General features: G+C 38.7%; 1 protein-coding gene across 1 annotated transcript; it reads right to left on the bottom strand.

Annotated features, from left to right (window-relative positions):
• Nucleotides 1-13563: 13563 nt before the first annotated feature.
• Nucleotides 13564-59131, bottom strand: tox3 (TOX high mobility group box family member 3). Its single transcript, XM_041785805.1, has 7 exons — nucleotides 58336-59131; nucleotides 34533-34595; nucleotides 24860-25111; nucleotides 16680-16943; nucleotides 16355-16585; nucleotides 16102-16182; nucleotides 13564-15893 (listed from the first exon to the last, which is right to left on the bottom strand). Exons 1-7 carry the CDS (start codon nucleotides 58435-58437, stop codon nucleotides 15099-15101), a joined length of 1788 nt encoding a protein of 595 aa, XP_041641739.1. The 5' UTR covers nucleotides 58438-59131; the 3' UTR covers nucleotides 13564-15098.
• Between the last annotated feature and the right edge of the window lie 12958 nt (nucleotides 59132-72089).

Here is a 72089-nt window from a genome sequence, read left to right as displayed (position 1 = left end):
TGAAGGGCCTGTTAATCTATTCTTATTTTTAAAAAAGTGTCAAAATAGTCATTAGGAAAGATCAGATACAGTCTTATCAGTAAGTCTTATCATTACTTTTCTCAATGAACAATATACAGGCCTGCTGTTCTAGTGCAGCTGCAGCAGTTGACCTTGTTGAGTTAATGAACCAGAACACCTGAAGTTTGCACAAGATGTAAAGACTAACCACAGTAAACCCTGCTGTGTTGTAAATATCTATATTGCTGCAATAAACCTTAGCTGAGAACCACCCTGGTGGTGGGATCATCAGAGTGCTAATTGTCCTTGTGCAATTTTATCCCACTTATTCTAATATCAAAATAATAACGTAGCTCGATAATGCAGAGGATTTGAATAAAGTCCTGCGAATGAGGTTGACAGTATTGTTATGGTCACCTTCGTATTTGAACAGTAAAGATAGAGGGTTTAAGTTGAGGCAAGTAGAGAAGCTGAAAAACAACCACCTGTCATAGCTCTCTGTCACTGAATTAGAGTCTAGTTTTTAAACAGAGCACTAAGAGGCTGAATTTTAAGTGAAACACAAAGCAAGGTGATAACTTTTATGACATTAATTTGTCGTTATTTTATTTTAATATGACACCTTGCCATTTGAGGATTGGCACCAAAATAATAAGTCTGCAATAGTGAAACAAAAGAAAAGTAAATTACCAGCAAGTTTCCAACCCAGTTAAGCAAGTCTGACAGTTTTTTGTTTTTTTTTTAACTATTGATGTGTGCATGCTTTGAGGACACATTACCACTAGGTGACCGATGCCCAAATGGTTAGTTCCAGAAATACACGCTTGACAAGAGAGGTGCAATAAGAGCGCCAGAAAACCTGAAGCTGATTGTTAAAAAGTCACTAAGCACAATGTCTGTGTACATTTTTAGTTTCCACAATACAACATGGTTAATACGGTATGATATGATACAATACAATACAAAACAATATGATACACTTCATTTCCACTGTCAAAAAACTTGTCTATACTCCTGCACACATCACATATGAAGCTCCTGTTATAACTGTGAGAAATCCAGACTACCCATTAGTATGAACAGTCCATTTGTATGGTAGACAGTTACATTACATACATGCTCATGACCATCTCACAAGTTTCCTATTTCCTGCTGTTGCCCTTTCTGCTCCGATGGAGCAACAAGCTCAGCTTTGTATGTTCTTACGTTTGTGATAAATAGAACACAGTAATCATCTTCATGTACTGCATGCCCATATAAATGTTTCTCTATCCATTCCTCACATCCCATCACGAGGTTGATGTTCTGTACATTGGCATGCCACTTGCAAACAAAGGAGATGCCTCTTGTTCTTCCAGTCTTTTACCCAGGTAGGACTTCTCTAGAAGACTGACTGTGCGTCAATGCCATGGCTGCTGAAAAGTAAATGGACAAATGGACAATTTCCAAAACACCCTTGAGGTGGTTAAAGTACAAATTAAATTGCTGTATAAAACAGAATGACATTAATCGATATGAAGACACACACAAAAAAAAAGATTTAAGGAGTTAAAAGACCACTTACTACTGCAAAGAAAGGCTAGAGCTGGGCACACATCCATTTATCTATTAATCTGTAATGATCTGGGTTTTTTTTTTTAACTTCATTTGCAAAATTATTTAAATAACTAAATTTGAAACCTTTTACTTCCATTAAATTTGGTTTCTGTTCATTTCCATCTATAATGGACACATTTGATCATCCTAACCTGATGCTAACATAGAGGGGAGAGAAAGAAAGCCTGTAAATGATCATTATAAGGTAGCTCTCCTCCTCCCTATACTAGTCAGAGCAGGGCCCTGGGTTCTTTAAGCTGTAACCAAAATAACCAGTTTTAACTCTGTATGTGTATTGCTTAGCTCGAGAAATGTGTTTTAAACTTATTTTAATCTTTTTGGAAAGAAACCTCTAACCTCTTTTTGAACCACAGTTAGAAAAACTTGTCAGGTAAGTGCTTTAATGTAATAGCTTCCCATCAGTAGATTTTAGCACTTTTTTACCCAAAACAGTCAACAAATTAACAGTTTAAATCTGAATGCAATGACTTAATTATTATAAACACAATGAAAACCAAGGAAATCTGATTTTTTTTTTTTTGACATTTACTTAGGTAAAATGTCTCAGAGCACAGTTTGTATAACGCAAATTTCAAAATGGGGGACTGCACTATAAAAAACATGCATCAAATACCTTATTTAAAGCCAGGACTTGTAACTATAACTTTAGTTGCAGGCCTGGGTCGATGCTCAGGTTCAGTGTGGCCCAAAACTTAATGGCCCCTTTGCTCAGCAGAGCTTAAAAGAAAATACGTACCTTAACGGATTCAGAAGTGGTGTTCAAGATCCCTCCCAGTCAAGGCTCCTCATGGCAGGAAGGTCCAGTCCACCTTGCCAGCAGTAGACATCCTCTCTCCACACCAGAGAAACGTTGTGCTCTGCAGGATCACAACCAGCCTCGTCTCTCCTCCGGTCATCCAGGCAGCAACGTGGTCGATGACTGAAAACTCCAGCTTTACAAAGTCCCACCGAGCTAGCGAGGCTGTAGGCTTAAGGCTAAAGCCTTACTCAGCAAGTTAAGAGCCCACACAAGGACATCAACAGTCTCCACAATGATCACAGCATCATCAGCGATCAGTGATCTGGACTTCACCAACTGACACTCCACAGTTCACTACCCCTGTTACCCATACCCATTATCCATGCAAGTACTGAAAAGCCTAGAGGCTAAGACGCACTGCTGCCTCACCCCAGAATAAACTGGGAAGAAGTCAGAGATGGAGCCACCATATATCACAGCACTATCTGTACCAGAAAATAGGACAGACATCAGCTGGATGAACGCACGTGGGATCCTGTGGAGCTCCAGAATCCTCCAGAGGGCATCTCTACTCACCTAGTTCAGCACCTTCTGGAAGTCAGCAGGGTTTGTTGGCAGTTTAAAGCCCAACTGTTCAGGCAGTTGGAGCAGCAGATCCCAGATCCTGTTCAGCAGTATCAGTGCAAGGATCTTGTGTAGGTGGCTGAGTGCAGACATCTTACAGGTTGTTTGCAGTCACATGATCTTAAAAACGCATGAACGTCAGATGGGAGGCAGGAAGTGAAGAACACATGGGAATCAGTGGGAATGATAGAAATTTAGTACATTAAAGCTCTAAATGGACCTCCTTGCTGTAATAATCAGAAGAGCATTTCCATATGCACTGGGTATAACCCCTATACTTTACAAAAAAATGACATGTGAACTGATTTAGCTGGTGTGTAAGTGATCGATGCCACATATTACTACGTCCTGCAGACCCACTCCTACACATCTAGTCAGGTGTTTTCCACACAAATTATTTTACCTATATTCCCAAAGTGTGTTGATATGGTCAATGCACCTCTGACTGCAAATGTGCTACAAACAGAAACCAGACCTCCTAACATGCTGAGAATCACAACACCTGTGTATAGATTCTACATCTTTATGTAGAATTTGTAAAAAGAGATTAAAACAGGGTAGAAATAAGCTTATTCTCTCTAATCTACAGTACTAAATAAGCATTGCACTTGACCCTTGCAGGCTTCACTTTCAAAAATAAGAGGCTAAGTCCCCTCATATATACAGTCTTTGAGTAAAATATGAAACTAACCCTTTGGATCTTTATTGTTCTGGAGCCTGAACATGGCAGGTTTTGATCTGAGTGATACTCTTCTTTATTTCATCATCAGTTTCATCAGCTTGCAACCAGATTCTAATATTCTGAACTCTGTGCTACCTTTCACTTATTTTTTATGATCAGCTAGACTAGTTTGCTTTATAAACATGTTTCAGGTAGCCTCATTAGAAAAAAAACAACTTGATCTCTTGCCTGAAAGTGTGAGAATTTTAAATATTTCAGCTGTGGAGAGAAACTCTGACCTGGTGTGTAAGTCTGGAGAGAATTGTCTTGAGTGTGTGTGCTGAAACACTGGTGCACATAATAAACATGGGGTTTCATGGCCTTTTGGGACTAAACGGACTGTAGGTGAGTGCGTGTTGAGTTTAAGTGTGGACCCCCGGCACCCAGAGAGACCCAGGCTCTGCTCCGTCCCTCCCCTTTAGCTGGCCCCTTCTCTCTGTGCAGGCCTTGAACAAAGAGAGGACCCAAACAATGGATCACTCTGAGAGCTGAATGGCTTTGCGGGTCAAGCACTAGCCCCCCTCCCCTCCTTTCCTCTTTGACAGAAACACAACCCACACTTGTTCTGCTGAAGAGAGGCTGGCCCTCCCGGCAAAGAAATAATGAACGCAGCCTGGGCATTAAACTGATAAAACTACAGGGACTGGGATCAGTTTGGCAGACGAATCATGTCTAATGGTGTGAGGCTGGAGCCTGTCTTCTGTCCTGTCTCCCCTCCTCTTCATTACACGTCTACTGTACACTGTCCAGGCATCCACACAGCCATGTTAAGTTCAGAGCTCAGGACGTGACCTTAAAGAGCAGCTGTCCACTCTTTCTCCAAGTATCACTCATTTTTATATCATGTTTTCTGCTCAGAATGGCGTCACAAAGAAAGAAACGTAGTGTGCATGCAGCTGAAATATGTTGGAGAGATATTTGTTAGGCAAATTGGCTGATCAACTGCCACAGGAGCTGCTGTTTATAAATAAAAAGCTTGCCTATGAAACCTCTCACAGCATCAAGGTCCAACCCAGAGATTTGCATGATTCATAGTCAAATTAGTTTAAAAAAAACATTTGCAAATTATCTCTAGCTGTCATAATCCATCTACTTCCAGGAGCTCCGGAAATTCAGGTTATAAAGCGCTCGAAACATGAAGATCTCTTCTCTTTAAACAACTCCGTTTTAAAGATACAACACGCGCCATCTGTGAGGTTAAGGAGTTATTCTAATGTTATAAATTATGCCAAAATGTAATTATATCCAGGTCTGTTCATAGTCAGCCTAAGTTATGATAAGATAAAACTTAATTATCCCCATGGGGACAATAGGTAAGATCATCATCATTTACTGATCCCTCCTTCCTCGTCCTCTTCCTCCACTGTTCCCTCTTTAAAGGCAGCGTTGTATATCAGGTGCATTTGACTTCCTGTCAGCTTTGTGTACAGCTAGCCGTGACACTTCTATGCAGCTCAAACAGTGGTTTTACAGCTCGCCGTCTGTATGGGCAGCTGAGGTCTGGAGGCATGCAAGCTGTTCGGTCTTTCACCTTCGCTGGCAGCCCCTCCCCCAGGTCAGCGGCCATACATTAGATCAGACAAGGCCTCACGGGGTCGAGGAACCACTGCCAATCACTCCACAATGCAGCATGAGGCAGAGCTATAAGCCAGAGTGAAGGAACTACAGAAATGTTTTTATCATTTACCCCATGCACTGTTTGCTAGTATTACCTGCTGTTGGGAAATAATAGTTTTCCCATCATGGCATGTCTTGGAATTTATAGACAAAATATAAAGGTATTATTGTCTCGGGACTTGCTTTAGTCAAGTATATTCATTGGATTTAATGGCTGTTACTAAAGCAAACATTGCCTTTTCCAAGCAGTTTTTAATGGAAACAAGCCTTACTATTTTCTACATTTGCAAGCATGCTGGTGTGGTATCTATAAATAGTGTGGTTAGAACATGACATCTGTTTTGAGGTCAATTAATTGTTAGAAAATTAGTTTGTGACACATTTTAATACAATTTTTCAGCAAAATTACATCAAGCAACTAGTTCGTATAGCAAGATAAATCATCTTGAGTGTTTCTATATCTTTTAACCTCTTAAGACCTGAGATGGAAAAGACGATGCTTGCCTTTCTTGTTTGGAGAGGATTTTTAGTTTCCCCACTTATTTGGGATTCTTATGGTCCGATAAATTAGCCTTGTCATTGATCAGGAATTTCTTGGAAATTTTCTCTTCCAAAATCCAAACAGATTACCTAAAATGTAAAAGAAATTATCCCAAATTTCTGTGAAAATTCTAAAACATATATAAATATCCCATAAAAAGTACCCCCAGATGCCTGCTTAAATGTGCTTGAAGAAAAAATCATCACTTTCTACTGATGGCTGACAAGACTAATAGCCAATCAGTGTAAAGGATTTTAGGGTGGCTACTCAGATTTCAGGGAGGCCCTGGTTGGCCCTGGAGGCTACAACTGGATACAGTCCTGGTCAGGATGAGGGTGCCTCATCACATCATTCAGACACAAAACAAAGTAAACTGCACAAAGCTGCAAAACTTAAGACAAGTGTTTGTGTTTAAGATGATTAGCGTGATATGCTGTTTAAAACCAACTTATGCTGCTAAATTGTTGGCTTTTTCCATTAGTCTTAATCCATCATGAATCCAGATAGTTAATGTTGTTGTCAATATCTTGTTGTGAATTAGGTCATGAAAAAAGCACATTAAAAAATCTCCTTGCCAAAATGTTTGTTCACAGAATTAACAGCAGTTCTGCACAGTGTCAAAACTAAGTCCCACTTTATTCATTCATTCACTGAAAGACTTTATTCAGGAACACTAGCCATGCTAGTATGGATGTACAGTTTTCTTTTGGGGAAAAGATGCTCAAAAGATGCTCCCTGGGTTAGTCAAGAAACATGCTTTGAATTTCCAGAGAATGTATAGTAGAAACCCCTATATGTATAGATGCATTTATGACAATTCATATGGAATACAGTGAAATAAGTTTAAATGAAATTAATCCATAGTAGCATGAATCTGAACACGAGGGTGCCACAAGCTTCATGCTATAAAGGAGGAGGCTGGGGTGGAGGAGGTTAAGCTTTGCCAGCAGCAGCAGTGTGGTGCATCAGCATTAATGTAAGCAGGGATTAGTGAGAAGTATGCCATATTTAAATGGACCACTATGTTGGGAGAAAGAGCTGTGATTGGCTGTGGCTAGGAGGCGATAATTGGGATCAGCTGGCTGTCAGCTGATCATAGCTGGGTGTATGACTACTATGTCCTGCATGAACTAATGGCAGGCTTAATTTCAGTCAAATACAAGCGCCATGTTCTAATGCAGGCCATGTATGATTGTATTTTTTACATTTGCTGTGGGACAGTTACCCTTAGTTTAAGCCAGTAGCCAGTTCATAATGGAAAATAGTGGAATTTTACAATGCAACAAAAATGGCGCAATTAATGGGATTAACTCCAGAAATAATGAGGTTAAGTGAGATTAAAATGTTAATCTTTTTACAGCCCTAGTTAATACTCAACTCATAGTATATGAAGCATTATTAATCAATTAGTGTGTTATTTATAAAAACAGCTATAAATGCTTTACTGATGTATTAGTAAGGTAGGGATGCTCCACTAATGCATCAATAAAGCATTTATAGATCAACATATAAATTACATACCAACAACTTATCATGTTTTGTAGCTTATGAGTGAAGTATCTAACAATGCTTGACTAAGGTTTTATTAATGCTATTAGTTATTATCAAGGGTTACCACACATTTGTTTGCTCTGCTCTGTAACTTGTCATGTCCAGTTTTTCACCATTCATGTGTCTTTTTCTTTTAAATCTATGTCACAACATTTTGCTCCCATGTGTATCCTGGATGTGACAATAAACTGATTCATGTACTGCCAACAGGTTTGAACAGTAGAAAGACTAGCATGTATAGGTGCACTATCAGTGTGCACATATATAGCTACCTCTGCATGCCGTACACCAGGAGGAGACTCTACGGCTCATTTACCTCTACTCTTCACCCTGAGAACTGACTGTGTAAAAGAATCATCCTCAGCTTGAATCTATTATCACCTGATCCTGTGTTGTTTCAAGAGTACCAAGCCTGCAGACTGAACCCCTTACATTTAACCCTTTCCCTGCATCTCTGCTGGATACCATCCCATTTCCTGACCGTAACCATGAGTAAATGTTTTCCTCGCCCTCTCCAATGAGTAATTTTTAGTGTCTAACTTGTCTCTAACCTTTTCCTGCCCCCCTTTTGTTTGGCTTTTGTTTGGGAACAGCTGTTATCATGGATTTTTTTTTTTTTTTTTTTTTTTTTTTTGGTCAGCTGTGATTGCTCCGGGCAAAACAGGAGCAGATGGTGTTTTGCTATGCATGAATGGAGCGTTAGAGGAGTTGGACTGAATAGGCCAAGTTTTGAATGGTGTCTACACAGCACCTGCCTCTTGTAGCAGCAGGGACATCCTAGTGGCATGATCTGTCTTGGCTTGGCTGCCGTGGTGAGGGGATGAAAGAAAGAAACAGAGGGGGGAACCTCGTTGGGTACCGTCCATATTTATTGATTTTCCTGCAAGTCGTGGCATAATGTGGTGTACAGTCAGTTTGAGTTAATTGGATGTGACACAGCGTGCACGTGTAATCTATCATTCGGCTCTCCTGGTACACTTTATCAGTTTTGTTGCCATAGAAACGTGTTGGCTCTGTAATAGCCTATATTAACAGGCTAAGTAAGTTGCAATAAAAGGCAATTTCAGAGTTGGGATCCTCGGCTGAACACAAAGCCTATAAAATACTGATGAAATAAATCGGAAAGTGGTGGAGGGAGGGGGGAAGATTTTTACATTCCTAAACCAAACAAGTCCAAATAAAAAGAGACTGCGATCGTTTCCGTGCTACGCAGGGACATCTGTCAACCTCTGGGGCATGATGATCTGTCACAATAAAGTAAAGCTTTCTCAAATCACTGACAGCTTGCTCGGCTTTCTTTTTTTGTGTGTGTGACTGTATAACTCAACAGAGAATAAATGCTCCAGATGCATTTTGTCCTCTAAATACTGACAATGCACAAACACACCGAGTGAACCACACTAATCTGAAACAAACCAGCTCCTGGTGCTCTCACTGATGTTATGTGAGGGTGATGACTGCTTCAAATAAACAGTTTTTCTTAGGGCTTTTAATGTTTATTTCATGACCTTTCTGATGCTGACAGCAGGGTGATGGTGGCCAGCTTATCTGCCCACATTTGAGCTTGTGCACAACTGCACAACACACAGTGAAGTAAACAAAAAGGGCACTGGTGTTGGCATGGAAAACTTCATAATTTGAGTCGGTGACTGCAAAAGAATATTGTTGTTTTTAAAGCAACCACATGGGATATGGATTCAATGCCATTACTCTCTTTCCTGGATGTGCTACAAAATACAGATATGTCGTTGAACTGAATCAATATAATGATTATGATTAATCCCTGTTAATCTGTAGAATAGAGTTTTTTTTTTTTTCATTCATTTTCACTTTAACACCTCCTCTAGAAATTTTGCAAAAACAGTTTTTGCTTCAAGTTTTTCAGTTTCTGTCCATTAAAGACAGTCTAGGAGTTATGACAGTGATGCACAGTCTAGCCAAGGTCAAAAGACTGGCAGAGCGAGGAGACTACCATTAGCGGTACTGAATAAAAGAGGGGATAAGCCTAATGGCTAAAGCACCGCATTACCAAGTCAACATCATTGCTCTGTAATCTAAGGATGGAGTATGGTTTCAGTGTTTGTGTGCCAGTTTGCATGTTGTGTGTGCATGCAGGTAGCTCAGTGACGCTCAATGCATGGCTCTTTAGCCACATGTGGTTCTTTTGTGAAGACTTGTGGCTCTTTCAAGTCTTACTTGGAAAAATAATGCCACGCAGAAAACCTTAAAAGGAAAATTTTGACATCAGAAACAATCCATTACGAGTCATATCAATACATCTTGCAAGCTTGTACAATAGGCTTTAAATGTCACATTTAATTGTCAACCTTTTTTTGTCTGATTATTTGCATCAAATTTGCTCAAGAGAGAACATACAAGATAAATATCACTGATTCTAAGGAAAGGGACAAAACAGGTTCCAAACTCGACTTTGAACTTTTGTTTTAACTACAACAATTTGAAGTGGATATTTGTGTAGGTAGAGGTTTAAACTAGCAGTTGTGTGAAGGAACAGATTTGTTGGGCTTTTGCCTTTATTTAGATTGAACAGCTGAAGAGAGACAGGAAATATGGGTCTGGCGAGAGGGGGGAGACATGCACAAAGCAGCACAAAGACTGGGGATCGATCCTGCAAACAGTACGTGGAGGACTACCTCTGTCAGTGGGTGCCTGCTCTACCCACTGAGCTATTCTGGTGCCAAAGGAACAGATTTTTTCAAATTGAAATGTATTCAATATTTATTTTATTAATTCAAGATGAATGTGGAGGGTTTTTTTAATCTTTCACTCATCTGACCTTTCTTATCCCTGAATTTCATGATTTTTTAACTTTATCCTTAATAAAAACCATTTTAACTAGCTTTTAAAATAAATTTGTTATTATTGCATATGGATTAGCTGGTATATTAACAAATAAGCTCAATAAAATGAACTGAGAATAATGCATTTTTTTGTAAAATGAAATAGCTGGAGTTGATGGCTTCAAGGCCACCCATAAGGGGGGATAAAAGGGAGAGCTTTCTGGGGCCCAGCCAAATGAGGGGCCCATGAAGGTCAGCAAAATCATGGTCCATTGAAAAGTTAATCTGTGATAACCCTATTTCATATTTAACCTAATCCTTATTAAAGCAACAACAAAAAATAATTTTTTAAGCTGTAGAGCAGTAAAGCCATTTTTTAAAAAATGTAAACCATTTTCTTAAGACAAAATTGCTTTGTTATGGTAATGCTAACAGTGTGGACTGGCACACTGATATAAAGAATTAGAAAGTCATGTCTGACTTCATGGCTATTCTGATGCCAAAGGGGTGCAGTGGATGGCACTGAAATAACTTTAAGGGAAAATTAATGTGATAATTGTGATGAGAGGCAAAAAAAGCACTGAAAAGTGGCAAAAATGGTAAAAAAAAAAAAAAAGGCAAAAAAAGTGGTGAAAGTCAGTTAGAGAGTGGCAAAAAATGGGATAAAAGCAGCAAAGTTGGCTAAAAATGGCTAAAAAGGGCAAAAATCGGCTGGAAAAATGGTTAAGAGCATTTAATAAGCTGCAACAATGGGTTACAGAGGCAAAAATGTGCATAGAGTGGCAAGAATGGGTTAAAAGTGGCAAAAAGTCCCAAAAATGGGCAGAAAGAGTGCACGTTCCAATTAATGTTTAGGTTTAGGTAACTAGGTTTTTATTGGATTCTTTAACATGGTAAGCCTATTCATACATATTCATATATAGTTATAATAAAAGGTTTCGATTGTGACTCTTGCAAAGGTAATTTTCAACAATTTGGCTCTTTGGTTGACCGGGGTTGAGCACCATTGATTTAGCTTATGAAGAAGGCAGAGAAACAAGGAAGGAGGATTATGTGTGCATTTTCTGCAGAGTTGCACATTTGTGTTTATTTTTCCTGATAATTCATCAAAATGTGCACCATCTTTTTTTATTTTGATGCAAATTTATAGTTGATTACAGAGTAAATTGGTGATGAATAGATTAATTTATAATATTTAAACAAGTTTATTAGAAAGGTTCAGTGAGGGTATCACAATGTTTATCCAAGCTCCCCTAAATATGCCATCAACTCTGCTCTGAGGCATCGTCTATGGCGCTACTTTAGTCTGGTGGGTCAAAAGTTCCCCTAAACAAACGTTACCATTGGTCAGAGATGTCAACAGTGCAGCCAGCCAACAGAGCAGCCCACAGCCTGCAGCCCCCAAAAACAAAGGTCACCATTCATCTCAGAGGTCAATAGTTCTCTCTGCAAAGCACACCATGGCAAGGTCAAGAATTCCTCAAACGTAGTCAGCCATTTGACTGGAGGCCGAGTTCCTCCCTGTAAGAAAAGAGGGCTTGGCATTGGACTTGTGGGGTCAGCTGTCTCAGTACCAGATCTTTCAGATCCAAGCTCTGTTTTTTTTTTTTTTTTTTTTTGGGGGGGGTAAAAAGTTGGTGTTGGAGGAGAGTGGCTGGTCCCACATCTGCCCCCAAAATCTGTCCCTGTGCGATTGGCCGCAGCGTGGGTCTGATGGTCAGATGGTCAGTGTCAGCCGGCCTTTTGTTGTGCTCACATTGTATCTGTGCGTTGAACGGGAAAACAACAAAAGAGCCAAATAAATAATTAAAATACAGAATCCCTCAGCTTCCACATCTGACTCCTTAGTCATCCTAGCTGAGGGACTGACCTCGACATGGAGGGGGAATAGGGAGACAATTAGGTCAACTCGTGATTGCATTACACAAATGACATATTAATGTCATAGTGCCCTTCATGCATGTCATCAGCATTAGTTAATGATGAAGAGCAGCATGGGTAATATTGATTGCTTCATGCTTGTGTGATCATATCTTATTGCACTCTGAAAATAGATTTACCTTGCAGAGGCAAAGTCTGTAGAGAAAAGCAGTTGCACATTATTTATTCTATTATTATTTAAATGTAACCAATCCCCATTATAGTAGGAGTGGTGTATTATCCTTGTAAATTATGTCCGTGTGTGTATTGTGGTGTTTTGAAAATATCTGTAACCTTTTTATTGCAGAGTCCCATAACTCCAACCCTGGCTGTGAGATATTTGTACACACAGTGACCGCAGTACTGAGGGGTTATGGAATAACAAGGAGCTCCATGCATTATTAATGGGCTCTGCTGTGAATCTGTTCAGAATAATAACGGCGATTTCCCAGCGCCTCATTACTGTGTTTTTAAAGCATGTGTTTGGTATCCATGGACACCCGCTCTCACATTCTCCTCTTCTTCCCCCCCGTGTTAACATTCAGGTCATGTGCGCCACTTGCTGTTTTTAATTTTCATTTCATCATAAGCACTTTAAGACTGTTGCCAGTGCTTATTTGCAGTTTTTGCAGCAGACCTCTTCACTCGGGCTACTGACAGGACAGATGCTGCAATTAATCACGGCAGAGAAATGGGCATCGTTTCTACTCCAAGCTGCAGCAGCCTCAGTACAAATCACGCACGTTTTCCTAAAAAACTAACTAATTGAAAACAAGCCGGGATTTGAACAGTTTTATCACAGAAAGAACAGGAGCAGATTTTCCCTACTGATTTGTAACTAACATTTACTCATGTCTAAAATGTCTCAGCTGCCTTTGAAAGTAAAAAAGAAAAGGCCCTTTCCTGGGCTGCTGCATTCACAGGCTATTGTGAAGATATGATAATTATTGTTTGCCTGCCTTCCCTCCCCCGCTCTCCATATTATTCAAGGGAGCTCAGCAAACCCCTGGGGATGTCTTGGAAATGAAGCGATTTTGAGGGGAGTAAGAAAGAGGCAGAATCCAATGCACTGGTGTGTGAGAAGGGGCTTGTTATTGAGACAAGTACCAGTTACATGCTGACCTTGTCCAGTATCAACACTGTTTTTACAGTTACAACAGACTTCCATTCAGATCACTATGAAACAGCACACACTATAATAATCTTAATATGAAAGCTTACACAGCCTTGCAAAGTGTTTTTCCTCTGATAGAATTACTCCATAAAAATGTAGTTTTTATCATAGAGAAGTAGGTGCTATGAATATTTGTCAGTATTTCATTTTCTATCATTGACAGGGAGGCGTGATGCAATAACTCAGAGAAATGATGGCTAATATAAGCTTTGAAATAAACCAATCCCTACAAATAAATATTCATGATTGATAGTTTAATTTTGAACAGAGACACAAAGAAATATATAATACTTCATACAAAATTATGGCTACTATCATATTAGTGATGGAATGTCTCTGGATTCTTCTTCATGGCCAGGCAGAAAAACTCAAACATTAAATTACTTTTCCTATCGTGAGCTGAAAACAACTTCTCCATACGGATATGCATTTATTCTATGGACAGATGTTTAAAGCAGTTGGTTTGTAAGCAAATATACAAACAAAATTAATTGCTGCTATTGTAAATCATAAAAAAGTATAAAAGAGCAGAAATGCACTATGTGATATAGCAATCCACAGGTCGTTTAACAATGTTTTAATTAAAGCCTCACATATTAAAACTTTACAACAGGTGATATGAAAAATGTACATCATTTTTTTCTCAGGGACTTCTATACAGCTGGCAAAAATACCTCCGATGCCTTTTAGTTGGCTTTGGCAGTGCAACAAACTGGCTCTGCTAGTTTTCTGTTTTTAAAACAATGACAGTATCAAGGAGCAGAGTAAAAATACAGCAATCCCCAAATCATCTGCCTTGATCTGGATATTTGTATTTACCATAAAATATCCCCTTTGTTACACAAAATAAAAACATAATTTAATTGTTAAACATCTGGAGTAGAAACAAATAGATTAAAGAAGCAATTTTGGGGGAGGAATTACACGCATTTGGACAAATCATTTGGAGGGCTGATTACTGGATAAAGGAGGTTTCCCCCACCCCCACCCCCCTACAAAACATGTACAGCAGATTACAGCTACAGTTTGATGATGAAATGTGATGACATACATGATTTATGGCAGGTCTGTCTCAGACTATTCAGTCATTCATCCACAGATCTATTTTCTGCTCCCTTTACTGTTATAGACAGTTGTGACGTGGTTTAAATGTGTTCAAATTTCACTGATCCTCTGTCATGTGATGATTTGATCAACCATCTCCTTTCACGCCATTGTTGAACAGTTCCATCTGCGAAAATGACGAGTGAAGGAGAAAGGCTGGAGAAAGAGGAAGTCTCACTATATACTGGCCAGTGTGGGAACAAAGACGGATGTGTGGGTTACTGGTTTCCAGCAAAAAAAAAATCCTGTGAGTCATTTAGTCCAGGAGAGAGTGGATAGAAATCCTTTTGTTGAAACGTTTTCAATATGTCCGTCTGCTGAACTGACAACTCAGGCCTCATAAATAAAGCTTTATTGTTAAATAAAACAGTGAAAGACACTTGTCTTTCAACATATTGTGTGCCCAGTCAGTTTAAATTGACAACTGAAAGACCTCACAAACAAACAAATAAACAACTACTGGGCAGTCATCCTAACAGGCAACTGTCATAGCTAATCCCATGACAGAAAAACACCCAGTTTACATGTTTCTCCCCTGTACACACATGTGCATATCCGTCTATAACAATGGACAAGTTCTTTGTATAACATTCTAAATCTGACACACTTCTTAAGTGCAACTTAGAAAAGCAACGTGGAATGATGCTTTTATTCTATTCCTGTTCTTTGAGATAGGATTTCCATTTGGCTCAGTAAATGCTGACCTGGGACAGGACCTGGGCGTGGGCCTGGATTTGAGAGGGGTGTGGCTGCTGTGGAGTTGGCTGGGGACTGCCGAGTGATGCAGAGCCCCCCCCTGAATGTGGAGTACCAGGAGAGTGCTGCGGTGGGGAACACTGGGACTGGTGCTGCTGTTGCTGGAGATGTTGAATCTGCTGCTGATGCATTTGATGCTGCATCTGCATGTGTTGCAATTGCATCTGCTGCTGCTGCTGCTGTTGTTGTTGTTGTTGTTGTTGTTGCTGCTGCTGCATGTGGTGCTGCTGCAGCTGTTGCTGGAGGTGGTGTTGGAAATGCTGATGCTGCATCTGCTGCTGGATCTGCTGGTGATGCATTTGCTGCTGCTGCATCTGATGGTGCTGGAGGTGCTGCTGCATCTGCTGCTGCTGCTGGAGCTGCTGCATGGCATGCTGCTGCACCGGTTGCATGGGTGGGCTCATCTGAGACACGGCTGTGGACTGGGCACCCGCCACCATGGCCCCTCCAGAACCCATCTGGCCCAGCAGCTGCGGGGGCATCCCAGGGGACATGTTCTGGTGGGACACCGTAACTGAGGTCACGATCTGGCTGCCTCCTAGTCTCATCTGCAGAGGTTTGGGGGCGATGGCCCGTGGTAGGGCTTGTTGGAGGGCCTGGGAGGCTGATGACATAGAGGGGTGCTGGTTGAGGGGGGAAGGCAGCACCAGACCAGGGGACAGGCTGGTGGATGCCAGAGTCTGCTGTACTGAGCGGATAGTCTGGGCCTCAGCTGATTCTGCTGCAGCCTGGACAGACAAAAGTGTCAAAACTTATCTACAAAGCAACAGTTTTTACTCTTAAAAAAGCAATTTCCTTTGGCTACAGGCATACTGTGCACTTTATAGACCTTAAATTGTTGCAGTTTAAAATGATACAAGGAATTCTGAGACATTTATTTCCTCTTCCTATCAAGTTCACACATTTTCAGGCAAAAAGAAGAAACAGCTTTCTCACCTTGGAAACCAGGCTTGCACGGTATGCAGCAAGGGCTTTCAAATATTCTTTCTTAGCTGCTTCCGTTTTACTTTTGTAAACCTGCAATGACACAAAAGTATGTGTGAATTGAAAAATAAAGCTCTACTATGATTAGAAATTTACACCTTAATGTACATTTCACCTATCATCTGATTCTATGCTTGTAGTTCATCTAACTCCATTTTACTATTCCAGATCTTTTCCCTGTTTGGATAATTTAACGGTCTAGTACCTGCTTCTGCTCCTCTCCCAGACCATCCCACATAGAGGCCACAATCTTGGACACCTCTCCAAAGGTGGCATTGGGATTCTGCCCCTTAATAGCTGCCTGGGTGTCTCTGAAGAACAGGGCATATGCGGAGACCGGCTTCTGAGGCTCATTGGGATCCTTCTTCTTCTTCTTTTTAGGGGTCTTGGGCTTCTTTGCAGGGTCAACAGGGGCTGGTCGCTTCTCTCCAATGACCTGTGATGACGACAGTGATTGAGATAAAAACGTCCACATCAACTGCATAATTTTAAAATCACTATATACAGTTATCTGATGATGACTGACTTACCCTGTTGCCATCGTCCTGATCATCCTCATTGATGGAGCTGGAGGGAGATGGGGTGGCGGACTTGCTCGCAGGCGGTGATGGGGAAGTATGGGTGATGTTGGGTCCTGCCATGTTTAGACTCAGCTGTGTGTTGAGTTGGGATTGGTTAATGGTGGTCAGCTGGTTCCTTGATATCATCCCATTGGGGCTGTTCATGCTGATGATGGACTTCATCACCATGGCGGGGTTTGGGGGGTACTGGCGAAGATGGCCTGGTCCAACATTCTGTAAAAAAAAAAAAGAATCAAAGGGGGCTTGATAAGAGTCTAACAATCAAAGGTAATATTTCACTGATCCCTTTCCCCTCTGCTTTCATGCTGCTATTGATGTCCTGGCTGCCTCTTCATTCCTCCAGCTCAAAGATATCTCTGTCCTCACTGTGACATCTTACTGCCCAGTATACAAAGCTCATGAGGCTGTATCTCTTTACCACAGAGGAAATCGGGTCACTGGTTTCTCTGGATTGTTATTTGGCAGATATCATGTCACAATGTCCCGGGTCTTAAATGTCTCTATTACAGACCATGATAAATTATCTTGACACCCGAGGAGCCAACTTTATAAGCCAGTAATAGATGGCTACACAGCTAGGTTGATTCATTTCAAAACTGTATTGTATGGAAATCTGCGACACAGCCGTTGACTGGCCGGTTCCACGAGGGGCATAGTGGACTCAGATCTCTGCAATGTGGTATGAACTCTTAAAGACTAATGGAGTTGCAGCTTGAATGCATGAACCTATATCATTTTTGTTTGAGGTTGTTAAAAGCCCATAGGATTTGAAATAGCATGATGTTTAAACTCTGGAACATTTGTATTTTTAAACAGGTCAAAATTGGTGTGTTTATAACAAATAACCATGTGGTGGAAAACAGGCAGCTTAATCCTAGTCACAACAAGATTTGGCCAATTGCACAGATGTAAGCTATTTTTTTTTGTTTAGCAAAAATATGGGTGCTTTTTAGGGGGAATCAGTAGTGGCCAAGGCTCAAGCCAAAGAGTCTGAATAGGTAGAATAGTGGGAAAGGAAAAACAGTCCTAGAACATCCCCTCTATGAAATCAACTCCATAAATCATCTGGCTGAGGTATGAAGCTTAAGAGCTTTGGACAGTTTCCCTCCCCTCTACCTTCCAAGGTTCAGTGTAATAACATTTCAGAATCTCTTTCACGTTTTTCCTGCTAAAACATTTTGTTCTTGAAAGAGTCTCAGAGAAGGTGTAGGCAACATGTTTGCATTGATTGTGTGAGAATGAAATTACAAGGACTGCCAGCTCCCCAGAGGGGAGACTGATCAGAGAGGCAGCAGAGCTGACATGGAACAGAAACACAACAGAAAAGGTGATTTGTTCTCCCTGGGTACATCCATCTGGTATTCAGCAGCACAAACCCAATCTCTCCCAACATCAACACATCATAAACCCACACACCTGGCTTTATTGAAAGATCCTTATGAATGCGGCTCTTCAAAAACAATATTGTAACACCATTTCAGACAGAAACATATTGGATCTACAATCCATTTCTTTCTCATATAGCATGTCTCCTGCTTATCATAAATACAATCTCTGAAGTGAGAGCGGATTTATATTTACATGTGCAAGGAAGATTCTGCGAGAGGTGAGGCAAAGGGTTGGGGAGGAACTGAAGACATATTGTTGTGATTCTTCAAATGTGGTAGCTTTCAGTGTTTCTCCCAAATAAAAGCTGCTATAAACAAGCCTGTGACCAAACCGACTGTGATTTACATATCTGTCCCCCCGCCACGTTCCAAGTGCTATTGTCATCTTCATTACTGGAAACACGATGGCTCGCAGTTTGCTCTCTGCTTGCTGCGAACATCAAAGATGCACACACTGAGCTCATTAGTCGTGGCCATCTGTATAATAACACTTTTGCCTGATTCCAATGATGCTGTTTTGATTTGGAGCAATGGTCTATTCGGCCATTTGTTTGGAATATGGGGATTTCTACCAAATGGCCTTTGGATGTTGTGCATTTCAAGAAAAATGATCACAGTTTATCACACTTCACACGTCACTTCACACTTCATTCTTTCACTTTTAACTTCAAATGTCTTTTGACAATAACCAGCATAGCAACAATTATACTTTTACTTGTGGCAACAAAGAGTGCTGACAGTTATATCAGAGAATATAAACATAATAAGAGCTAGTGAAAGAAATCATCTAAAGTAACAGTTCCCTTGATTGTGAATATAAATACTAGGATGTTTATTTATGTCCCTCTGCTTTCTCATTTGCATTTTGATTGCAGTATTGTCAGCAGTCACAGCAGCCATCTGACTGGATATTTTGATAGTCATCGTAAATCTGCAAATAAGTCCTTATCTTGAGTCCACAGTGGCAGATGTGCCCTCCTCAGTCAGGTCTCTGCGTGCGTCTAGGTGTGCTGTCCATCTGTATGTTTGCTTGTTAAACCCTAACAAGCAAAAATCTAATCCTAAATCAATAAGAGGTTTTCCTGATCTTTATTAATATTCAGTATTTAATGGGGGAATCCAATATGGCTTATAGGAACATAAAGCTGTCAACAATATGCTGCCAGAAGGGAACAAATAAAGCTTTCTTTCAACATTATTGTTGGCCTCATCCACATTTAACACCACAAACACTCCACACACAGCCACATGAAGAAAAAAACAAGCACTCTTCATGATGTGTGAAACCCTTTCCACAATAAACACAGCACAATAAACACAGCAGCTGGACTCAAAAATGCAGCATTATGCATTCACAGAGTGATAAAAATCTTAACACTGATGTGAATGAAAGCAGGCTCCAGTCTGCTCTTAAAGATATTAGAAATCAGAATTTGTGGAGACTGTATGAACATTGGCACCATGTACTGAGCTGTAACAGGCTGAAAAGAATGTTAACAAGTTCAATTTCCATTCAATCAATGCCAGAGCTCTTGGAAATGTTCCATGGCAGGAGAGGGGTAAAATCATCTATATGGTAATTATAAGGATGAATCCCCCAGTAACTTTCGCCAGCAAGAAAGGTCAGTCCTATTAAAGATAGTTTATCAGCGTGCTGCACATATTCCTTTACTCGCCTTCTAAACGGGTACATCATTTTATTTTTTTTTCCCTCTATTTTCGGCAACCTGCTGAAGTCTGTGCTTAAGCCAAATGAGAAAAATGGAATTTTGAATGCCAGTAAAGGCTATAATAGCATGAAGATAAATTGTTTTTCTTTCCCCCGCCCTGTCTCAGTCAGACACACTTCTCTGTCTCTCTTTCTCTATGCTGCAGACTCACTCTATCTATCTCTTCAACCTCTCACCCCCACTTTAAAACAAATCTCTCCTCCCCCCATCAGAATATGAGGCCAGTCACCAACCCCCTCTCGGTCCAGCACAGCTACTGACCCATACCCCTTTTCACCATTTCTTCTGATGCATTATGGGTATTTAAAACTTGTCCAACATGACATCATTTAATTCTGAGAGCTGCCTGAGAAAAGTAAATTACAGAATCAATCATGCAGAAGGTCAAGCTGAGACTTCATTACAAGTATTGCATGCCTGCATGAATATCTTTCATTTCTGACTGACCCAATATGTCACAATAGCTGTCTGTTGAGGGAGAAGGGGAAAAAAGAAACGGAGCGAGAAAAAATCCACTCTCTTAAATTGATGTACAACTCATGTCAGTGCTTCTTGGCTTGGAAGGGAGATAAGAGGAAAGTGTAGAAAAACATGCTTTCAGCAACACTGCTCACATTTTCCATTTAATTCAGGATACAGAGGTTTTTGACCAGTCAAAAGTGAGAGTATTATACTCACTGACAATCTATACAACATCAAGGCATGTCAAATCATGTGAACAACTAACTACAAATGGCTTTTTCAGCCTCTCTTTGAGCCTGACAGATGAGATATTAGCATTTCTTTGCTGCTGGTAAAGCTAATGAAAAATATATAATACATCAGCACATAGAGCTAAATGTAATAAGACAGCAGGGCTCATATCTCATAAATACTGATTTTAACATCTAATACAAGTACTTGACTGCTGCAGGTTTCAAATCCAATCACTGAGGACATTTCAGTGCATGCTTACATGTGTCAAGAAAACCCTCAAAATGTGTCGGAGGCACCAGGTGTTTTTTGAAATAGGACCCAGAGACCCTCGCTGTGCAGCAGGGAGAAAAATCGAGAGAGAGAAATTGTGAATAAAGCAATACTGGCAGCTCTAACTCCAGTACTATTTGGCACTATTGAGATTCAATCACAAATCAGGAGGACACATGCTGGGAGACAAAAATGAGAGTCAGAAGCTTGTTAGGAGAGCAGATTAAATAAATAATGACTTCAGATTCAGGGCTTGCCAGGCGCACTGCAGCTGAGAAAATGTATTTCTCTTTGTAGAAACTCGGCATCTGTGGCCAATTTGCCAGACATACGCTGAACATTACGGGGAGTGGAATTAGCAGAACACTTGGCAATGCGATGACATGGAAGAAGCTTTTGAAAATAGCCCAGGTATATTCACTGGTTGGCTTTCTCATTAAGTTCTGATAAGAGACACTAAATATTCTCCAGCAGTAAGCTTGTACACAGAAAGAAAACCAAGATGAGTGTTTGGGAAATGTGAGCATGCTGGCTTGATGAAAAATGTAATTGCAATAGTGCATGGTTTATTTGTTTGCCCCTGCAGCCATAACAAATAACACAGAATGTAATCATGTATATAAGGTTGTCATTCCTTTATCAGTGTGCTGACAAAATGACAAAACACCCCTCTCAGGGCCTTCGTAAATCACTGTCTCTGTGTATAGAACGCACTGTGAACCTTGCTGTTACTTATCTCATTTAAAAGTTGCGTCCTCTTTTCAAGATGAAGATAAAACCACAGATGAATAGGATTTCTATAGGCACAAGACTTTTGGGGATCTATCCCATTTGCAGGAGAAATGAAGGGCCACCGCCAGCCTTCCCTGCCGTACAATGTGCGATGACTGATAACGTGAGTAGTGTGGCGACGACAATGCCACGAGGCAAGGAGCAGAAACCCACATTCTCCCCTCGGTTTTTAATAGAGTCTCCGCACAATCAGAGACATGAGCCATGCAAATGGTGTTAAAGAGGAATAATGTTTGAGAATCAAATCTAATCCTCCAGCAAGTCGTGAGAACAGTCAGGAATGTAATTGTGTCAAGGCTCCGTTTTCTTCCAGATGTAGAAAGCTTAACTGACCATGAAATGAAAATTCTTTAGGCAAAAGCCTTCTGGGGCTCACTTACTGTATGAAGCACAGAGATCTTTTAAAAGCTGCAATTATTTTACATGCCAGAAGCAAAAAAATAAAGAAGCTGTAAAATGTTACAGCCTTCTTCACATAGTGAATGTAAATAAATACTTCTGATATCACTGTGATTCAACAAATGTGTTAGAGAGAATGTGGGGAGAGCAGGGGGTCTAAAATGCATTAATTCACACTGTTATAATGATCATGGCACTTCTTCTCTATGCAATGTGTTTAGTGGTTCATGAAGCAAATTCAGCATCATCGTGCCTACGCTCATGCCTGTGTCCTTTCTTTTCTTCTCATCTAAATGAATCCTCCAGTTTTTTTTCTAATAGGACTGTAAGACAACTAGTCAGCCTGTGACATTTCCATTTTTCCTCCTCAATGCTTCTATGATGGTGGCATTTGAAAATGTCTCTCCACCCCGAGACAACAATCTCAAAATCTATAGCACAAAACAGCATCAACATAAAAGAGTGGTTTTTCCATCTACTGCTCCATGTTTGACCAAGTGCATCCAAAGAAAGAGCAGGATGAACAAAATATTTTTATCCTTTCCTTCTTTGGGTAATTCTACACAAAACAAAGACAAATTTCTGAACACTTCATGTGACATTGGATAGAAGCATGCATCAGCATTTACAGCGCTACAAAAAAGCTTCTGTAGGCAACATGAATTAAATATGAGCATGCGAAACTGTGGCACTTTTGGGTCCCATTTTCAGCGTCCTTCTGGGGCTGAATACGCTTTGTACTCCTAACACCTGTGATCTTTTCACATCTGCTCACCTTACAGAGAGGGGATCATTCACTCTGTGTGCTTTTTTCAAAAAATCCTCACAGTAAGTAACATAATATCATGACATTTACTCAATGTGATCATATACCTCCTGCGTTGTAAACAAGGCCAGATGCTGTGCCAGATGCACTGACAACAGGAGGCATACAGAAACTGTGAAGGTGACATTACGGATCAGTAAAAAGGGCTCATTTAGGTGATGCTTTCCTCTGATATCAGAGGTCTACAATATTATATAAATATATATATACATATATGAGATGATAGACGACTGTTCTTTTCCTAAACACACTTAAGTATCTGCTGATTTCACTGCCCTCTGATATTAGTTACTAAAAGAAAATACACTAAACTGGCAATAAAATACTGATCTGGTAAATTTGGCTGACATACCTGTGACATGACAAGTGGACTACCAGTGTCATCCATGCTAGTCAACACTACAATTACTAAGCTGGTTAAACTAATGTAGGCCCACAATGCTGCTTAAATGTTGTCTCTAAGCTGTAGTGCAGTCAAAGTCACAAACCAGGGCTGTAACTGATTGGTGACCAGGGACTTCTCTCCTTGCTCTTCTGCCCAGGTTTAAACAAGCAATGTGGAACAACGGCTTCTCATAGAAACTGTGTGGCTAAATTACCATATCAACTAAAGGGATGTGTAACAGAGCTGCACAATTTATCAAATTCTGATTATGATCACGATTTTGATGTACCCATGATCAAAGAAACCCAATTGTTGGTGATAACTTACATTTTGAGAAAGGTTTCACCAATAAACCAATAAACTCCACATGGTCATCTATTTAAACGTTTATAAATTTAAGTGTTAACTACTCAGCAAACTTCATCCACAATGAAATAACAAGACCTAGGTTTTAAAAACATATGATCCAAATAAGGCAGAACATTTAATTTCTTTCGTTGTAGTTAAGTCACTGCTAAACTGGTTATAAACTATACTAGGCCTAAGACGATACAAAAGACATGTATGATATATGACTGACAAATAAAATAACAACAAAGAACAGTTCACTGAAAATATCTTAGTTTAACAATCATTAACTAAATTACTCCCCAAAGCAATCACTAAACAATAGGTCTAATTCTTTGACTTTCACTCCTTACTTTGCTTACTTTTCCATACAAATGTTGCGTAGCCCAACAGCAGAGCAGTGGCTGTAATTAGGGCCCCACTGCAGTGCCATATTTGAACAAATGTGAGGGCAGATGTGGGGGGCTTAAAAGCCAGAGCAGAAATTTTGTCTCTGTCTAGCCCTGGAAAGCAGTTAGTAGCACAATATAAGGGTTTCAAAATTAAAAAATAAGAGATGAAAAAATTTCCATGTAAATACAAAAATTAGCATGATTAATAATCGTGATCAGTATTGAGCAGTATTATTGTTTTGGCCAAAATTGTGCAGCCCTGATGTGTAATCACACTCAGCACAGGCATGTGGATAGATGTTGAGCTGTGGGGTGTATTGAAGACTGGAGGTGCTAACACTGCAATATTTGCAAAATGACATTGTTTGTTCCAAAGTGCCACACTTTTCAGAGACATTTAAAAATGCAATCATTTTTACTTTTTGAGAATTGATGTACTATTTCAAATAGCAATTATATTAGCCTATATAAAATATGGGATGGATTTTGGTTAGCGGAAAAATGTGCTCAATTTTCACAGTTTTCCTTCATTTAGAGTAGTTGACTGGTCTGAATTGTAATTTCTATAAATAGGAGGGGAACATGAGCTGCAAGGAACTTCCCTGGCAAGTGCACACTGTTGCCTTGTGATGCTTTCAATCAGTTTAACTTGAAACTAGTTGATGTTTTTGTGGTGAATTGGTTGGGGTACTAGATAAGTGTATTTTGACATGTATGTATACTTAGATTTGTACAGAATGTCATGAAAAACCACAAGTGGAGAGGCAGCTTTAAGTAAGACAGACTCTGAAGCATCCCTGCTGTATTTGTTTGTGTTGACATATGAGGACCATATTTCTAAACTGGATGAAAATAAACACCTTTCTTGATTTTCCAAAGTTGTTTGTGCATAGAAATGCTCACCACAGGTTGGCCGTTGTTGACAGACAACCCTTCCTGGTCCATCATGTTGCGTGAGATGGTAATAGAGGGCAGATCCAGGCTCTGAGGGGGGAACTGAGGGATTAAGGGACCCCTGTGTGGAGCTGGGGGCTCTGGCATTGCTGGGAAAGGTGAGTCCACTTCCGATAGACCCAGACCAGACTCTGTCTCAGGTGGAGGTGTAATTGGGGGGATCTCAAACTCCTCGTCTCCCAAGCTGGGCGTATGAAAAGTCTGCAGAAGGGGAAGAAGGGCAGAAGGGAAAAGGAAAACCATGAAATCCAGCAACACAACACAGCCAGGAAGCATTCACTGAGGTGGGTCTTATCTAACATGCCGGAAGGAAACCTTCAGGGATTAAATCAGACAACTTTGTTTAAAAGAGGAAGTGTTTTAGTCGAGTGGTAATACACTTGTCTGTAAGTGCACTAAGATGTAACATTTCCTAAACCTATTAAAGTCCACTTTGAGGAAGAAGAAGAAGGAGGAATAAAACGAGTGCAGTGAAAGACGTCAAAAGCAAAAATATCAAGCAGCAATCACGGGAGAGAGGGAATACATGATAAAAGCCCTTAATCTTGAGTATGGAAGATGTTGGGTTGAAGTGCAGTGAAAATACACGTCACAGGGAGATGGGTTTAAAGAACATTTTCAAAGATTATTACGCTTGGCCAGAAGTGTTTCTTTTTGTTCCCCTTGCCTGCACCCTTAAATCTGCTCATCAAACAGCCTAATCCTTCTGCCTTTTGAATTAAAGCTTTTGGTCACACTTAATTTGCTTATGTGCCTTCTTGGAGATGGGACTGTTCACCTACTTGGGTCTTGTTTTCATCTGCACATTGCATTAAGCTTCTCTCTGGAAAGCCAGCATATTCATATCCTCACAATGACCACACTGCGGGTCCACAAACATGCAGCTGAACACAGGGCCAAACAGCATGCTGTACGCAGCGCTAGGCTCTGCTGCTGCTTAGTTACTAAAACCTCTTCAAAGCATGGGCCTCCTGCTATGAGTGACATTATTTTATCTGCAGATATACTGAATGATAGTGGTAAAATAAGGTGAAGAGGCCAACATTACTGGCTGCATTTAACAAAATGAAATAAGAATAAACATTATGCATAAAGATCGTACTCTAAACTGTAGAATCTTGCTTTGGGCTGATCACAAAATTTATTTTGTTGGGTCATTTTTACAGTACAATTTAACCCTGATACAACCTCATCAACTTTGTAGTTCAGGCAATCTTAGGAGGAAAACCACTGACTTGGGGGTCAGGAGAAATATTATCTACAGTTAAACTATTTCAAACAGGCTCTATTCACACACCCCACGCTGATTTCACATTTTCTTTAATGAGCCCAACTTGTCTGAGAGAAGTTTTCTCACATTCATAACTGATTGTAACATGCACTTGTTCCCATATAAAGCGTAGTCCCATTTCTTCTCAAATAAGAATCAAACAAAGGTGAACCTAAGAAGTCATCTGCTGCTTTCTGAGGATAATATAGTCCCTGTTTGTTGGCCAGTTTTTCAGGAATCAGTAATAAAGGTCTTCCTGCCCAGACCTCCTTCACTGTGAGAAGGACTGTAAAGCTGCACTGGCATGCAGATATTCTTTAGATATAAGTGAAGGCTAAATTTTCATCAGACAGCCTGTCTTTAGCCCTTCTTTTGCATTGCAATGTTTGTTTTGATTTAGTCATGCTCACATTTTGTTGTTAAAGTCTTCATATGACCTTTAAAACATGACTACAGAAGACCAGCAGCATGTGGAGCTGAACTTGGATTGCATGAAATAAAAAATTGTGATGCAGAAATGCAAAGAAAAGCAAAGTGAATGCTAAAGAGCTTTCATTTATTTCTGTTTTGTACGACTGTATAACATTTTGTATGGTTTGGGAGTGTTTCGGATTTTCTTGTTGGAGGTTTATTTTGTGGTTTGTTCTGCCTATTTTACTCTTTGCAGACTATTTTCCATCATTAAGTCTAAGCCCAATGAAAAGCAGCAGAATGATACTTCTCAGACCCCAAACAAACATTACGCAGACCACCTGAAACACCAAAAATGGCATAATCTGCCTACATGTTCTGTTTCCTGTACACAATCTATAAATATAGGTCACTCTACTGAGAGCTAGAACTTAAAAAGCTGATTCAACAAATCTAAGCAGGCATGTGTTCAGCCTTCCTTTCTTTTGTCTTTCTGACTATGGTTGAGGATAGCAGGGACACAACAGAGGGAATATGCCAACACAGCCCTTGATTAGGGAGTATTAATGTTCCCCTTGCTTGCTTTAGCACACAGACACTTGAAACTAATTCATTGCCTACTCAGGGCAGCTGTCTTGACAAGCACTGATGAATTCCAGTGGCAGAGGCAGCTAATAGAGTTTTCTTTCCCCCCTTTTTCCTTTCTCTCTTCCTGCTTCCGACCACTGTTTCACTTTTCAGTGCTTGTTTCACAGCTAGAGAATCAGCTCTCCTTTCAGAAAGAGCTAAGGTCATATTCATCACAGCTCTGGCCTCTGGCTCGCAGAGTGCAGAATAAATCACAAGCACCTTCAGTAGGAACCATTTACTCTCAGTCCTCCGCTGTCATATTATGCTTCAGTCCGCTCAAAAAGCCCCCAGAACTTAGTGCACAATAATGCCTGTTCAGCAGCATGTGAGTCAAAACATAGACGGTTTATAAAAAAGGACAACTAAACTGTCATGAGTCACGGACAAAAAGTTCCAGTGGCACATGGAAGGGATCAGGGATCATACATCATCACTGTCTTCATTCATCCTTTTGTAGCACCTCCTGTGGAGTGGGGTCATCGTCCACACCAGCCTGCAGATCTATAGTCCCTGTCTCATCTGTGTCATATCCCGAAGCATCTGAAAGCGTGGCACCCTGTTACAATTTCTGACTGAATAATGGCCACGACTGTTCATTTTTTTTGGGCACATTCATCCACATAATCTCTTAAACTCATGCTTTTAAAGAAGTGCATTCTCATAAAGTCTTCTTGCTTTAGTGCAACTATTTGCAAAAGTAGTTTGCTGCCATGCTACATTGTGTTAGATAAATCAGGGCAGAGCTACATTATATAGGCCACTGGAGCCTATAGGCTGGTGCATTGTGGCCTGAATTACATCGCCAACTAAGAGATTTGAGATGTCAAAGAAGAAGGTAGGCTGAGGTGAGCTTCACTTCTGTATGAGAGAGAAGCAAACGCCCGACTTTGACCTTTAAGCAAAATGCAGACATACTCAAAGGGAGAAATGCCATCGTTTAGTTTCCACTAAACAGAATGAGAGCAGAGGATGGAATAAGAAATAAATTACTGTGGGGGAGGGAAGCGAGCTGAGATCAGTATCACAGTCTGTGCTTGTGTGCATCGCCTCTCTTTGTTAATGATGATACAAATTAACATCTGCACCAGGGGCACTGATAATGGAGACATGGCGTTTGTGTCTCATTTGTGGGGGTATGGAAGATGTCAGCTGTCTAGAAAGAAAAGACCCTCTCCCTGGGGAAGAACAGCCAGATTTTACTGGAACCCACAGAGTGTTACAGTGTTGCACACTGTCTAGTATCATTTCACATAAAGCCAGTCTAATTCTGCACCCGGAGCAGCTTAGAGGGCTCTGATCACAGATTAAGAGATGCACAATCCACTTTCTTTGCATCACCAGCCTGATTATCCATTTTAATTGTTCTCAAAAGCTCAACAGAGCCAAGTGACAAGCCAGATGCTTGCTTTGGATGTGCAGGCATGTAAATGTTAAAAGGGTGGACAAGTGTGGGTCTTTGTGTTGGCAGCCACAGGGTCCAGTAGTGTACAGGCAAAGCAGCGCTTGTAACATAGAAGCCCGATGTACCCAGCATGAGCATCCTGAGTTGGTGTATGGGAGACCTGCAGTTCTCAGTGCTTTTTGGAGGCAACAACCCTGGGAAGTACTACTGTGCTGCAAAGTACCATAAATACAGTTACATACAAGCAACAGTGCAACATGTATTATTATTACTGGTTAAGGCACAAAACAGAGGACTGGGACCCTAAATCAAGTCATGATTAAGGTCTGCAGCCACACTAGAAGCTCTGTGAGACTGAACTGCTTTAGTCTAAAAGCATACATAACACTGACACGCTAACCTGTTAATCATAACATGAGTTTAAGCATGTCAGTTAAAATTCTGGCACCCTACTGTTTGTTTGCACTAAAACAATAGTACAAGTGGTGCTGTCTCTAGTTTGGCACTTGTTTTGTCATCAATCAAAGTTTCAAGAAAACTCAAACATTAGCATGATGAGGGCGCTGGCTTTCAAAGTAATCAGTTTATTGGTGCTTAGAGTATGCCATTTGAAGGTGGAATACTAACATCCTTGCTATGCCTTGTGTGTAATATGTCAACAATGCTGTGATGGATTGAATTCATAAAATGGGACGCCAATATTAAGCTGTTGCAGATGCAATGTGTAAATGCAAAGGTACACCATGGTGAATTTTTTAAAAGTGGCGATGGTGCAGAAGCGCCGTTTAAAAGCAGCTGCTTTACCAGGAGCACAATGTGAGCTGGCACATTGTCTTGATGAAGAATGAAACCATTTTTCCACAATTTTGGTCTCTTTCTTCTGACTTTTTGCTCACAGTTTTTCTAGAACCTGTTTGTAATAGTGTTGATTTACTACCGATCCCTCTGGAACCCAGTTCTCCAAAAGGACACCCTTAATGTCAAAGAACAACAGACATGGACTTGAATTTTGTTACACAAAGACAATAATTTAATCATGGCATGATAAGGGTCAATTCATATGTGAAATATTCCCTTCCACTGTTTTACCAAGTGTTTTCCTCCATACTGTCATGGCACTGTTTCAATACTGGGACAAAAAACTTACTAATGTAATTCATAGACACAATAACCAAGACTTGTTAAAGGCAGCAGCATGCAATTACTGCTTATAATAGGTCTCAAAATCAATAGAGACAGGATTTAGGATCCAGTTTCAAATATCTAGACAGGCAAAGTGCAGCTACTCAAATGACAACATCAACTATGGAGCTCCTCATCAACATTATTTCAAATTTGGATCATTTGTAGTCCATTTCTACATATTTATAGTTCATTATATGTCTCTAATTTGATTGGGAAAGTAAAGTGATACATCAGAGTGGAACACAATCTCAGTGTACAGTATCCTTTTCCCTGAGGGAAGCAGTCAAGCTTTCTCTGTGAGGATGTATGCTTTACCAGGCACACCAAGGTCATCTTATCTCATCCTCTAAGTGCATAAGGTAAATGATACATCGGCCATCTAAACAGCATACAAGTCTGCTGCTCTGAGGTAGCAGCATCCTGCCTCGTGCAGAATGGAGTCTGTATTCAGTTTCAGAAATACATTGAGTAGTGTAAACAGCAGCAATATGTAAACAGGTTTCTATAAAGATTTAAAGCTCATTTTTGAAAACACTTATGTTGGCATGTATGTACTGTACTAAGACTCATGAGTGGAACCCAAACAGCAGTGGCTAAAAACTCACAGGACTACTTATACTGTTTTATTGTGTATAAAAAAATACTTCTTCCTCTTTCTTTTAAAATATGGAATAAAACATTGCTGATTTGAAATTACATGTATCAAGAGCATTATAAGACCAGGTTTTCAAACCTTAATACTTTAACTTTGAAAGACCTTTGCTACAACCATAAATGAGTCAGTTAACTGAGTTTAATGTTCTTTGATTGAAAATATGCTTAAACATTCACCATTTTGATTTTGTTGTCATGTGTGGCAACATTCAGATATGCTGATAAGTCTGTCTTTCTTTCATTAATATTTAAAACAAACCGAACTTAGAATGAAGTTTTCATAAGAACAACAGGTGGTTTTGAAAATATGAGGGCCAAAGACCTTTTGATTTTTAATTATTTCATGTAGGGATGCACAGAATCAGTTTTATGCAGATATCTGACATGCCAATATCTATAAATATATTTTAGCTGACAACAATATCAATACCGGCATATAAATGTTGGTTCAGTCCTTAAAATACACTTTAAAGTTTAAGCAATGCAGATGAAAAAAATAAAAGTTCAGCTGTTGTAGGTCTGTTAGTTCTGCCTCAGACTATACCATTACTTGTACATAAGTAATAGGGTTGTGACCAGACTCTTACCTCACGAGAAGAGATTTTACACTATTCTTTAAATTTTGAAACAAAGTAATAGAGTGGATGACTTATATTTTATACAACTGAAAGCCACAAATGCAAATCAATCCAGGTCTATTCAAAAATGTTTGAACAAATCCTCTTGTACAGAACAGGAAATCAGTGCTTACGTACAGTTTGTCTAGTCTAAAACTGTGCATTTTAACAGCTTTTCAAATCAAATCTGCTTTCATTTTAATAGTGTCATCTTTCATTTACCACTAATGCACTCAATGCTACCGTTAAAATGATAATAGAAGTATTCAGATTATTTTGGAAGTACTTAAGAAACTGTTAACAACAGACTGAAATATAAAAAGCTGCATCAGTAGAATTAAACTAACCTATTTCTAATCCATTTTAGGGACATCTATATTTCAAACACTCCAAAAAAATCTTTCTGTCAGTAACATGTTTGCTGTAATTTACAGAAATAGATTTTTCTTAATGGTTTTGCGGTCTTTTTTTCTGGTATGAGCTTTGACAGTGTGAAACACAACACATGGATAATTTGGTTAACAGGTGTGCGTCTGCTCTGGCTGCTGTCAGACAATAAATAGGGTGCGTATTTTAGAGGCTATAACTTTTCAAGTGAACAATGCACTCTAGAGTGCTCAAACAGAGTTTGTTTTGTTAAGTTTGACTGTTGCAGTAGGCTATACAACAACAAACACAACACAGGATAAAACACTGTAATCTCAAAATCATTTATCATCAGTGCTATTTATCATGAATCCCCCATAATTTATTGAATGAGGTTGACAGTTTATAGTTAAATGTTGACCCTGTTAGGCCCTCAGGCAAGACCTAAATTCAGAATCCGCTGTGATTCAGCCCCTGCTGTGACTGAGTTTGACATCCCTACTATATAGGCTGATAATTACTGCTGGTAGTTTCTTTTTTTTTAATACCTGATACTGATTAACTTTTTAGGGTAATATTTGCCCACAAGATATCATGCCAATAATACCATGCATGCCAAATTTCATGTTGTCTTATTTCTCTAATTCCACTTTAACACAGATGCTAAAATTTATCCTACAGTGGACAGACAACAAAACTTATAAAAAAAAGAGGTGTTTTAAAGGTTTTTGTCCTTTTTATACCGAGATTGTATCCTTACTCTTGTATAATGTGCACACATTAAGACAGTACACGTGAAAATGCAAAAGGACCCTGGCTAGCTGGTGCCAAGGCACATTAATCAATCTTTTAGAAACAGGCATAAATACAGAAAGCTTTAGTTTAATTAAAATCTCAAAACTAGTGGCATTTTTTCCAGAATCATGCCAAGAAAGGAATTTGAGGACATAAAGAGTGTTAATTTGAAAATATAGGGTGCCTTTAAGTAACAGCCCTAATGTTTGATCCTAATACAACAGTTAACCAAATGTGGTCATATAAATTTAGCCTTGCTGTCAAACTAAGCTGTTCATCATGGAGCCTTCATAATGGAGACATCCTATCCCACTGTACTCTCAGCCAATGGTGGACACTCAAAGTACATTAATACAGCATTACAGTGAGTACAGTTTAAACCTCACATTATTCTCACTTTAGCTCAGGTTACAAGAAAAAAAGACTGGACACCCATTGGCTTGAAAAGAAAGAGCTGTGCTTAAGATTTCTTCTCTCCTGAGCACAATACCATCTGTGCCCTAACACTGGAAACAGTTGTTCCTTTTGATAAAATGCAAATGAGCTAAGCTGTTTATTATTTTTTTCTTCAAGTCCCCCCCCCCCAAATAAAAAGACCCCAGCCCATTCCCTCACAGCTGGGGGCTGAACGCTCTCCAAGCAGCTTGTGTCAGCGTGGTCCCACTGAATCTAGAGGATGTACCCACTCAGCGTAAATGTAGGGGAAAATTAAACTTCTTCCACAACAGTCTCTGAAGCGCCCACTGTATGAGGTCGGACAGTCACAATACAAAATGTCACAGTTTGATCCCAACTGTCCATGTGACGAGACAATGAGGTTAACAATGACATCCAGCTCACTGTTTTGGAGCTGTGTAGTGATGCTGTGCTGTGGGTTTGGAAGCCAGATCAATCTCCCCTGCTAAACTGGATGAGATTGGCCCGTTTGAACCACAGAGGATGATGGGTATTTTTGGTGCACTTGTCTCTAATGACAGGGCAGCAAAGTGGGTGGAGGGGGAATAGAGCGGGTAAATTTAGCACACTGTTAGGACTACTATGGCCTTAGAGAGGCGGTTATATACCTCTGGAGAAACAGCTTGCCCGCTCTTTATTTTAATGCATCAGTACAATACACAGATTTATTCCAGCAGCTTCAGTGGATTCAGATTGTTGGTGACATTTCACTTTTTGTAAGTGGCAGCAGATGGAGTGGCTCTGAGAATGACAGAACTATACAATCTTTTTGGGCTTCTTTATTATGTCTTTGAAAGGAGGAAGAAAACAGGTGTTTATATTCTCTGCTTCCTGGTGTATCACTTTATCTCACAAAGTGAAGTCAAGACAGTCAGATCACATCAGCGTCTGCTCTCACAAGTTACCATGAGGCAATATATGGTGAGCCGAGCTCTTCTATCTGTAAGCTTATTGTCTTTGGAGAGTCTCAAGACAGGAAACATTAGAGCTGGCAGATTTTCAGGCTATAAAATGAAGTTACTTATGACAAAGATGGAGAGATTCAAATAGGAATTTATCATTATGAATGTTTTAGAGGGCTTACTCTGTCACATACTGGGCTTTTGCTATTGCCTTTTACTGTTTTCAACTTTTTCCCATCTACAGTACATTTCCTTACTGCAGATAAGAAGGTCAAAAATATGTTTCAGGAAAGAGCATTTTAATTCCTGCATGTCCATCTGAAAGGGCTTGACTAAATGTATGACATTAAAGAGATAGTTCAGGTTTTTTAAGTGAGGTTATATGAGGTACTTGCCAATAATAAATGAATGAAGCTCAGGAGATTATTCTAGTCAGCATGGCCCCTTTAAAGAGACCAGGCAGAGGGAAGAGAGCAGGCTATACATCGCAGCAGACAGGCCATTTGAACCACACATTTAGTTTTTTTCAGGAAAAAAGACGAAAAACAATGTTGAGGTAAATGACCATCATATAGAGAATAATTCTTACAATTTATATTTCTGTTAAAAAGCCACATTGCCTTAGAAGTAACACTATCACAGCAAATACATGTTCCTCTCTTGGCAGTGCATGGATCAGCTGTTTGGTCTTATATTGTAACACTCAACTTAAACTTTATTAGAGTAGACTTACGGTTTAATTTTGAATTTTGATGTTATTGCATCCCAGTTTGAGATAATTTCAAGCAACAGATCTTCAAACATTGTTAAGTTTGCAAAGTAGAGCAATGGCATGACTATAAATGATAGGACTATAATTTACCATGTTTTAAAGACTACAAAATTCCTGTGTTTAAAAGAAAATTTAATACAGAAAAAGGTAAAGAGTACTCACATCACCAGCAGCGAGCAGAGCACCGTTGGCCTCGGTCATGTTCATGTAGTTGTTATTCTGGAACTGTAAATGAAAGACAAAAAAACACAATGAGCCTACTAGTGTCCAGATAGTATCCTACAACTCAAGCTCTCCCCTTTCATAGTGGACACCTGTCAGTCAAAGAGGCTGTCACACTTGGCTCTGGATGTTTACACATGGAGTTAACCCTTCTCTATGTGTGCACGAGCATGTTCTGCCACTCTGCCATTATTGTGACACAACACGAGGCATGTGAGAGGCCCGGGCACATTCAGGCCAGGGTAATGAGAATCTGGTCTGGCTATTCAGCTCTTACTGGATTGCAATTAAGGATAAGTTTGCATCACAAAGCCAAGAATCAAGATGCAGTGGCAGGTTATTAACTTCAAATATACAAAGGGGGAGGAATGACATGGGGAGGGAAGTAAAGGGATTGGAGAGTGTTTTTAATATAGAGCTTCTTTAATATATGAAGTTCCTGTGAGGAGTTTTAGCTGGCTATGCAACTGACTGAAATTAATAATTATATCTCTATAAGCAACAAAGGCAAACCAAAACATCAGCATAAAAGTTTATTTATTTTTCTATATTGTTATTTTTTAACTTTAAAACTGCTGAAGTGCAGGTGTGATATAAAGCGATAAACAGCACATTTCAGAAACAGACTTTAGAAAAACAGCAAAGATTCACAGTGAGTGATTCATCAGACTGTTCAAAGACAGCATGGTGAGACATTCTCAATGAAAACAAGGGATATATCTACAACGTGTTATATTTCACAATGATTGGACAATTAAAGTTATCAGACAAAAAAGTAAAATGCAATAGTCTAAAAAGCAGCAGAGGGTGCCTCCTGCATAGGAGTGGTTAATATTTTGATATGTTATGGTTTGATTTGTTTCAGTTTCAATTTGGGGGGCACAATTCTTTTAAAAATTGATTTTTAGATGCCATGATGCCCTTGCAGTTAGGCTGCATCTCATGAATGTAAGTGACCCAGGTTCAAGTCCAGCCTGTGGCTCCTTTCCTCCCGCATATGTCTCCCACAATCTCTCATCCCTTTTTTTTCTAATTCAATCCACTGCGCACCTCTCTAAAATAAGGCCCAAAAAGCCCAAAAATTGATCTTAAAAAATATTTTTGATTTAAACCAACTCCAGAATACCAACACATTCCCTGTGTGTTACAGAGAGGTGCTTATTTTAGGAATCTACTCTTTTCACTGACAGGCTGTAAAACACAATATGACATTAAAAAGCACAGTAAAATGTGTTCAAGATAATACAGCATTTATATCTGTAGCCTAATATTTTTAGCAGCTGATGAGCCTTCACAATGTAAATGCACAAAGGAAAAAACCAACGACAACCAAAACAAACATTTCTATTTGATCTTAAAATGTATAACATTTTTTACATGATAAATTGTGTAGACTTAGCCAGATAATGGATTATTTATCAGAAACTCTTCAGTGAAAATTGATGTCTTCACTGTTATGGATGCTGTAGGAGAGCAGGTGCTATGGTTTAATAAGTGACTATGTCAACTGGTGACTATGTTGAATGTGTCAGAGTATCAACAGATGTACAAAATTGAATATATTTTGCTATGTCTAAAACACACTTAGTAGACTTGTTTTCAATGAAAAACTAAACTAAGGGGCTCTTTCAGTTCAACATCTGTTGTAACAACAACCAAAGACATATTCAATGAAGTCACCAACTAGCATGGTCACTCATTAAACCATAACATCAGTCTGATATTGAACAGATAACAGATCTTGTCATTCCTATTGTATGTTCAGAATTGGCTGGTAGATCCCTAAAGGGACAGTCAGCAGTATTTGGCAGTTGTTCCTCTTAACTTCTTTATTTAGCAGACTTAACATAGACACTGGGTGATTGTTCCTCTTACCAGAGGAATTGTTAAATCCACAGTGCGCTCTGACAGTTTTCCTTAGTGAAAATGGGAAAGGCTGAAGGTCTTATTGCTCCAAACAGTGCAAGCAGTTCGTTAGTACATTGGACACAACCATGCATCTTACTACTGTAATTGGTGGCAAGTCTGCGTGTCTGTCTTAATTTGAACACTACACTGTTGTTCCAATTTTCCTTGATACCTCTCAGAAGACTTTTTTGGGTGTACTGGTTCAAAACTGGTGCCATGAAAAATAAAAAAATCTGTATAGATTTTCTACAAAATCTCAAAATGTTGTGCCGAGTCATCGTTCAGAAATGTCTTCTGCGTTCCATTAACCTTGGAAGTCGGATGTTGGAGTTGTGAATGATGTCACACCGCAGTTGAATGCGTTTGATTTACTACAAGCTCGTTACAGATAAAGACAGCAAGCACTGGGGATGTTAGCAGCGCCGCTAATGAACCAGGACTGCAACACCCCTAAAGAACAGGAGAAAAATAACAGCAGCAGTTTTCTTTACTCAAATTAGCTGCTTGTAAGAATTTACTAAGGACAGAGAGTATGTTGGGAAAAAAAAAAGCTTTTGGGATATTTTTGATAGAATTACAACAGTTGAAATTAACATTTGTGTCAATTTTTTTTCCAGAACCTCTAGTGCTTTCTGCCTTTGGCTTCTCTTGAAATTGCTGTAAGCATAAGCATTGTAAGCATAAGCATTGTAAGCATAGAGACTTGGTAATGACATGAGAAAAAAATAGGTTTTTTTTTTTTTTTGGTAATCAATCATAGAAAATGTGATGAAATAATTTTCTAAAACCAGTAATGGGATATGCATCATGTAGTGAGATGAGTATGTTGTTGAGTCTCTATTTAAAACAGCAATTTTCAGGAATTTAGGACATTTTTTAACCAATTCTATTTAAGTCAGTCAAAATAAATTATTTCTTAAAGAGCATACACCTGTTAACATTAAGAGTTGACACAATAAAATAGAGAACAAGTGAGCAGATGAAGTTCTGCACTGCAGAAGCTTTCACTGTTTGAAAAGGATGATTAGCTATTAAAACCCCATACTTTGGTAAGAAATAACATGTTTTCACAACATACTCCCCCCACTTCACCCACACATAGCCTGCTGGCAAAATGGCATCCACTTCCTTTTCTTTTGAGACACAACCATGCTGACAGGTAGGAACAATGGGACACAGAATGAAGAATTATGGGCTAGCAGCTGGGCCCAGGAGCACAATGCACCTCTCTGTGAGTGAGGAGAGCAAAAAACCCAGCCTACATAGCACGGAAGAAAGAAAGGAGTTTGCGTCTTCATGAGGTTCCACTGAGAACACATTTCCAACAAAGCTCGCCAGTAATCTCTTTTGTGTGTTTATTACAAAGTCACTCTCTTAAAACATTATGACAGACGAAGAACTCCAATAGAAAGAGGCAGAGGGTTAGAGAGAGGGAGAAAAAATGGCTTCTTATCTAAGCAGAAGCCAAACAATAGTGGAAACAAATTAAGATCAGAGTGAACTGAGAAGTGCATTAATACATTTTCTAGCCCTTTGTGTTTTTTTCCCATAGCCTTTTCTTCTGAGTGGTTAGTATGCGAATGTAATTACCGAAAGAACTGCTGCTAATCAACTGCGAATGGTATCCATTAATTAGTCTATGCCCTGGAGAGAGAGCTGGGAATCAGCAGCAATGTTAACAGTGTTACGCACCAATGAGGAAGGGAGCCACGAGCTCTGATAGCAGCCACTGAAGCAGGTGGTTTGTGTTGTGTGGGCCTCTGGTGCCGTCTTACCTGGAGCTGCCCCACTAAACTGTATCTGACTCAAACACTGTGGGTTCACCATGTTTGCAAAAAAGGCAAACAAAAATCATAAAGACGCTCCTCAAGTGAGCATCTTCTGTCAATAGCTGGCACCCTTCATTTCCCAGCTGTGTGTAACTTTTGAGATATGACATGGCTGGGTTACGTTCACCACTTGGCTGGTAATTAACCTTATGCTGGGCTTATCTTAGAAGTGTTACTCTGTCCCCCTTCTTCTTTTAGATAACAAACTGTAGTCTCAGAGATATCCTTCTCTATTCAAGCACTAGAACATTGTTCTGATTGTGGAGCAAGATAGGGCTTTGTGCACTGGTTTCTTCGTTCCCTGTCTCTCTGTGGATGTGAATAAGATTTTAAAAGAGTGTGCAGACAATTGCTCATACTGTAAGTCTTAGCTGAGAATTCAGGAATATTAACAGATCAGAAATCTTTGTCTTATTTAGATGCTTGTGTACTACCCTGTCTATTGCATGGTAAGACAACATGCAAAGATGTGCAGCTTTGCTTCAGGTTGTTGGAAACAGACACTTTCAACATAATTACTTTCATGATGGTGGTCAGTTTTTGATGACAACTCCTGGTTTATATAAATGACTATAAATCATAAAGGACTGTGCCATTATAACGACATATAACAGTGATGTAAGGCTGAAATACAGTTAGCACTGATATTTAGCATATCATATTAGCTTCATTAGATAAAACACAAGCTAGTTAAGTCAAAGTGCTAATTAGTGATGTGAAACTCCCTGGGCTCCGTCTGTGTGAGTCATGTTTTATTGTGTTTTCAGGGCCCTTTAAGAGCAGTTCCACATCTCCTCTGAGGACTGTGACTAACATCCCAAGAAATGTCCCCAGCCACTGGTATCAATCTTCACTGTTAAAAGCTGTACCATGTGGTGCAGCAGCAGCAGCTCCAGCCATAGGCCTCAGAGGATGACCGGAGCAGGGAGTTGAGATTATTATTGTTATTCCCAATTCATTTTATTTAAAGGGGGTGGGGGGCTCATGTTCGTGGCGGTGGCGATTGAGTCAAATGCCAGACTAAATTAAGTGTGATTGGAGGGACCATGCAGCTGACAGTGAGGGACTGCACTAAAATGGGTCAGTGCAGACAATGAAGGCTCTGTAATTAAAATGATGTGACGAGCTAGACAAGAGATCTGGTGGACATGTGAGGGGCAAACAAATGCATGTGTGCATGGATATGTATCTTTGAATCAGGTTTGTAACAACCAGGCAAAACTGAGGAAGCTGAGGAGTTCAAAAAGTTCAATTTTGGTAGATAAAGCCTTACGAAATACAACAAAAATACCAAAAATTTCCAGTAAAGCAAATAGATGTAACGTCTCCTTCCTACTCATATCCAAAAGGCAAGAAAAAAAAAAACAAAAAAAAAAACAAAGAACATGGCATGGACCCAAAGTGAAGCAATATAAAAGACGGATTTTAAAATAGCTGTGGGTAGGAGGCTTTTATTAGAGTGGATTCACAGTTAAAGGTGCTGCGTAATGTGAGCTGCTCTAAGAGCCAGACATGGCTACATGGCAGAGCAAACACTGGGCACTCAGTGTTTTTATTTCACCTTCTGCACCAGCAGCACATTTCTTCAATAACTGTTTAACAGGAGAGAATTAAGAGCTTACATGGAGCCTGATCCCAACGTGAAAAGACTTCACTGTTGCATGATCGCGGGTAGACAAAAAAGAGAAACTTGGCAGTAAATAGAATGAATCTCAATTTCTTTTTTTTTTTTTTTTTTTTTTTTTTTACTAAAATGCATCCTGCTATCTTTCTTTTTATCTTAGGTCAAGATAAAGGTACTTCATTCGAGTTTTTCATAATCAGACAACACAGTTACAATCATATCCTCAATTTTGTTTTCTTACTGCGGCCAGTGTAATTTTACCGCTTCTCCACCTTTTAAATCCCAGCGCAGGAATATTTGTATGAAAGAATTTCCAGTGGGAAATAAGGTGTTTTACAGCCATTACAGCAAACAAAATTATTTCAACCTCAGGGCGAACACAATATTGCACCAACATGACCCCATCTCACCCGCCATATGATGGAGTAACCACCGCACAGATCCTATCAGTAAACATGAACTGGACAACCCAGAATACATGGCTGAAGAGCCTGTGATAGTACAGCTGCCAACACTGCATGCATACAAAAGCACAATAAACAAGCACTAGCTTTTCGGATCACATCTGAGCACTGAATACTGCTTTCTCAATGGGGATTTTAAGATAATGCGTGACCAGAAAGATGCACATTTATGTAAAAAAGAAAAACACTGAAAATGAGAGGAAGATTTTCCTTTTAATTACTCTCAACAGACTGTTCTTTGGTTTTATTGTAAGATCACAGAGTCATAACACAGCAGCTGTCCGTCAGCAGGTAACCAAAGTGGACACATTCTTCCCTCACACTGAAAACCACCAAACTAATTCAACCAGGAGCCTGGGCTTTTCCAGAAACATATCAACTGCTGACAAGAGATTTTACAGTTCAGTCTAAGCTCAGTAATCACAGCCTAGCATGTGTTCCCTGGAACATGACACTTCTGCTAATAAGTTCTCCAGTGGTCCCAATAAAAGGCAGAGCAAAAACCACAGTTAAATCTCAACCTTCAATCCACAGAAACTTGTGGTCTTTTGTTATGTATTTTTATGTAATTTCTTTAAAACTTGGACTACCACCAGTTTGAAGCCCGTCTTTCAGCAAACTGGAGTGAAGTGCTGTTTCCAGGCCCTTTTAGCGTCTGCAGAAGTTATCTTCTTCCAACCGAGGTCTTCCTCACCAAACACATGCTCATTTAAAACCCAATTCAGCATAAACACTGCAGCTGCCCCTCTGGTGATCACAAGGCCCATTCACGCCCAGCAGGCCGCCACGCATGCAGCTGAGAGCTGACATATATAGATACATTTCCTCCTATGTGTGTAGCAGTCAATTTGTAAAGCAACTCCGCAACACAGCGTGTCCGCACAGTGGGCTCGCAACCCATGTTCTGATCTGTAAGCCCAATCGATTGGTAATTCAGTTTAAAGCTAAAATCATTACTCCCCCTGCCCAGCACTGTCTTTTACTATTAAGACAGCATGTCCTCCGCTACATCAGGTAGCCAAGAGGGGAAGTCCACTGTAAGAATCTTACTCTTCTCCTGCCACAGGAGTATAGAGGATGTGGTAGAATAAAAAGTCTGGGATGTAAATCTAGCTGAAGACAGTTTTGTTCAGCTTGCTTTCTAATATTTTCTCACTTGCTGCTTTGACATTTGTCATCATGCTTCCTTTCATTAGTATTTGATCACTTTTAACCAAGTCTAAACTTGTACCTTTAACTTTTGAAAGATGTCACCACTAATGGCTCTACAATTTCAAAGGAAACATCACAGATGGAAGTTGTCGTAGGAAAAAACCAAAGCACAACCTCAGTTTTCCAAATTACTCCACATGGTACAAGAACATAACATTTCTGTCACAGGCTATGAAACTTAAGTTTGCACTTCAAACCAAAATCACAGGCATACTAGTCAAAATAAAGAAAGTAACTTTAAGTGACTACACAGCTCAGCAGAAATGTTTTATGTTTTTACAAGCTGCCCAGTCATTATGGCGGTGTTGAAAGACAGTTAAACAGCAGCTATAGTTGGTGCATTCTGAGTAATCCCTCCAGTTAAATTTAGATTCAGTATGGATGCCATAAGCAAGTGTGATAACACTGAGATGCAGATGGACCAGAGTGGGGCAGTAGTTGTAGAATTGTTGATTAGGTTTTTTTCTTGTGATTGTAATTGGTTTATCTATCAAAAAAAGCTGCAAATCACTGAGTCAACATCTGACATGCACTGGAATGTAGGAAATCTACACATTTTGTGAAGCACCATAAAATACATGCTATCTAGGTTTCAAACACTCTAACCCTGTTTAAAATGCTACTGCAATACAAGCCTGGCTGTTGTGTTAGCATTGTACAGTAATCCTGTGACATGAAGCTGCATGTGCTGATTAAACAGCAACTGAAAGCACACAAATACTAACTATGGTCTAAATGCTAATGTCTGCATGCTATCATCATAAGCAGGTAAGGTTTACAATGTTAACATTTTAGTATGTTTGCATGCCAATATTTGTGCTAGCCATGAAAAATGAAATCATCTAATTTGTAATTGTACTTTTGCTGATTTTTATCCTCTGTATATTGGTTCAATACTGCACATGTCCTAGTCTTTTTAAATTTAAGAGTACATCCATTGCCAAAACAGTAACAAATCAACATTGTAATACTGTAGCATGACTACTGGCCCCATCCACTACCATGTTACACAATGGAACCAAAATACACAATGGTCCACCATGGCTATGTTTTCTTCAAGGCCTTAGACTTGCAAATGCTGCCAAAACAAAGCTGGTTTCAGCGTTTGCCATAATGGACCCAAAGCCTGAGCGCTGAAATCTCAGTACTATGAAGGTCAACATCCAACATCCTTTTTTTTGAGCTGTTGAGTCTGCTCTGTACTCTCAAGAGCAAATCCTAAAAGAAAGCACAAGCTAAATGGGGTTCCATCTTTGATCTGGCGGGGTGCAAAGCCATTGGCCCACAGCCACAAAGGAGCTTAGGAGATGGAGAGGGCCTCAGAAACATGGTGTAGCTTTCCCACAATGGCTGCTGTTGCATGGACACACAGCTCTTGAGGAAGCTACATGAGAGAGGCTTGGCTTGGTGCTGTTGTCTTGCTTTTGCTGCTAAGCCATGTCTCAGGGCTGTTTACTCTCAGCAGCTTTGAAGCAACTCCAGCTAGAGATGGTATCAGAGGTGTGGGTTTTAACCGAGCTCACTCGGCTCTGCTCGCCATTCTTCCACTGTAGAGCGAGAGGTTGCTGCAGGGTTAAGGAAGCTAATAACTAAAATAAAATGGTTAAATGTCATACTGCAGAATAGTTTTTAATAGAATAGAGTTTGTTTTTGTTGGTGCTAATGGCGATGCTTTTGCTTCTTCTCTGATGGCTGTGAGCTCTGGTCCTTGGATTCACATAAAGCTCTTCTGAAAGCTTCTGGGAGTTGAGTCCTCTCTTATTGCTCTAGCAGCGCTGACGCATTTTTCTATTCCCTGTGTGCTGTTGCTGGCTATTACACTCATTATAGCTGGCTTTGGGACTGTGCTCAGTCAAGAGCTTTACTGATGGACTCAACACAATCCTCTATTTCTTATCTGGTAATGGTACAAAAAGGGACATATTCCAGTTTTTTATACCTTGATTAAAGCTGTTTAAATGTGCATTTGAAAAAAAAACGTACAAACAAGTGAATCGTGCATATGAACCATCCCTTTTTATGAGGTCTAGAACATAAACAATATTCTCATGACAATGAATCCTCCTGGAGCCATTTGGGGGAAAACACCACATGAATTTATAAATATTTATTGAATGTGTGGCTATATGTAGACTTGTTCTGATGTTTCGTCTATGTTTATTTGTCTTTTGCTCATTATATTCAATTCAGTCCAGTAACAGATTTAAAAACTTCTCTGGACCCACATTGGTGTTCAACCTGCATCTTTTCTGTTATTCCTACCATAAGCCTGCACTAAGCACAGTCCGACTGCTTGTTCAATCTCTATAAATCTGAAAAACACAAACTGCTGAGCGGTGACTCATATATCAGTCTATTATATACTACAGGGCTGACTGTATTAAACAAATGGCTAGGCCTGCAGCTGGAAAGAGAGGCAATATAGAGAGAGCAGAGGTTATTGTCTAATTTAAATCTTGGCTGCTTTCCCAGAGCTGTACCACATTCCAATTTGTGGCTGTGTTGCTTGGCGCTCCTGACAGAGGTCCGGCTGCAAATACTCTCCGGCTGCTCTCCAGAAATGTGTCCAAAATGACGATCAACAAGTTGGCAGAGATTAACGGACCAGCTTGGGCATATTAGGTAAAATAATGAAAATGCACACGTACTGGCGCATGCCACTTTTTCAGCTCCTGTGGTTACAATAATGTATCTATAATCATTATGACTTGATGTGCAACAACAAAGGCTCATAAAGAAAGCCAGTGCATTGCATCTGTAATGTGTTTGAGCTCTATAATGAAACAGCAGCTGGAAAAGACATCTGCGAGCATGTAGTAGTTACAGAATGGTTGAACGGCTCTTAGAAGCAATTAGCTGTTTCAAGCATTTTCTCCTTGGCATACTATTGTCCGTTTGTCAGGTGGATTGACAGCACACCAGGACATCATTAGCAAACCTGTCGGCAGCTGAGTTGCGCACATTGTTTTTCTCGTGACAGCAGGCATTGGGCTAAGTGCTTCACTAATGTTTTTAGCAGTATTTAAACTCAAAATGTCACTTAAACATTTTTTTCCTTCTTAAGCAATCGTGAGATTAAGATGCCAGCTTTGAATAATTACAAACACTAAGCTTCAACTTTGATTCCATATCATTGCAGTGACATTTCAAGAGATTTAGAACAAAGAAGCACTACACATCTTTTAGTCATAGCGCACAAATTATTCCTTACCTTTGTGTAAAATGACAGGTTGATGATCAAAGGCACGAAAAGACCTAGGGGTCTGCTCAGTTTTAAGGCAGTGCATTTTTAAGAGAAAAAAGGTAAGTTAGCAAAGTGTTCGCACATGAAAAAAGCTTTGTGCAAAGATATTTTCTGTTGATGACAATTGTCAGAATGTAGCCTCTAATATTTTTCTCTACACTTAATTTCCCTGCTTTTTTAGGCAATTCACTATGAATTATTTGTGAGAAATAAAAAACTACACTTGCAAGATCACAGACATATTACAGTAAAAATCAGAGAACTAGAAATTCAACTAAGCTAATCAACAAAAACAAGGTGTTTTTATCAGGAGCTAGTTTTGATATCTTCATCCAGCGTCTAAAGTCTACAAGTGAATAAAACTCTGTCTTTATAAAGTCAGACAGAATCCTACATGTTGTATTTGCACTACCCCTTTATAGCCGTATTGATTTCCTTCTTTGACCACAGCTCCTTTGAGTACTTTTATCCCATTTCTCCAGTACGGCTGGGTTAAAAAAAAAAGGGGGTCACTGACATTTTTCTCTATTTGAGCCTTGACCTCTATTTTAGAGTCATGCTGTGAGTTTCACCTCCAAAATAAATGACACAGTCTCCTCTGCACTCACACCTTTGTGTACATGTTCCCTCCCATCACTCTTCATTTGTCTTTATCAGGCTCATGTTTGTGCAGGACCTTGAGTCTCTGCTATGATAAAAAGTCTGCATCAGAATGTGTTCTATTGCTGCTTATTATCCTGGCTTCTGTTGTTGATATGCAGTGGTAAAAAAAAACATTAAACCTGTCCAATCAAATATGTCATTGCCAACAATACAAGTAAACAGGGTCTCCCAATTAATTGCATTTAGTTAAAACACCCTGAAAGATAATCGTCACTAATTCAATTACTCTGTATGTAAACATAGCCTGCAATGACAAAATGAGTTGTGTCAATAGGGGGAGCCATGCTGGAAATCCTAACTGCAGCTTTAATCCAGAGTGAGAAGCAGAATTCCCACTGTCGACTTGTCATCGGCTAATTTACCTGCAGCCAGAGGGGGAGATTCACTGGACACATAGGGAGAGTTAATCTCTTCATTCATCTTCACTAAAGAGATCGACCCAATTAGCTCACCACATTGACTGACAGCGCTTGTGTTTGCCTTCTCCCTCCACTTCCCTCCCCCTCTCATATCAGGACGACTACAGTTTAAACTGGCTCCAACCAAAAGGCCTCAGAAATTATTCGAGGGTACTGTACAACAGTGAAATAATCATGATGTCTTTATTCAGATCTGCCGAGTCTGAAATATTCACCACTGCAATTTGCTGTGACTGATTAGCCAGTGGAAGGGTTGCTTGGGGATAGCTCTCCAGAGCTCTGTAATTGAGCGGATTTGACTTAGGAGAGGGTTTTTTTTCCTGCTGATAACTACACACATTCCCATTTTAATGCATTTCTCTTTTTTTTGGCCTCTCCAATAAGCACACCAGAAATATGACGTGTGCAGAAACAGCAGTATTTAGGACAGTTTGTGCTCCAATATCAGTCACTAGAAAATGTCACTGGCATGTTTCATGTAGTGATTTTACAAGACCTCTCTTTCTAGAGCTAGACCAGGTCAGTTTACCTGACAGCTACAGAAGTGTCACATGAAAATTCGATAATAAATGCCCAAGGAAATGCTGATGGCCTCTGATGTCATAAGTGCACATAAAATACCCAAAGTATCCAGAACTATAATGTCCTACATACATTTGTGACATGAAGGACTCTGAAATGGTTAAAGATTGTTTTGTTCAACATGGCTTACACATAGTAAAACTTCCCTCTCCAGTGCAACTGGCCATTCTTTTAACTCAGATATTTTATGAGCCAAATAAAGTCTTTTAAGCACAGAAATAGGACCTAGTCCATTCTCCATCTTAAAAATCAACAATGCAACAGTAAGCAATTAAATGCATCATTGCACATTTTAACACACACAAGGATTCTGCAGAAACAGCCTGGTCTGACATCACCACTATATGGGGTGGCTTAATTATAAGAAAATCAGATAGCTGAATGACAACAGTGTTTATTTTAACAGACATTACCATGTTAATTTTGTGCATTAGAGACTCTAATACATTTAAACATTAGTCAGTTGTTTGTAATGCTTCACTAGTTCCATCTTAAGTTACCTTGAATTATTTAAATAGCAAAGGAAACATTTCACTTCAAATCTGAATGAATTATGATGCTAATTACTGCACTTTCCATGGCATTTCGAGTTTGGCCTGTCACACTGATCATACACAAATATGAGTTATGATTGTGACATTTTGACAAAAGTGTGGTTTTGTCATGAAGCTGGCACATACAAGCGTAGCATTGCAAGGTTTAAGAGGGATGATAAACAGAGCACAGAAGGGGGTAAGCCATCAAATAATGTCTAATAATGAGCTGTTCTCTTATAATCCTGTATGGGTAATTACGAGATTAATACATCAACGCTGGTTTTGGCAGGTTCTGCAGCCAGGAAGGGCTAGATTTACTACAGTGCCTGAGCAACAAAGCACTAAAACAGCCCCCTTTTTCCACATTAAATCTCATTTATATTGTAAAAGGAAGAAAGGAAGATGCTGTTTTTCTTTTTCAAAACACACCACTAATGCTTCGGGGCATGATTTGTCATTGTTATTCAGTGCTTGCTCACCTACACTTAAAACATGATCCTTCTGGATTTTAATTAAGCACCAAGGTACCTCCCAGGGGGTTTGGGCCTGGCAAAGGAAACTACTTTGATTTATGTACTACTTTGTTGTTCCTGCTTGAAGCTTGCCTGTTATGAGAGACTGTGCTGATGAATGAAAGAGTCTGGCAATTATTCTTATTTGTTAATTAGTTCCTATAAGGAATGTATTCTTCTGAAAATATTACTATCTATTGATAATGAAACTGAACATGCCGCTTTCCCTGTCATGTAAACCAGTGACTATGAACAAGTTCATTTTATTTAATCAATTTCATGACAACATACTTTATTATCTATATCTAAAACATATTTGGCTCTTTATTACAACTCCATTAGCACAATCAATATGTATATGCATTTATACATCTAATATGCTCCATAATCATGAGAAAAATCATGTTTGCCAATCATCAATATGATTTAGTATTTTGTGATTCTATTACATCCTCTTAGTGCTCTGTATGTCAAATAAAGACTATTTTATGTTCATAAAGCATGAGAATTATGGCCTTTTTGTCATAAAATAATCTCTTTTTATTGTTTTTTTAAGTAGAAATTTCAAACAGATGAACACATCATTTTTCAGGCCGTACTCACTGTGACATCCTGAAAGCATTATACCCTTCAGCCAAAGATAATACCACTGTTTGCTTTTTACTGTAACAGTATAGTATTGATTACAGCCAGACTTTAATATGAAACTGAAAACACTGGTGAGAATATAATCCAGACTATCCAGGTTACAACAAGCAGCTGTTTTTATAAAAGGCCTCATACACTGCAATAACAGATGACAGATAACATCTCATCTCATGCAATGCAGTTATAAAGGTACTTTAACTGTTGATTATGTTACAGTTTCTACTCTTAAAGTGAAGTTTCTCTCACTCTGTTCATTAAAGAGTCTGATGAACTCCAAGGTGAAACTTGCTGTAGTCACACTTTCTGATAAGTTCATCTCAACCTGCTGTGCCACACTTCCACTTGAACAAATCAAAGCAGTAGCAGGAGACTTTATCTCTCGGTGAAAGTTAAAAGTAAAGATGCTCAACTACTCCAGTGACACATAATGGTTACAGACAGAGACCTTGTACCAGGTCTGCTGTCCTAGATGCATATCAAAAGCTAAAAGAGTCTGAAAACCACAGGGGTGCTGTCGATTGCTACAGTTAGCTCGTGGTGCTGCTGAAGGTCACCACTGCTGAGCAGAGCAGCCACAAGCCCTCATAAAACCATGCAGCGTATCATTATTTTCAAAGTGTTTCATTATGGACGGTTAACCTTGGCTAACTCCAAGCTAACACTTTAATCAGCTGCCTGTAATGCCTTTGAAACAGTGTAATCATTCATCTTCTCTTCTTGTTTATAAGCAGGAGAGACACAAATGTAGTGGAGACTATTCAAATAAAAATAGAGTGATCCATTTCCCTGAGGCTGTGCAGGTATATGAACATTTACACTATGAGTCAGAACCTCCAAAGATGAGGGACCAGATCGCTTTCCTTGCTATGAATGTCATTTGAAAGCATCACCAGTGGCAGTGCAGCGAGGGGAAACCCTGCCAATGCTGAGGCCTCACAGACCTTGATCTTGTTTCTACTTCTGCCACACCACACCATGACCGCATGCGAGGGCTCCCGAGCCAACAGAAACACACACATCACAATAAACACACATGCTGTGAATGAGCCTTGACTTCAACTCCCCAAAATATCAGAAGTCAGTTCAAGAATTTCATGGAGTCCATTCATGACCCCAGCAGAGGTTTCAGATCACAGCCCTACATTATGTGGCCAGAGCTTTTACCGAGACCATTGTTCCTTTTGATCATTTCAGTGAATAAAACTAGATCACTTCATGAATACTTCATGGTTTTCTACAAGCTGGAACTATTACATAAAGAATCCTCAAAGCAGAGATGTTTTAGTAGCATACTGAGAGCTTTGCTCTCTTTAATGACAATTATATCCAACAGAATGATGTAAGAGTGATGTAATGAACCAACAGTGTTTTCTACAAAATCTGCACCCTGCAGAGAGTGTTTGATTCTTCTCCCTACAATAACAGTTTCCAGCAACTACAGCATGATTGATATTCTTATGGTTTGATTGAGTAAACTCAAAGCTTTTGGTTTAGCGTGTGCATCTGTTCACAAACTAATGTCAATAATGAGGAAAAAAGGGTCAGTAAATATAAGGCGTTCAGTCAGTATTCCACAATTTTGCACACCGACACCAGTTCTTTATTTTTTAAAACAAATAAATAAATAAGGAAAGCTGCACTGTTGACCTCTCTGTGTTTGATCCAAAGTCAATTATGACAGACATGTGTAAGGAAGATATGCAGGAGAAACATGTTCTTCTAACAGCAGCTGTTTCATTCATTAGGTCACTACAAGAAAATCCTCTCAGTGCAGCATATGCAGATCGTGAATCATTCAAATTGTAAATAAATTATGGCCAAAAAAGTCATGCTTGTATGCAAAGGATAACATGAAGCTGTGGCAGGGTGAGATGGCAGGTATTCAACTCCATGAGACTATTACAGCAAATTTAAGGGGTGAAGAAAGTTTATAGACTAAAGTTTTCATTTCTAAGGCAGAGACTGCACAGCTAAAAATTACAGTTATTTACCTGACATAAACAGACTTAGTTTGATATGAGGTGTTTGACTAAGATGATTACAAAGTATAAATCAGTGCACACAATCCTGGAAAGATTTGCTGTTTTTAAAGAAAGCACCAAACACATCAGTTTATCCTCTAAAATGATCTTTGTAAAATAAACAGGTTATATCTAAAGATAGTCTTTCTTAAACTCTGCACCACTTTGCTCTGACAAGCTCATCTATCTCAGCATTCAAATAAAACTTTATTTCCCTGTTTTGTTTACACTCTTTACTCAACAGTTCTGAGGTATATTTGCACACCTGCTACTATTGTCAGCCCTTTAGTGCAGCCTGGTAACACAGTGCATTATGGGTATGTGTGATGTGGGGGGGGGGGGGGGGGGGGGAAAAAGGTTGGATTAATCACTCTGTGAAACATGTAATAGTACACACACCTGCAGTCTGTACAGCTCTAATGAGAAAGAAATCCACAGTCGGACTGACATATGAACAATTGTTGGGAGAGTGACTAATCTGTCTGTAGGTGGGCTGCTGCATTTAACAGTCACATACTGCTTTAGGTTACTTTCACAGCTAAGTAAGGGTGAAGGAAAAAGTCAAGACAAACATAATAATTCTTTGGTTTATGGGGCTAATTTATATGTGACAGGAATAAACTCTGCACTTTCAAAAATGATGTGAGCTTTCCTTGTTGAAAACAGAGTTCGAAATATACCAAGAAGAACTGGAGGGTAGCAGTTAAGTATGAAGATAGCAGCAATGAACTCAAGCAGACTTGTCTAAAAAATATGACCCATAACTGTTAGAGACAAAGTCATTCATCACTGGCCTGTGCTCCTTGAAAAGAGCTTAGAAAAAGAGCTTAAGTCAAGCAAGAGAAGTTAAAAGGAAAACAGCTGAATGTTTTGATACAGTCTGTGAGCCCATTAAGAGAATTGGACATTAGATCTATGAAACACGGACTGGCTGCCTCTCTGGAAAGCTTTAAAAAATGAATGTGTCTTAACAGTTAGGCTAACCACAAAAGGGACACAACACTTATTGAATCAGCCAACCAGAAGTGATTGACTGGTCCTTTTGAAAACTGCTTAATTCAGGGTAAAAGCAGTTTTTTTTTCTGGGGCACGGCGAGTTTTTCCTCTCCCTTTTAATAAGTCATTGAGGTCGAGGCTGTCAAAGATGTAGTGAAGCAAACCCAGAATAAAACAGTCTATCATGGTGGAAAAATATCTCCTGTGCAGAGGCCAGCTTTGATTCAAAGAGGCGCAGAAATGACAAAACTCTTTTAACCACTTTTCTACCTTTGATCTTACATGAAAAACTCGCCCAAAAAGTAGATAAACTATTCTTCATATCAGTAACAAACATTCAACTAGGAAAAATCTGCTCACTGGAGTGCTTTTGGTCCTGAGTCAAGTGGTTTTTCAGTCTGATCTCCAACTTATCAAATCCTCAAAGTCACTACCTTAATATTGGTTTTGAGGCTTTCAGGAAAATGATGTTCATTTAAAGCTTTAAATAGCCAAACTTCAAGAGCAACAACTATAAAAACAACTTTTCCTTCATGACTTTGAATGCCCAAATAAAAAATTTTTCCTCCAGCACCAACATGGTTTCATGTATGATATAGAGATGTAGTGAGCATGATCAAAATGAAGTTACAAATGTGGCTCTCTCGTGGATTCCTGTCTTTCATGTATCAGTGAAAGAGATGCTTTGAAAGAAGCATGTAGCTACAAATAGTCCATGTTGTTTTAGTTCAGTGGGGACAAACACTGTCAGATTTAATCCTGAAGCGAAAAACAGAAAATGATACACAGACGTGAGGCAGAATGCGTAAAAACATTCAACATGTCAGTGCTGATTCTTGACTGGTTTTATATGGCAGAGACTATTTGTTCTAAGCCTGACTCCTTGCAGCAGGATGTTGTCAGAGGGACACATTATGCCTGTTGAGTTGAGAAACAAGTTTAGAGTGTGAGGTCTGCTGAGTAATGCACGCAAAGACATAATGAAGTGGATTTATGAGCAGCGATGGCAGCAGTGCAGAAGGTCTTTACGAGTGCTGATCTGGGTAATGGTCTATGTCTGTCTAAGATTTCAGAGCCTCTCTCATATCCACCTCGTAAACAAAACCTGCTCTGATGTTTCCCACAGGTTCACACTGTTGGCTAAATCATCAGAATTTACTTGTAAAACATGCTGAAAATCAACAGAAATGTAAAGGGATTTGGCTGCGCCTGCAAATGCACCATATGTCAACATCTCAACCTGATCAACAAAATAAAGAAGAGTGACAGCTGCGATAATTCAGTGCAACAGGAATCAGAAAGTTATCAGGATAAGAGTTTAACACAAGGCTGCTAAAGCTAATGCTGAGGTCTCTTCTTCAAAAGCTTTTAAGTCTTTTCTCATAAACATTTTGAGAGTTTTTGCCAAGATGTCTCTATGCTAACACATTAGTGCAGGATCACAGTGAATATCAAGAGCTTTGTTCAGCAGGAGTCAGTGTAAAGACTCGTGCAGCATGAAGTGAGAGCTGTGCATTAACATAATGTTAACATCAGACATATGTGTGCGGTGCAATCTGTCACACACAGAGCAGTCATTCTTAGAAGCAGGAAGCTAAAGTACAGTGTGTCTTCAGCAGGCAGACTAAAAATAACACTGTGTAATCTCAGTGGGAAAATTAGGTGTTTAATAAATCTGTTGAACCACATCTCCTGACAAGCTACAATTAAAAGACTCCGCAAAAACACATCAGCTATTCACTTCTCGGACGTTTTAACGTTTAACATGCACCTTGAAGTCAGATATATCAAGTGCAGAGTTTGACAAAGACTCTGAGGTTACACCCCAACCCCCAACTCACACATACAGCATCAGAGCGCGCGCACACACACATTTAAAGCTGTGTTTGGATTTGTTTAGAATGTGTGTGATGAAATGGCACCAGCTGTGTACACTGGAGAGATGCACAAGGCCCCCTGGTTGAGCCCAGTGTTAACCCCTTCACTCCCGATGAAGCACAGAAAAGACAAAGGAGGCCTGGCCCTCTTTGGTTTGGACACAGTCAGAGGTGATTTCCTCAGGGGTCTGTTATTATAAAAGTACAGTTATTCTCCATGTTCCTTCCCTCTGGTCTTGAAGCTGCTGTTGATCTAAGTCCCTATACATATGGATGGGTCAGTAAGGCCTAAATGATCCATGAACATACTTCTGTTCCTCCTACAGTGTATTTTACAACTCAGTAAAGTCCTGTAATAATTACAGCGGCAGTTTTTCATCATCCTGCTCAGGCATACAGTCTGAACAACTTCCTGATTATTGTTTTACAGGAGTGGTTAATCTTTAATATCATAGGTGAGTGGGTAATAAATTTCAAATAGTAATTTTTTTTTCTGGAGTGCCATCATAAAAATAAAAAAGTGCAGATTTAACTGATTTATCATCTGATTTGGTGGAAAGCTTGGTTAATATTGGTAAAGCATTTAACTCCCTAAACACCACTAAAGCCATATTAACTGCAAAAATGTGTTGCCATTGAACACTGGCTATGTTATTGTGTGATTAAGACAGTGTGCAGGATTTTGCCTGAATACGTTTGGCAATCACAATTAAGATAAAAAAGCTCTTATTGTGCCCCCAGGACTAGTATTGTTTGATTCTAGCAAAGCAATAGTGAAGTTCAGAGAGCTGGTACTGTGACAATGCTATAGTAGATGGGTAATTACATACTGTAAATACAAGAAGGAGAAACAGGTGTTAATCATTACCATCCTTCTAACCAGAAGTGTGTTTTGGTATTGAAGTCAGAGCAATTGGATCATGCTGATTTGCTGGAAACTATGGCATAGGTAAGTTCTCAAAGCTGTACAGGACAAAAATGTTGTCATCCTAGTAGGAAGTTTGAAGCGTGTAGATTAGTGCCTGCAACCTGATGCAAAAAATGTGAAAAAAGTGACCTTTGCTCTAGTTGCAGATGCATTTTGAGACAGCACTGGAATGGTATGGTTGTTAAAATTTGTCGATACTTGTAATATCACATGGTTTAAAATTATTTAAATGAACTATTGTATCAAAAAGTAAAGACACATCTGAAAAATTTGATACTTGTTACCAAAAGCTGTGTAAGCGACATTAAAGATGTAGAAATTCAGCAGAATTTTCTGCACTTTATCCATATTAATATGAAAGGTGACCATTCATAAGTTAAATACTTTTCATTTGAGGCCTTACAGTATCTCAAATGCTGCCCATAGTTTTCAAAGACAGAAATTTCTAATTTTCACAATTGTAAAAGATGTGTCTTGGCACTGGGGCTGCCATAGGTTGCAAGTTACATTGCCCAAACTCACCTTCATAACATGGAGCTCCCGCCACACTCAGCTTTTCCAGCAAATTGACAAGAACACTGCTCAGCGCAACCTACCTCCATGGCCTCCTTCTTAATCCTACTTCTAGTTTTGATTTAAGCTGTGCATGTACCAAACTGACAACCAACACTTTGTTTTCCATTCATAAATGTCTCATAATGAGGAAGAAATGCCCTTAAAAAGGCACTTTTGCATCCCCAGGATGCACATGCGCTTTAGCGCCACTTCCTGTGTACATGTGCATTCTGGGCCCACTTGCAGCACAATCAGGAAGTGCCTTTTTAAGTGCATTTCTTCCTCATTATGAGACATTTATGAATGAAAACAAAACACCAGTTTTCTTTTTGGCAAATACGCCTTATGAGATGCTGTTTTTCTTGAACAGCCCTCAATTCAAGACAAGAAGTTAACAGCAGAGATAAGTGCAGCTGGTTAGTTCTAGTCTGCACTCCTCATATTATGTTATTGTTTTGGCTCAGAGCCCCCTGGTGGCAGAATTTAACATATTGTGCGTTTAAGAGCACTGTTAACTGGAAAAATGTGTTGTAAACACTGACTATGCAGATTAGACAGTCTGCGCGAGTTTAACTGAATATTTTTGGCAATCACAATTATGATTACTGTGTCCTTAGGACTTGTATTGTGTTGTTTCATTCATACCAAAGTTATACCAAAGTTCAGAGTTGGTATCACCACAATGCAACAGTAGATAGGTAATTAATTACTCAGATACACTGAATAGCTGCTGCCCAAAATAATGCAACAAAATGCAAAAAACTGGGTTGGATTAGATTAAATTGGATCAAAGGAGGTTGTTTGCAGATTTTTTCAGTTTGTATCTTTCCATCCTTGTCACACGTGTGCTTCAGAGGTGTTCATGTGCATCTGCAAGAGTGCAATTAAAATACTCTACATACTGATAAGTTGGCATCTCTTTAAAAGAATAATGATGTCTTAGTTGTACCAGTACTAGTTCCGCAAACTTAACTTTTAGCACGAGTACAGGTGGAGCGTTAACATTAACATCTGTTGGTTATTTGAGTCTGTGTGTGCCTGGAGGTAATGAGAGCCCACACTAAATGGATTCTTTATCTGAAACATTATTAAACTTTCAGGAAAAAAAAACAGACCAGATGGCTGTAAATATGGCAGTAATGATGGTTCCCTTTCTTGAAACCATTAAAATCAATCACATTTTACAAAAACCAAAGCCAGTCAAATCTAAAAAGCTTCTTGTTTTCGAGTTGTGCATGACTCAAGAGCACATAGGATATTTCTAACAGTCTTGCATCACTGGATACATCAAAATAAGAAATTGGACTCTTGAGGTTTAGATGCATCAATAAATGTAGAAGTCCATGTAATCATTTTAGATTTCTAAACTTTAAAAACATTTACTAACTATTGCCAGATGTTCTTAGCCTGAGCCAAAGAGCCAGAAAAACCAATAGTCATTATCAGAGATAAATTGAAAACAACAAGACTTGGAATAACAATCAATCAGTAAAAGCAGTGGCCTCTGCAGGTTTGCCCTTGAGCATAGTTGATCCGTGTTCAACCTTAAGTCCAGGTAGTTTAAGAGAAGCAGACCCTGCTGCGACAGCCCTGTCTTCCTCCTGCACACTCTGCATTTAATGTTTAAAACTCAAAGAAATAAATCCTTTTGCACCCGCTTTAAAGAGAAATTTATATAAAGGCACTGTGTTTAATTTTACCACATTACAGAGAGTGATTTTTCTTGATGCATTTATTTTATGGGCATAATTCAAGCTGTGTGAAGTTGTGGCATGCTTCTCTTCAGCACCGCTGTTCCTCCTTCATGTCAGTGCCAAGAAACAGGCAGCTTCATTAGTCATGACTGCAGCACCTAATTAAGTTTGTGCCACTCGTTTGGATTTTTCTGTAAATTTAAAAGAATCTATGATGTGTCAAAGTGCCTCTGGGCCACTCTGTCTCTGTTGTCATTAAAATTGAACATTTCCTGTGCCAGCGTTTTCACAGGGTATTGCCTGTTTTCAAATCAAAACTGTGACTCCAGTGAAAAGTTTTGCTGTGACAGCTTATAAATAGATTAAAGAAGGAAAGCTTCAGTTCTGTGTGACTTGTAAGCACGCTACATCTCTGGGATGACAAACGGCTCTGCATTGTGCTACCTTTCAGTGGGTTGATTCTAATAAATAGGGGGCTTATTTAAAAGATGCATGAAAAAAGAGCTCATTTGTTCACCATGGAAAGGCATTGTAATTAGCATGAAATGCATGCTTTGTACTCTCTCCTTCTCTCTAACATTACTGGAGATACTGGATAAGCACCTTTTCACCACCCTCCTTCTCCCTCTACCTTCTCTTGCATTGTAGCCAATTACTGTTACAGATGGAACATTTCAACTGACCTGGGGAATTTATGAGCATGAATAAAATCGCTCTTCAACTCTTACACCAATTCAAAGCGATGTAGTTAAAATTTCTCAAGGCTGATGAAGACATGATGAAATTGGGCACACATGACAACTTGGCCACATGACAAAGAGCTGATGAAACAGTGAGACAAACCTGGTAACTGTTTAGAGCAGAATCAGATTGTGAGGGGCAAAGCAAGCTCCACTAAAAGGGCTGAATTATTTGGGAGGGGGTTGACGTGAGTGTGTGTTTGTGTGTAAGAGAGGAGGAGTGGGGGAATGTCAGGGCTAGCATTGTTTATACTCTATAAAAACACCAACCTGCTGTTGTGTCATTAGGCTGTCATAGTGATGTTCTCTTTCTCTGAAATTGAGGAAGTGAAGCTGTTGATGGATAACCGATCCAAATTGTTCAGGTGTTACATCACTGACAGAATCATAAACTATCATCTGTGTTTTACATAACCTCTTCATCTTGTTTGAGAGTTAATAAAACTGTCAGCAATGTTGTTGCTGACAGCTTAGAGAGGCAGCTGCATGTATTCAGATGGAGGAAAGTGAAAAATATAAACAACTCAGAGTCAAAGGTTTTTAACCTGATACAAGTGTTTGGATGGCATGATATAATACCACATTTTGAAGCTTTACTAATGCCATGTTGAAATGCACAACAGCTGAAAATGGAAAACAGATTAAAAGTGTGCCGTCTGCCTTGCTGTTAAGAAACAAGCTAGCTAAATGCTCTAAAGTTGCAATGATTTATAATTGCTTTGCCAACAACATAACAAATCTACATCTTATTACAAGAAGGTTCATAGAAGAGAATCACAATCAAGCAGCAAAGCAGCCAAATTTACATGTGATCGCCTGCACCTTACTATCATCTTATTAATACATTTAGTGTAATGTAGGGTGCAGATGCACTGACCCAGCACTGATGTTTGGTAACATGTAACTGTATGGCAAATATCGCCCATGCAGTGTTTCATATCACTCAGTCTGCTCAGAGTTAGCCAGTGCAGCGAGGCTGGTCTAAGTACCACTGAGCCACTACACTTATCCTGCCCTCTCTCAATTTGCATGACTAATACAACAACTAAAACAAAGTTAGAGGCAGGAGAGGCAAGCTAATTAATCAACCAAAGGGTTAAATAATTAGTGAATGAAGTCAGCTAGTAACACGTGGAGGCAGCTAAGAAAATTAGCATTGATTTGGTCAAATTAAACTTAGTTTTAGGTAGATTTTCCGTCATTAAGTCTGAGAATTACGGAGCTCTCTCAATGCACCGGCGTGCTCACACAACACAGAACTACCATACAAAACAAAACAATGTGCACTCACCTTGTTGAAGTTGTAGTAACCCAAACAGTGGGAAAAATCCAGGTTTGGTGGGTCTCCTGGGATAGAATTCCCCCCAGCAGAAGGATAAAACCTTACATCCATGGTGAATGAGACAGGGAGCCGCGGAGCTGTAGCCTGCTCTGTACGGAGACCAATTTGTTTCTGCCGTTTACAATCCAAGCGCACACAGAGAAAGAGATGGAGAAAAGAGAGGCGGTGAAACTGACCCAAGCTCTGTTGGGCTAAATGAAACACTGGGATTTTAAAAAAAAGGGTTCAGTTAAAGTTTAGATATTCCTCTTCTACACTTGGTTCAGCCGTTTCATTTCTGAAGAAGCCCAAAAGAAGGACGGACCGAGCCGACTAAACTGTCCCTGAAGGAACGGTAGACGCTGTGTGCCCATGCATTTACACACAGCTGCTGCTGTATACAAAGAAGCCACGAGACCGGCGGCTGAGCGTGGGTCCACCTCCTTTTCCTCCCCCTCTGGATGCAGAAAAAGAGACAAATTAAAACTGAAATGAAGTGATAACCGAGAGGTACGTCCGAAAGTCGAAACAACACTCAGAAAAGTGTCCGTGTCCTCCGCCGTGTCTCTTTGAAGTTAATTTTTCAAAGTTATAAACTAGTTTGTGAAGCAGCTTGAGTGAAAGTAAGCTAACTGCTTTCCGCACGCGCTCGTCTGCTAAATAGTGCAGCGATTGAAGGGTTTGTAAAACAAGCAAAACAACACTCCACAGATGGTGCAATTAGTGAATATGATGTACTACACTGAGCTTACGAGTCCAGCCTTCGGCTCTGCCTGTCGTAGTGATGAACAAGAAGAAATGTGTGAACAAGTCAGCCACTCCCCTAACACTCTAAGCCACTCCCATGAAAACACTGCATTTAAGTCCATGTGACATGTTGGCATATGATCATTAATTACAATCACAGGAGTCTTTCTCTTGCATACATTTCATTATCTTAACACAGATGCAGTACCACACCATTATTTTCTTTGTCTTGTCCTAGCATCAAGTTTAGGGTGTAATTGTAGGTGTCACCAGGGAATAGCACATGCTTTTAGAAACCTTATGTAAATGATACCCACAATTATATCAAGCACATTAAGATCCTAATGTGCTTTATATAACAGAAGGGCCCTGCTAAGTCTACTCAGTTAAATAAAAAAAGTTGGATTCTACAGTTAATTCCTCTTTGTACATGCATCAAGTGGTGCTAACAAGGAGACAGGGAACATTTCTGACTGAGAATCTAGCTTATTCCTGGGATTGCTGTAGTTGTGATTGTTGGTGGTTTCTCCAAATGGCTTACTTAAGTCATCTAAGACCAACAGTGTTTTTTTTTTTTTTTTTTTTTTTAAGAAATAAAAAAAACTCAATTTAGCAATTACTGCTTCATTTTTCTATACCAAGCATCCAGCTAAATGGTATTAAAAGCTGAAAGTTATTTTGTATCTTCTGAAAGGCCCTAGTTCTGGTACCTGTTGCTCTGTTCATGGTACTAATAACTAGACAAAGCTAAACGTTTTTCTCTGGTAAATATGCCGGTCACTGCCTGAATGCATAAAGGATGTGATTCTTTCAAGACAGTCTGGTTGCACACCATTAATTTCAGACAGCCACTCTCGTGAGTGCTCATCTGAGATGCCGTATATCTCAGAATGGAAATAAAATCAGAAATAACGTAAAAAATCAGGTAAAACTTCTGCTTAGGGTTAGGGTTAATGTAACGGTTAGGATAACAAAGGTTAAAAGTTAAAAACCTGATTACGAAATGATTAATAACAATGACTAAACAATCTGTTACTGAGTAAACAGTAAAAACGCTTGTCCTCCATGAAAATATTCCAACACAGCCAGCGTAGTTTACATAGCTTCATTAGCTGTGTAAGCTACATAGATAACATAGCTATGTAGCTAACAGAGCTAAAGCTATGCTAAAGCTATTCTTTAGCAACGTGAGCTAAAGCTCACGTTGCTAAAGCTCACGTTGCTAAAGCTTACTTAGCTATAGATAACAGAGCTACTTAGCTAAAATAGCTAAAGTAAACCTCACAAAGCAGCTTTTTTAGGTTATTTAGCTATGTTAGCTTTATCTAGTTAACCTTAATTATGTAGCTAGTGCAGCTATATTACATCAATGTGGCTAACAGTATGCGCCAATGTGACTTGTGTGCAACATGCAATTTGAGATTAGTCTTTAAGCAGGATGGATAGTGGTTGTGTCTAAAGTCACGCGGTCATTCCTCAGTCCTTATTCACAATAGTGAGCTATCTATAGAGGATTATATATAGTGTCTGACACAATAAAATAAATTATTTTAGACATTAATCTGACCAGGGACAATGACGTCAATGCTGTCAATCTTTTAAAACGCATTCTACCAATGAGTGGGGATCAAAAATAATGGTAGAATTTCACTGAACACTACACTGTAAAAAAAATTCCGTTAAATTTACGGTAAAACGCTGGCAGCTGTGGTTACCAGAGATTTACTGTAAAAATTACGGTGAGAATGTATGAGAAAAAACGGTGTTTTCATTCTACAACTGTAAATATTACAGTTCAAACCTGTTTTTTTTTTAACTGTAAATTTCTGTTAAAAAAATACAATATTGTAACCGTTTATACAAGGATTTGCTGTAAAAATAACAGTTATACTGTAACCATATTTACGGTAATTTGCTGTACAACTTACTGTAATTTGATGTAGAAGTTACAGCTCTATTACAACATTTTCTACAGGGATTGGCTGTAAAAATAACGATAATGAAACAAACCTGTTTACGGTAAATTACTGTAAAAACACCAGAAATCCTGTAAACCTAAATACAATCTATCTCAGTAATAAAAACAGTAGACCCGTATAAAGTTAAACGGTATTTTATTATAACTACTTAAATTTTACAGTAAATTACTGGCAGCTGTGGTTACCAGAAATTTACTGTAAAAAATACAGGACAAAACATGAGAAATTACAGCTGATATTTGCAGATTTTACGGTAGTAGCAAAATACTGCCCAACTTTAAATTTTACAGTAAATTACTGGCAGCTGTGGTTACCAGAAATTTACTGTAAAAAATACAGGACAAAACATGAGAAATTACAGCTGATGTTTGCAGATTTTACAGTAATAGCTTAATACTGCCTTACTTTAAATTTTACGGTAAATTACCAGCAGCTGTGGTTGCCAGAAATTTACTGTAAAAATACAGTACAAAACATGTGAAATTTCAGTTAATTTGCTAGATTTTTGCAGTAGTGCCCTAATACTCCTACTTTTAACAAAAGATTCAAGCTCTCTGATAAACAATAAGAAACTCTGCAGTTATATGTTTGCAATAAAAAACCTTTCAACACATCTGATAACTTGTCTGTATACTCACAAAGCAGTTTAGATCTTGGAAGAAAAAGCTTGTGTCCATATGTATGACAGGTAGTCCTTGGTGTAATGCATGAAGATGAAACAAAGTCACTTGCCCCTAAATGATTCAAGAGTAATGAGTCCAGTCTTGACTGAAGAAGGCCTTCCACTTGGGAAGCTTCACATGGCCAAGAAACTTCATCTTCTTGAAGACTCGAGCACAGTTCATCAGGTGTTCTACTTTGGACTGGCTCCATCCTCTCTGCAGGAAGTACATATACAAAACAAAGTTAGAGTGATTCAGTGCTTCAGTTTAATGCCTACACAGATGTAAATTTGAGAAAACTAGGCTCTAATAAGCCATGCTTACAATCAGCACAACAGAATAAAATAAACAGTGTGTACAGTACATACAGATCATTTCTATAATAGAATATGGTGAAGAAACGCAAATGTACCCACAAGTGCCAGCTATTAAGTCAGCAATCACCTAACAACAGCCAATTACTTTTTCCGTTATTGATTATAATGAGACAGTTATGACATATTAATTGCAATTTGCTTTTCCTTTATAGTTTAGAGCTGTGGTGCCCAGGCTTGTATCCACTGAGCTCCCTCCTTCACATATCCAAGAAGATACGGAACCACAAAAAAAAGTGACATAGCTATTGCTGTAAAAACTAAACATAAATTTGAATTGATTTCATTGTTTAAAGAAGTTTTAATTTTGGCATATATTTTTAATTTTAGTCTTAGTTTTAGTCTTTAAGTGAAATGAATTTTAGTTTCAGTCACATTTTAGTCATTTCTGTCCATTTAGTTTTAGTCCATAAAAGTCCTCACATTTTAGGTTTTACTTTTAGTCCAAGCATTTATTGTCTTGCTTAAATCTGGTACCAAGTCATAGTGGAATGTTCTCTGCACCCTGCCAAACCTGGGGTCCCTGCTTTCTATAGCTGAGAGACAGAAGAGCTACAGCTGCATTGTTTTTGACAGAATTACCCACAGTGGAGAGATATCATGGATTTTGAATGTCCAACGAAAACTACATTACCTTCTAGTCAAAAACTAGACTTAGTTTTTGTGAGTTGTAGTCCTCACAGATCTATTTTTGTTCGTCTAGTTTTGTCATGGAAAACAAAGCTGTCGATGAACATTTTTAGTCATAGTTTTAGTCGACGAAATTAACACTGGTTTAAAGCTACACACAATAGCCCAAACCACAAGTGTTAGCAAAAGACCTTGGTATGAACCATTCATAAGGGTTATATTGTGATTTTAGGTAGTTGAACCACAAGATAAATATTTGCAAACTATGCTCTTTATTTATATATTTACTTGTAAGACCACCCAAATAAATATAGAATTTGCTTTTACATGTAAATATAATATATAATTTTATATATAATTTCTATATAATTTCCCTTCGGGGATGAATAAAGTTATTATTGTATTGTATTAGGGTAAGCCTACCCATTAAGCCCAGGCACCATTTAAGCCCACTTGTGACTTTGAAGTCAATTTAAAAAAAAAAAAAAGAGGGGCCTGTCTTATGCTATACATTATTTTGTCCAATCACACAATTTCTTAATTATATGTCAGTTTTTGTTTGACACCAATCACATTTGTAGATATTGAAAAAGGCCCGCCTACATTTGTGCAGTCTCAAGAAGGCTCAGATAAAGTCGCCTCAAAACTTTGGTGTTTTGGGACCCCTCAGAAAGAACCTCTTTTCAACCATTTTCAGCCACTGACTTGTTAAGTACATTCATATTATGTAATTTGAGAGATTATTGATTTGTTTTTTTTTTGTGTATAAACAGGTAGTTTTTTGTAATTTCTTACTATTTAGTTTTATGTGAAAAGATGAGTCATGCTAGCTAGCGTAGCAAGCTAATCACTAGTCAATACATGTAGCCCTACTGATAGATACACTGCTTAATGATTAAAAATGATAAGTACACAAACTAAGTGTTTTCTGATTCATTTTACATAAATCTTACATAAAACTTTGAACAAGAATTCCTTGATAATTCAGAAAGTTTGGCAGAAGAGGAATAACTGTGATGGCAAGTTTTGCAGCATATTTAGGCTACAGGCATTTCTTTAAACATTTGTTTAATTTTGGTGAGAACATATTATCTTCATTTCCCTGGTAGTCACTGTAGTACCATTTAAGCCCAGTGTGTTCCATTTAAGCCCATCTTATGTGTTTCAATAGAAAAAAATGAAATTTTGAGGTTTGATAGCTTTTCGCTGTAATCATGTTGGATGTTGTTATACTAACTTCATTAACACGAGTACATCACAGATCACACACTGACCAGAAGAATTGTTATGTCAGTTAATTTTTCATAATAAATTGTTTATAGTGAGAAAAATGCCAACAAAAAAAGAGGAATTACAGCAACTGTCCTAAAATCATCATTGTTACAGCCAAACATTAAATCCAAGTTCAATAAGATATTGTTGATTCACTGTAATGTCATTTAATACTTTTAAAAACAAACACATTTTCTTTATTTTGTCAATATTGAATCAAATTTTGTCAATATTAAATAAAATGTTCAATGAAATGTTAAATACTGAAGCCAATGAAAATTAGGTTTAGGCCTACTTAGTCATGTTTGTGGTGGTCCATTGTTACAAGCCAAACATTAAATCCAAGTTCAAAAATAAATTGTGTTTAACATGTATAACATGTTACTGAATTAATATATGTTTACTACTTGAAAAATGTAATGATTTTTAAATTTCTGTCAATAAACGTGGTTGTGGGCTTATTTGGAACACACTGGGCTTAAATGGTACTTAGGTACCAATTAAGCCCATGCCAGACTTTTGACTTTATTCATAACATTTCTTTAATTTGTTCTCTAAAATATGCATAAGTAAATAAATATACCTTCAAATGAGGGATTAATCCTTCATTCTAACAAATGATCATGTTTATAAACCATCTTAGTATCTATGAAAAATACGTGAACTTAGATTTTGGTGGGCCTAATGGGTACACTTACCCTAAATGCTTTGGGGTACAAAAGGATTTTGCTGTAACAAAGATGATGGGCGCTGAATTTTAAATCAATCATAATGAAAACATATGACTCACACAGAAAACTGTATTGGCCCCCATATGGTGTGATCATCAGAACACTGAGAACAAGCTGGACAAAGCAGTGGCATGGCAGTATTCTGGGTATTTCTACATGACCAGATTAATGCAGTGCTTGGTGTAAACTACATAAAATAAACATAAAATGGCTTCATGTTGCTTAAAGAAAGATTAATCTAAAGAATTTATTGAGGTATGTACAAATGCTGTGCAAGGCTTACCATTATTTTTCCTTGATAACTGGCGTCTTTTAGAAGAGTGGAATACCGGAGACAGTATAAAGTAATGGAGTCCTAGTCACCACTAGCAGAAGAAACAGGACCTTAAAAAGAGTAAGGAAAATAGAAAGACAAGGTAAAGCACCAAATCATGTCAACTTAGAAGTTTTGAACACTTATGTATGCACTGATTGCAAAGTACTATCCAATTTTTGAATTCACTCAAAAAAGGAGGGGACCCAATCTCTTCTTGTCCCGTGAGCTGAATGTCTTCTCACATCCCTTGTGTTTTGTGGCAGAAGCTACAGCAGACACAAAATGCAGACATACATGTAGAGTGATCCAGCTGTCAAGCAGTTATCAGACGGGTGTTGCTGTGTTTATATGTTCTTCTAAAATCAACACTAAGCTGTGACTGGTGCTACCCTCTCCACTTAGAGTGTGTGTTGATCCCACAGCTCTGTATGTCATCTTGCTTGCCCTTGCGCTTTTTCTGCTCACAACAGTTTTGGTTTAGAAAAAAATGCTGCACATCTATTTCTTTTTTGTTTTTTAAATTTGAAAATTTGGATACTATCAAACCTAAAAATCTGAACCAGAATCTTTATTGTCATTGTACACAAGTACAACGAAATTTTGCACAGTTCCATTCAGTGCAATTATTATTACCTCTGCCAAGGAGGTTATGTGATCGGCAGGGTTTGTTTGTTGGCAACATAACCCAAAAAGTTATGGATAGATTCTGATGAAATTTCCAGGGAATGTCAGAAATGGCAAAAGGAAGAACTGATTTGATTTTGGGACTGATCCAGATCATCGTCTGGATCTAGGAATTTTAAAGGACTCTTCACTATTGGGAGATAGGGCTAATGGCGGAGGTCTGCGCTCTCTGAGTGCTTTTCTAGTTTATTATTGCAACTGCTCTGGGATATGTGCTGTTTTTCAGTCTGTTAGTTTTGGCTCTTATTGTCCTGAACCGTCTTCCTCAGGATAGCAGTTGTTACAGGTGACAATAACACGGTTATAAAAATAACTGATATTGTATCACATGATGCACATGGCTGGAAGGAAATAAAACATTTTGCCAGCATTACACTATACCATATAACTACCTCTAAAGAGGAAAAATTATTACCTCTGTAGGAACTCCTGAGTGGATCCCAATGCTGGTCAATGCATAGCATGAGCTGCCTTGAAGCCTAGCAAGAGGCTCCTGGGAGGATGATAAAAGTAGAAAAGAATTACAAGCAAATCATCCATTACCATCCAAATGAGTCTTTAAAGTGTTTCTGAGATCCACTTACTACAAAAACAATACATGGGGCAGGCTTTCCACTGGTACCCCATCTGGCAAGAATGTTTCAACAAGGCAAAAGAGGTTGTCTTCTTTTTTGTCGAAACAGGAGAGAAGGGGAAACACCATACCCTTTATGTCCTCTGAGCAGCCCTCCAACTGTCCTCTCTGAATCTTGAGCTTTGTGGCATCCTGCAAAAATCAAGTGAGCTATTAAATCTTTAGTGCCATGACACTGATGTGCACATATCCCCATTGTGCATTTAGGAGGTGCTGGAGCCAACAGGTAGTGCCCAGGACCACCACAGTCCACCACCACACTATCCCCTTATTCCTGGGGCGCTACTGCAAATGTGAATATGGGCGAAACTTCCGGTGCCAAAACGGAAGTAGGCTACATTAAATACATGTATTCTAGTACAGCAGCTAACTATAGACGCTAACAAAGAACGACAGTTGTTTCAATAGGAATTCTTCTGGAATTTGTAAATATTTATATTTTTGTTATCACATGTTCACACTGTTTGTATTATAAGCTGTAGATAAGTAAATAAGGTGGATACCACATTATTCCTGGGGTCTACTGTAGCTATGAATGGAAGTGGAACTTCCAGTACAGTAACAATAATAGCAAAACATGATTCTTCCAAAGGCTTACTAAAGTGATTTAGTGTCAACAGTGGTTGTTCTGAAATAAATAAATATTTGCTGTAATAAATACTGCTTCATTTTTGTTAAATCAATGAGCTGAAATGTTTTAATCATATTTTCTGTAATGCTCAGTACCTGCTGCTATGTTCATGGTACTAATATTATGACAAAGTTAAATATGTCTCTCACAACATGCTGTCCACTGTCTAAATGCATCGGGATGTGATTCTTTTAGTATTAATTTATCATTAATTCTTAATACAAAACTTGACATTTACCAAACTGAAGAGCTGGCAACTTGAGTCATGGATAATTTTATAAATATAATTCCCATATTTAAGAGGGATTAGTTTGTAAAATGAGAATTTCAGCAACTCCACAAACTAGAAATGTATCTTTTTATACCGATATAAAGCTACTAAAGTTAGCTAAATATGCCCTTGTAGGTTATCTAAAGTAATGTCATCAATTTGAACTCTCCAGTAGAGGCTAGAGAAATAATAATAATATTATCCCGTCTGAGGTGAAGCAGTCTAAGTTTATGTAGTTTGGTATTAAAATTGCTTTAATAGTCACGTTTAGCATCTGGTTTCTATGCAAAGTCCCATTTAGATAGAACGGAGCGGAAGTTGCGCCCATATTCATGGAGGGGTAGGAATAAGCTGGAAAGCCTGCCTCAGGGGCTCTGAACACAGATATGAATGTGACTCTGAACACAGATATGGATATGACTCTGAACATAGATATGAATATGACTCTTAACACAGATATGAATGTGACTCTGAAGGGGAAAAAATCCTTCACCTTAGGTCGCTCTGAAGCATCAGTGCTGCGGCGGGACTCTCACTTTTTGGCTAGGGGACATCACGGTCCTCACGGTCACTCCCACCTCATCTGGAAAACTCCGTCCTTTTTCTTTCCCTCTTCCCAGTGTTCCCAGTATCCAACCGCCCATTTTTTGTGCATTTTTCAAAAGTCTGAAGTGGGCGGAGTTAGCTCTGAGCTTGGGGTTCACTTATGGTCCCCAACACAGCAAGTGTTAAACGTTCTCCACGCTAAAATGACAGCAAAAAATACAAATCAAACAGCAATGTTGGCTGGTCTAGAACTGAAACAAAATGCCTCCTGACCCATTTAACTTCTACCTATAAACACGTGGTGTTACTGAATGAAAAGAACTCAAGAAATATTTGACACTACGACAAAAGAAGTTCTACATACCTTACCAATAGCTCGTAGGCTGATGCTCCGGTGACGCCGAATTAATACACGCCGATGTCCTGCTTTGTATTCCATCTTCGTTTGCAGCTCGTTCTACGAGCAGACAGCAACTTTATGAAATATTTCCGCGCACGAGACCACAGAAGACACGAAAACGCTGTAGTTTACCAGGCAGCCGTCGGTTTGATTTTCCAACGAACCACACACGCATGCGTATAAGGTCCTTCTTTCCCCGCGCCTGCGCGAAACCGTATTCGCGCATGGCAATTGACTGCAACCACAGTGCGCAAACGCATTTCGAGAAAGCAGCACTGTTAGTGTACATGGAGGGAGGTGACTGAAAGCTGTTCACTCTGTAGCTCGTTTCCAAATTGTTCCATTTTTAAACACCCAAATCGCTGTTCTAGTACAGACAGAATAGAAAACGTTCCTGTGTAGACAGGGTTGAATGGCGACGGGAAACAGTTTTTCAAAATTATTTTTATATATTTATTTTTTATATTGATACAACTTTATTGAACAGATTCCAATAGTTAATACAGCATTGGCACATGAAACAAAACGTATTTACTAGACACAAATAACCCCACATACAGGTAAAGAGAAGTTTAGATTAAATTACATAAGGTATGAGAAGTAAATTAAAATTTCAGAAACTAAACCATGGTTTCATATTGTTTTTTTAAGATTTGTTTTTTTCCCTTAGAAATCAATTTGATAGACTATATGTACAGTTCCCATTCATTTTTAAAACTGATTATGGAGGGTTTCTTGTCATTCTATTTGCATTCATGTTTAAGTTGTTTAACCAGTAAAAATAACTATTGTATTTATATAATGTATATACTATATATTCAACTGTATTATATACATATTATATATACAGTATGTATCTCTCTCTCTCTCTCTTTATGTATATATAAAGTAGTTCTTTCCAATTACCTTGTTATATTTCCTATCGGTAATATGTGTCATCCAATTCCAGTTCTGAAAGATTGACTGAAACATTAAAGTACATCAATGTATTTTGTGTTAGATGCATTAAAGGAAGTGGAATGGCTTTACAAATGCAATGGCATTCTTTGTGAGAGCAATTAACATCATTCTTTTCCAATAAATCAGTTAAACTAAAATAATTGACCACTTTCATCCATCAAATTAAGAACAAACAAAATGATTTTTGGTACCATTCTTGGTTTCAATAAGGTTTTCATATTAACTGTAACTGTCCGTTTATTTCACAAGGCAGCATCATGTGGTGTAGCACTGAGAAACAAATGTGAACATAACAACAAATTGGTGCTTGTTCACAGGTTTTGCAGGTTGACAGGTTTTTACTGTATTTTCTACAGAACTTTCCTGATCATGCAGTATTTTTAACCTCTTGTCCCTGCTAAAATTACGGTATGTGATTGCAATTTTTTTCACAGATTTTTACTGTGAATTTAAATGTACATGAGAGAAAAGTCTGTAATTTTAACAAAATACTACTGTAATATTTAGAGTAATTGCCCGTCTTGAAGATTACAGTATTTTTCCTTTATTTTCACAATCTTCTTTCGTTTAAACGGTACAATTTTGTAATTATTACGTACTTTAATTGTAAAAATTTATGTTTCATACCGTTGCTTGATTTACAGCAATTCTGTGTATTTTATACAGTAATATATGTTTATTTGTTTTACGGTCTTTTACTGTTGCTATTTGACAGTCTTTTGCCGTATTTTCTACGGACATTTTTTACAGTGTAGTATCATGCTTAAAGTAATGTTACAAAAATGAAAACTACTTCTCCGTACGTCACTTTCTGCTCGTTAAAACTTTGAACCATAATTCATGATGGTGAACACTGTATGGATCATGAAAGAGCACAATCTCAAATCACACAATAAGTAGAATTTTTGTGCCAGTAATTAATGTACTGATTAAAAAAACCTCCTACGCTGATAGTTGCAAGTTGAATTATATCAGTAAGGTAGAATTTTGAGCAGTGTAATGTGCTCCTCCTGCTATCTATATGTCTAAACAGATACAGTGGCTAGGCTACTACAGCTGTCTGACATTACGATGAAGAAGTTCCAAAATTTCAAATTCACAAAGTCCTTTGTTGTGTTTTTATGCTGGAGCATTTCATAAGTGTCCAAATTTTGCTTCAAAACTAGGGATGTCCGATATTATCGGCCTCCCGATATTATCGGCTGATAATAGCATAAAAATGTATTATTGGAAATTATCGGTATCAGATTTTCATTAAAAAAAAAAAAAAAATCTTTCAAAAAACTTTTACCCTGAGTTTAGATCAGCCAACATTTTTACTCCTTTGTTTGCAATTACTAGTACTACTCTTGTCTGGACTGACGCTGTTTGCCTTCAATGTTTTTGTTGTAGTTTTGCCATTTGTGGAGAAGTCCAAACTAAGTATTTTGCCCTAGTTGTAGTGGCCGGGTATTGTCAGGATTATCTCAGGGAGAGCATGATCCAAGCTGTTGTTTGAAGCATGTAAAAAAATAAGAAAAAAGAAGCACTTGTCTTTTATAATAAATATGGCAGTGCCATGTTGGCTCTTTTCTCCATGACTTAAGTTGAAGTTGTTTCTCATTTTTGCACAGGGAAATCAAATGTTTGCATTTGAAAGCCTTGTTGTTACATTTATGAATGCATCCAGTGGGGCATCACAATAAAGTGACTAAATTAGGCATAATGTGTTAATGTCACAACAGGGTATATGTGATGTTGTTACCTTACATTAGTTTTGGTGGAAAAAAACCCACATATTATCGGTATCGGTTTATATCGGTATCGGGAATTAAGAGTTGGACAATATCTGTTATCGATTATCGGTAAAAAAGCCAATATCGGACATCCCTATTCAATACCTTATAAAGCCATACGCACTAGTGATGCACAATGAGAACCGATACTTCAGATGGCCAATAAACAATAAGAACCAATAATTTTTTTCAATTGTTGATTTTGAAAAAGAAGTTTATTCAATGTATTTATGCACATCTGGTGGTAAGAAGGGGATAAAAAATAGTGAACAAAGATATATATCACTAATTCTGACACCACTCATGTTTCCATCAAAAAACAAAGAACTATTCTGACTTTACAGATATTACTTTTTTGTTAAACATTTGTGTACCAAACAAAGTACAACATACACAAACAACTAGCATACGTTTTTCCTTGAAATGAATTAAGTATCTTGACAAGTGGTCAAATCAGACATTTCAACCAACTACAGTTAGGGACAAGACCCTGTGAAATTTTAGTTTTTTTCAAGATTCTCCCAAGTTTTTTTTTTTTTTCAGAGTAAGACATTTTCAACATAGCATTTCTAAACTTACTACTTATCTTTTGAAGACATGAATTATTTTAATTTACACATAATAACAGAACTTTTTCAGAAAGGCAAAAATGACCAGGGTCAATATTATTATCTCCCTTCAAAAACTGATTGTTTACTGAGATATAGCACAAACCATCGTTGGGCAATGTGCTTCAAGTTTGCAATGTTTAAAGCTTGCAAAATCAGGATGGTGGTAACTTTGATTTGATTGATTAATGATTTTTAAAAATGTTAAACTTAAGGGTAAAGGCAATTATTAAAAATGAAAACTAAGAGTCTAAGCTTCCAAATGTTTTGGCTTCATGTCTTTATCTGTAATTGAGGCTGATAAAGATTTTTTGTAAACGTTGAAGTCCTGTGCAGTTTTTCAAAAACCCGAAGGTTCATAGAAGTTGTTTTGAAGCAACAGTTAGGTTTTAGGTAGGGATGCACAAAACTATTGGCCTAATATCAGTATCTGCAGATATTAGCTGAAAAGGCAATTACTGGTATCGGAAGATACCAAAGTATCTGCTGGTATTTACAACTGAT

The sequence above is a fragment of the Cheilinus undulatus genome, linkage group 1 (genome assembly GCF_018320785.1).
Source record: "Cheilinus undulatus linkage group 1, ASM1832078v1, whole genome shotgun sequence".
Lineage (NCBI taxonomy): Eukaryota > Metazoa > Chordata > Actinopteri > Labriformes > Labridae > Cheilinus > Cheilinus undulatus.
The sequence above is the reverse complement of the archived record's forward strand: the minus strand, read 5'-3'. Positions and strand labels throughout refer to the sequence as shown.

Excerpts from the sequence above, each read along its gene's own strand:
- tox3 (XM_041785805.1), bottom strand. The coding sequence starts at position 58,437 with ATGGATGTAAGGTTTTATCCTTCTGCTGGGGGGAATTCTATCCCAGGA. Across the intron at positions 34,596-58,335 it reads GTTACTACAACTTCAACAAG|TTCCAGAATAACAACTACAT; the intron begins GTGAGTGCACAT and ends TTTCATTTACAG. Across the intron at positions 25,112-34,532 it reads CTCTGCTCGCTGCTGGTGAT|ACTTTTCATACGCCCAGCTT; the intron begins GTGAGTACTCTT and ends CCCCTTCTGCAG.